General features: G+C 38.0%; 4 protein-coding genes and 1 long non-coding RNA gene across 13 annotated transcripts; 2 read left to right on the top strand and 3 right to left on the bottom strand.

Moving 5' to 3' along the window:
* Window positions 1-16,793: 16,793 nt before the first annotated feature.
* Window positions 16,794-40,173, bottom strand: LOC310727634 (neuronal pentraxin-2). Of its 5 annotated transcripts, XM_083544321.1 has the most exons (8): window positions 38,766-40,173; window positions 38,412-38,693; window positions 38,195-38,300; window positions 21,405-22,533; window positions 18,386-18,896; window positions 18,039-18,289; window positions 17,524-17,703; window positions 16,794-17,414 (listed from the first exon to the last, which is right to left on the bottom strand). In XM_083544321.1, exons 4-8 carry the CDS (start codon window positions 22,140-22,142, stop codon window positions 17,205-17,207), a joined length of 1,890 nt encoding a protein of 629 aa, XP_083400447.1. In that variant the 5' UTR covers window positions 22,143-22,533; window positions 38,195-38,300; window positions 38,412-38,693; window positions 38,766-40,173; the 3' UTR covers window positions 16,794-17,204. The 5 variants fall into 5 exon arrangements, with proteins under 5 accessions (XP_083400447.1, XP_083400446.1, XP_083400444.1 ...); XM_083544320.1 differs by having other exon boundaries at window positions 38,412-40,173; XM_083544318.1 differs by lacking the exons at window positions 38,195-38,300; window positions 38,412-38,693; window positions 38,766-40,173 and adding an exon at window positions 24,748-24,901.
* Window positions 27,488-31,834, top strand: cacng6a (calcium channel, voltage-dependent, gamma subunit 6a). Of its 5 annotated transcripts, none has more exons than XM_083544422.1 (7): window positions 27,519-27,629; window positions 27,724-27,789; window positions 27,984-28,053; window positions 28,449-28,809; window positions 29,065-29,139; window positions 30,259-30,396; window positions 31,098-31,834. In XM_083544422.1, exons 4-7 carry the CDS (start codon window positions 28,506-28,508, stop codon window positions 31,310-31,312), a joined length of 732 nt encoding a protein of 243 aa, XP_083400548.1. In that variant the 5' UTR covers window positions 27,519-27,629; window positions 27,724-27,789; window positions 27,984-28,053; window positions 28,449-28,505; the 3' UTR covers window positions 31,313-31,834. The 5 variants fall into 5 exon arrangements, with proteins under 5 accessions (XP_083400550.1, XP_083400548.1, XP_083400547.1 ...); XM_083544421.1 differs by having other exon boundaries at window positions 27,984-28,057; XM_083544423.1 differs by having other exon boundaries at window positions 27,539-27,629; window positions 27,730-27,789; window positions 27,984-28,057.
* A 2,314-nt stretch (window positions 40,174-42,487) lies between the features above and the next one.
* Window positions 42,488-53,739, bottom strand: cacng8a (calcium channel, voltage-dependent, gamma subunit 8a). Its single transcript, XM_083544367.1, has 5 exons — window positions 53,332-53,739; window positions 48,151-48,378; window positions 47,363-47,446; window positions 47,051-47,191; window positions 42,488-43,321 (listed from the first exon to the last, which is right to left on the bottom strand). The coding sequence occupies exons 1-5, from the start codon at window positions 53,360-53,362 to the stop codon at window positions 42,504-42,506; spliced, it is 1,302 nt and encodes a 433-aa protein (XP_083400493.1). The 5' UTR covers window positions 53,363-53,739; the 3' UTR covers window positions 42,488-42,503.
* Window positions 42,934-48,234, top strand: LOC310727711. The gene is made up of 3 exons (XR_014534076.1): window positions 42,934-43,061; window positions 44,295-44,425; window positions 48,129-48,234. It is a non-coding gene; the product is annotated as an uncharacterized lncRNA (long non-coding RNA).
* Window positions 53,740-62,792: 9,053 nt separating the features above from the next.
* LOC310728247 (uncharacterized protein) lies at window positions 62,793-63,824 on the bottom strand. The gene has a single exon (XM_083545456.1). The coding sequence runs from the start codon at window positions 63,767-63,769 to the stop codon at window positions 63,047-63,049; it is 723 nt and encodes a 240-aa protein (XP_083401582.1). The 5' UTR covers window positions 63,770-63,824; the 3' UTR covers window positions 62,793-63,046.
* Window positions 63,825-72,089: the final 8,265 nt, after the last annotated feature.

Below are 72,089 nucleotides of genomic sequence, written 5' to 3'. Positions count from 1 at the left end.
TCACACGTATTCTATGCGTTTCTTCCTTTCCAGACTCCACGCGCTCTCCACGGCTGCGCTTTCTTTCCAAAGCGCCCCTCGCCCCTCCAGGGCGTACCACGGATATCTCTCTCTCGTTCGTCGGGATTCTATGGACTGCTGTGTGTATGTGTGTTTTTGTGTTAAACTCTCCGTGTCTCCGTGCTCCGGCTTTGCCTCCGCTCATTACGCTGCATAACAATTATATTTAGTATTATTTATGTACCTGTATTATTTAGTATTAATACTACTAAAAACAGGGGGGTACCACTGTATATATATATATATATATATATATATATATATATATATATATATATATATATATATATATATATATATATATATATATACACAAGCCAGTGCACTCTTAGTGCCGGTCCCAAGCCCGGGTAAATGGTGAGGGTTGCGTTAGGAAGGGCATCCAGCGTAAAACATGTGCCAAATCAAATATGCGGATAACAAATGAGAATTTCATACCGGATCGGTCGAGGCCCGGGTTAACAACGACCGCCACAGGTATTATTAGCCGACAGGGTACCGGTGGAAATTGGGCTACTGTTGGCCGAAGGAGGAGAAGGAGAGGAGGAAGGCGTCTACAGAGAAGGCAGGAACAGGAGCAGTGTAGGAGAGTAGAGGTTCGGGTTGGTACTTTAAATGTTGGTACTATGACAGGTAAAGGGAGAGAGATAGCTGATATGATGGAGAGGAGAAAGGTAGATATGCTGTGTGTTCAGGAGACCAAGTGGAAAGGGAGTAAGGCCAGGAACATTGGAGGTGGGTTTAAACTGTTTTATCATGGTGTGGATGGGAAGAGAAATGGTGTAGGGGTAATTCTGAAGGAAGAGTACAGTAAGAGTGTAGTGGAGGTGAAGAGAGTTTCTGATAGGGTGATGATCGTGAAGGTGGAAGTTGAAGGGATGATGATAAATGTCATCAGTGCCTATGCTCCACAAGTTGGCTGTGAGATGGAGGAGAAGGAAAGATTCTGGAGTGAATTAGATGAAGTGGTAGATGGTGTACCTAGGAAAGAACGATTGGTGATTGGGGCAGACTTTAATGGGCATGTAGGTGAAGGGAACAGAGGTGATGAGGAGGTGATGGGTAGGTATGGTTTTAAGGAGAGGAATGTGGAAGGGCAGATGGTGGTAGATTTTGCTAAAAGGATGGAAATGGCAGTGGTGAACACGTATTTTAAGAAGAAGGAGGATCATAGGGTGACGTATAAGAGTGGAGGAAGGTGCACACAGGTGGATTATCTGCTGTGTAGGAGATGCAACCTGAAGGAGATTGGAGACTGTAAGGTGTTGGCGGGGGACAGTGTAGCTAGACAGCATCGGATGATGGTCTGTAGGATGGTTTTGGAGGCGAAGAAGAAGAGGAGGAAAGTAAGGTTTGAAAGAAGAATAAGATGGTGGAAACTGAAGGAGGAAGAGTGTAGTGTGAGGTTCAGGGAAGAGGTCAGACAGGGGCTTGGTGGTGGTGAAGAGGTGCCGGATGATTGGGCAACTACTGCAGGAGTGATGAGGGAGGCAGCTAGAAAAGTACTTGGTGTGACATCTGGAAATAGAAAGCAAGACAAGGAGACGTGGTGGTGGAATGAGGAAGTGCAGAAAAGCATTAGGGGAAAGAGGTTGGCGAAACAGAAGTGGGATCGACAGAGTGATGAGAAAAGTGGGCAGGAGTACAAGGAGATGCGGCAGCAGGTAAAAAGGGATGTGGCGAAAGCCAAGGAAAAGGCATATGAGGAACTGTATAAGAGGCTGGACACTAAGGAAGGAGAAAAGGAAGGGGAAAGGATGCCTGAGGAATGGAGAAGGAGTGTGCTGGTACCAATCTTTAAGCATAAGGGAGATGTGCAGACCTGCAGTATCTACAGGGGAATTAAGTTGATCAGTCACACCATGAAGTTATGGGAAAGAGTAGTGGAAGCCAGGCTGAGAGAAGAGGTGACCATCTGTGAGCAACAGTATGGTTTCATGCCGAGGAAGAGCACCACAGATGCCTTATTTGCTTTGAGGATGTTGATGGAGAAGTATAGAGAAGGACAGAAGGAGCTGCATTGTGTATTTGTGGATTTAGAGAAAGCGTACGACAGGGTGCCGAGAGAGGAGTTGTGGTATTGTATGAGGAAGTCAGGTGTGTCAGAGAAGTATGTGAGGGTGGTGCAGGACATGTATGAGGACAGTGTGACGGCAGTGAAGTGTGCAGTAGGTACGACAGACTGGTTCAGGGTGAAGGTTGGACTGCATCAAGGATTGGCCCTGAGCCCTTTCCTGTTTGCAGTGGTGATGGACAGGTTGACGGACAAGGTCAGACAGGAGTCTCCCTGGACTATGATGTTTGCAGATGATATTGTGATTTGTGGTGAGAGTAGAGAGCAGGTTGAGAAGAGCCTGGAGAGGTGGAGATATGCGCTGGAGAGAAGGGGAATGAAAGTCAGTAGGAGTAAGACCACAAGTACATGTGTGTGAATGAGAGGGATGGCAGTGGAGTGATGCGGTTGCAGGGAGAAGAGGTGGAGAAGGTGGAGGAGTTCAGGTACCTGGGGTCAACAGTGCAAAGTAATGGAGAGTGTGTTAGAGAAGTAAAGAAAAGAGTGCAGGCAGGGTGGAGTGGGTGGAGAAGAGTGACAGGAGTGATTTGTGATAGTAGGGTATCTGTAAGAATGAAAGGGAAAGTTTATAGGACTGTGGTGAGACCTGCGATATTGTATGGATTAGAGATAGTGGCATTGAGTAAAAGACAGGAGGTGGAGCTGGAGGTAGCAGAGCTGAAGATGTTAAGGTTTTCGTTGGGAGTGACGAGGATGGACAAGATTAGAAATGAGTTTATTAGAGGGACAGCACATGTAGGATGTTTTGGTGACAAGGTGAGGGAGGCGAGATTGAGATGGTTTGGACATGTGCAGAGAAGGGACATGAATTATATTGGTAGAAAAATGCTGAAGATGGAGCCACCAGGTAGGAGGAAAAGAGGAAGGCCAAGGAGGAGGTTCATGGATGTGGTGAGGGAAGACATGCAGGTAGTTGGTGTGAAAGAGGCAGATGTAGAGGACAGGGTGGTATGGAGACGGATGATCCGCTGTGGCGACCCCTAATGGGAGCAGCCGAAAGAAGAAGAAGAAGAAGATATATATATATATATATATATATATATATATATATATATATATATATATATATATATATATATATATACACATACATATATATTTCCTGGACTGTGCTTAAATGAAGAACCATTATGTGGTTGAGTCTGCACGGGATGTTATGCTATACCGCTGTGCATTATGTGTTTATACATATTCATGGCGATACACCCTAGACACATAAGGCCTGGGTTAAAAGCCTTTTTAAGTGTCCTGCAGTGCTATTAAATCCAGATAAAAGTCTTGGAGATGGACTGTGGTGTTTGACTGCTGACGGATTAAAATGCACTTAATCAAATGAATATTTGCATTAAGCAATAATTTTTCCACAGGCTGTTATACCTGTTATTATTTTACGAAAAAGGAATAAATGACATACAGATAAGCGGGAGAAAATGAATGAATAAATGAATGAATAAATAACAGACATATAAGGACAGAAATAGACAAATTAACGTGATTATGTCAGTATCTTTGTTGAATTGTATTTAAATCAACAGAAGTGCAAATAGCTGTATTGGGGTACACAACCCCAATTCCTCAAAATGCAGATAAATCAGAATGCAATGATTTGCAAATCTCATAAATCCGTATTTTATTAACAATAGAACATAGAAAACATATCAAATGTTTAAACTGAGTTAATTAGAAATTATTTAAAAATTGATTGATTAAAAATGGAAAACTGTTTTGTGGTCAGATGATTCGAATTTCTTTTTGGAAGTCATGAACAACACGCCCTTTGGACTAAAGAGGAGAGGGACAATCCAGCTTTTTAATCCATGCTCAGTTTAAAAAGCCACATCTCACCATTTGGCCCATCATAAAACGTAAAATACAACAAAATACACTCAGAACAAACGAGCACCTGGAATCTTCTAACAGACACATATCGGACAACATGCCTCTCTCAAAACTTCAGCAACTGGTTTCCTTAGTTCCCTAATGTATACGGATGTATATGTTTTGAGACCTGTTGCAGATATCAAACACAAAATTACCTTATTTGTTTCTTAAAACAGTACATATTCTTAGTTTAAACATAAAATTTTTGTTTTGTTTTATTGGGAATATGATTTATGAGCTTTGCAAACCATAGAAACCCTCGATGAACCGGGAGGTCCGTCTTATGCTCAAAGCACGCAACACAGCCTTCAGGTCCAGAGACCGGGAAGCCTACAACATTGCTAAAGCCAATCTGAGGAGGGAAATCTGCAAAGCCAAACATGCATCAGGGAAAGCAGCTGGCCCTGACAGCATCCCTGGCCGTGTACTCAGAGCATGTGTGGAGCATCTGGCTGAGGTCTTTACAGAAATCTTCAATCTGTCCTTGGTCCAAGCAAATGTTCCCACCTGCTTTGTGTCTGCTACCATCGTGCCAGTGCCAAAGCACTCCGCTGCAACAGAACTGGGTGACTTTTGTCCTGTCGCACTCACCCCTGTCATTGAAAAGTGCTTTGAAAGACTGGTTCTTACCTGCCTGTCTGCCACCCATTCTGGACCCATACAAATTTGCCTATCACCCAAATAGGTTAACTGAGGATGCCATTTCCACAGTGCTTTATTCTGCCCTGACTCAACAAATATGCCAGGTTGTTGTTTGATAATTTCAGCTCAGCTTTTAAAACAGTTAGCCCTTTCAAGCTAATCATGAAGCTGAAACAGCTTGGAATCAGAACACATCTCTGCAACTGGACTCTGGACTTCCTTACAAACAGATCACAGTCTGAACACTGTCACCTCATACAGTCTCACCCATAGCACTGGTGTTCCTCAGGGATGTGTATTGTCCCCTCTCCTATACTTCCTTTTCACCCATGACTGCGTACCTGCCTATGACTCAACAGCATTGTTAAGCTCGCAGATGACAACATGGTGGTAGGCCTGATCAGAGGTAACAATGAGACAGCTTACAGGGAGGAGATCCCACAATTAATGCAACTATTCACATCAATGGAGCTGCTATTGAGCGTGTATCTAGCTTTAAGTTCCTTAGCGTCCTGATCAGAAAGGCACAACAGCACCTGTATTTCCTAAGGAGACCCAAAAAGTCCCGTCTGTGCTACAGGATGCTGGAGAACTTTTACCGCTGTACTATTTAGAGCATCCTCACTAACTTCATCTCAGTGTGGTACAGCAGCTGCACTGCTTCGGACCATAAAGCCCTTCAGAAAATGATGAAAACTGCCCAACGAATTATTGGCACTTAGCTTCCCACTTTGGAAGACATTCACAAAAAAAATCTATCACACTGCTTTTTATTTATTGTAAATAGGACATGTATGCACTTCTGGTTAGATGCTAACTGCATTTCATTAGCTCTGTACATGTACCTTGCACAATGACAATAAAGTTGATTCTAATCTAATCTAATCTAATCCAATCTTATATACACAGATCAGGTAAAACTATATGACCACCCCATTGTTGGTTCCCCTTATGGTCCTCCTTTTGGTGCCAAAACAGTTCTGACCATTCGAACATTAACAAGATTAACTTCTTCAGCAATTTGAGCTACAGTTGCTTGTCTGTTGGATCGGACCACACGGACCAGCCATCGCTCCCCACATACATTAATGAGCCTCGGCCTTGACCCTGTCACCAGTTCAACACTGTTTCTTCCTTGGACCACTTTTTATAGATACTGACCACTGCGGAAGAGGAAGTCAAGTCAAGTCAAGTCAAGTAAAGAAGCTTTTATGGTCATTTCAACCATATATAGCTGACGCAGTACACAGTGAAATAAAACAACGTTCCTCCAGAACCCTGATGCTACATAAAACAACATAAAACAATCATCACAGAAACAGAAAACACAGGGCCAAGGACTAAGAAGTGTCCTCGCCACATAAAGTGCATGTGTGCAACCTGGTGCAAACAGAGCACAGACAACACAAGACAACACAGGACAGTGCAAGACAATACACAAAACACAAAATAGCTTCACTTTTTTTAATATTTTGTATGTTGCAGTCTAAAACTACCATTGCTCAGATTGATGTTTTTCTCATTAATCTACATTTAGTACTCCATAATGACAAAGTAAAAACAAAATTCTGGAAATGTTTAAAAAATTTAATGTAAAATATATTGTTAAATATCAAATATTAAATGTAAAAAAAAATTATATATATACTACTAGTAACAGAACCCCATCCAGAGGCTGCAAGCAGATCCAAGGAGAGGAGAATGACAGGAACACTGGTCACTGGTACCTCAGGTGCATATTTACCTCGAGAGAGAAATATTGATTATTAAGTAACCTTATTGTTGTCCCAAAATGATCGGATCATAAAAAGTACAGACAGGTTTTAATTCATCATGCCATTTCTTTTAAAATGTTGTGTGCAGACATTTATTCTTGTCCTTTTCTCCGGCTCTTTGGTGAACACTCCAGCCTCCTGCCACAGCCAAGTATTTAAAATTTTGACTCATCAGTCCAGAGCACGTCTTGCCATTTTCTCCACCCCAGATCATATGTTTTGCATGCATTGTTGAGTCACTTAACCTTGTTTCCAAACCAAATGTATGGCTTTTTGTTCACAATTTCTTCACAAATACTTTTACAGACTGTAAATAGGTGTACCAGGGTTTACGGGTTTCCACCAGTTCTTCGCTGATAGCACTGCTGGACATCTTTTAATGTTGAAGCAAAGTTTTTTAGCCGACCACTGCATCTACGGTCTTGAGCACAACATCTTGAAACCCCAGTCTGTTTTGAAATCGTTTCCTGAGAGAGACTTTGCTGATGAAGTATTGTGTCTTGATGCTGTGCTCGGTCTTTTATGGTGTATGGCATGTGACATGGAATTGTCTTCCACAACTTTACCTTAGTAGCAGAGTTTGGCTGATCTATACCCAGTTTTAAGCCTTTACACAGCTGTTTTTGTTTTTGGTAATGACTGTGTTTCAACTTACATGATCCTACAAAACCCCTTACTTTGTGAAAGTATAAAATACAAAGTGTGCATGTGTAAGAATTGAAAGGCAAAGGGTGGTCATGCCAAATATTGATTTGATTTAGATTTTTCTTCTTTTTGCTCACTTCACAAATCTTAAATTGGTATAAATATAAACAAGTAAAATTTGTTTTTTTTGGAAAGCATACTTACTTTACAGCATTTCCTTACACCTGCCTAATTTCTGCACAATACTATAAACATACATACAAATGCATACATAGTCTATTATGTTGTATAAAAAAAAAATGCAGGTATGAGGTATTTGGTAAAGAGACGAGCTCAGTGCAAAATGCCATTTTGTGCAAATATAGAGGTGCATTACGTAAAGAAATGAGGTAAAAATGTCAAGTGACCATCAGAGGACTATCCAGAGATCACACAGTAATTAATTAAATTCAATTTATTTTAATTGTATAGCGCTTTTAACAATCACCATTGTCTCAAAGCAGCTTTACACAGATAATGTGGCGATAAAAATGAATAAGATGTTCTTTAAAAGTTTATCCACAGTACACCAGGGGTCACCAACATGGTGCCCACGGGCACCAGGTAGCCCGCAAGGACCACATGAGTAGCCCGTGGGCCTTTTCTAAAAATAGCTGTTTCCTACTTTGTTAAATCATTGTTGATAAATATTATGAGAAATCATTAACATGATCAGTGTCTTCACATAGATGAATATCATTAATTATTAATAATAACATATAATAAAAGGTAAATTGAGCAAATTTGTTATTTCAGATCAAACTGAAAACTGTGTGTATCAAACCGGTAGCCCTTCACATTAATCAGTACCCAAGAAGTAGCTCTCAGTTTCAAAAAGGGTGGTGACCCCTGCGGTACACAGTATACAGAAAAATACACCGTAATGTGCAGAGAGGTTGGATAGAAAATGAAATTAACAGTACAGTTTTTTATTATAAACATATCTAAATAAAATCCATAAATGTAATAATCCCTGAACTATATATTTTTCCCCTGGTGTTTTTGTGTACTTTTTTCCTAAGACTCGTCTTCCAGTCACAACACAGTAATATCCACAACAGTAGTTTAAGGACACCTGACCTAAACCCCGCTGCACATCTTTGGAATGATTTGAAACACTGACTGTGTGACAATAAACTTCTTAATAATTGGTAAGACATGTGACCGAGGCAGGCATCTTGACATGCATCAAGAGTGAATCATAGACAGATGTGGCGGAGAGAATCCGGTAAGTTTCCAACATAAAACATCGTTCAGAATCAGATAATGAATAAAACGGAAATAATGTAAGTTATGTACTCTCTCTGTGGCCCGGTACCAATTGAACCGCCAACTGGTATAACGGTTTAGCAAACAACAATGAATTTATCCATGCCTGTTTACATTCACAAAAGCTATTTAATCATACGGCTATGTGACTTTGTACAAATGTATTGTTTTGTGGCTAACAAAGTGCTAATGGAATGAAACTGAAGATAATGGATGATGTAGCTGGAAAAGGAGCAAGGAAAAAAAATGTGTTTTCACATCCAGTTCCTGTGTTTTACTGCACAGACTCTTCAGTTCCTTTTGTAATTCCCTTGCAGATTTCACACATTTAATCTAATTTATGCCAATTGTGATTGAGGTGATGCAGAACAATCACTGTGCAGTGCAACACTGTGCAACGGCTTGTAAATGAGTGTGTTCACTGGATTGCATGTCGTCAGTCGTAAAGGATCTATATCATGCATGGAGAAGTTGCATTTATAAATGACCGATTGTATAATAACGAATAACTACCATTTTTTAAGTTAGTTATTATTATAGATTTAGAAGAAATTAAAATACCCACCTTAAATTTTTACAAAATTACAAACTCAGCACAACATGCACATCATAAGAACATTTCGTGTTGTTTTGATCAAATGGCGAATGCTTTGGTACATCATTTAATCGATTGTGTACAAGTTTTTGCTGTTTCCTACATTACCAGTTGTTTATGTTCATGTTGATCAAAATATATTATACTGGTTTAACCTGAAAAGTTTTAACCCCCAGATCATCTCAGCATCAGTTCATTGTATAAGCCACTAAATGCAGTATGGGTAAACCAGTTGTCATCATCTGTCATCTAAAATTTCTATTACACTTTATTTTGTCTTAAAAATTTACTTGTCTTAAATTGATGAATTGTGCAGATAATTCTTGAATGTCACTAATGAAGGTGAGTTTACAGCATCAGATCAACCAATAATCAACTAGTTCTCTAGTACAATACAATACAGTAAATGTCTAAATCCTTTAGGGTCTCTTGCAATCAATATAAATCAAATATGCAATCACATAAAAACATTTGTGTTGCTAAGATCCATAGATACCATACAGAAGGAATTAAGATTTTGTGTGTTTTGAATCATTGTAACCCAAACTGTAGTTTATATCAAGAAATCCTGAAACTGTGCAGCGTCACACTGACAACATGCCTAAATATTTTGATGATTTTGTTTGTGAACAATGACAAAGGAACTTTTCATTCTGATGGGAATGAGATGTTCATTGACACAAATACTTACTTTTGAGAAATGAAATAAGGATTTTTAGAAAAGTACAGGCTTTTGCAAGAAATCCAATGTTTTGTGCTGTTTGTACAAATTGTTTTGCGAAATGCACTTATTGGTTTGCAAGTATTAAGGATGACTCAAAAAATGCTCCAAAGCAGCTGAGAAAAACTGTAAGCCAAACTGATACAAATATAAGTGATATCAGTGCATTAGGTTTTGGTTACACCACATAGAGGGTGGTCACACCAAATATAAGAAAATAATTAATAATAAAAATAATAATAAAAATAATAATAAAGATGAATGCACAATAAATTCCAGAGTAGTATTAATACTATTATATTAACATTATTATAAAGTTTTGTACCTTTTACAGTAATACAAACTCAAATGCACGCGCACACACACACACACACACACACACACACACACACACACAAAATGAATTGATAGATTCTAATAATGCATACCACCCACTAGGTGGTGGTGGTGAATTAGATACAAAGAATTTGTTACGTTTTGCAGTCACTCTCAAATTTCTGGTGTTTTTTTTTTTTTTTTTTGCAACTTTAGCATTTTACTTTAACTGTTTCCAATGATGATGGATGGATGGATGGATGGATGGATGGATGGATGGATGGATGGATGGATGGATGGATGGATGGATGGATGGATGGATGGATGGATGGATGGATAGATAGATAGATAGATAGATAGATAGATAGATAGATAGATAGATAGATAGATAGATAGATAGATAGATAACTTTATTGGTCCTAAAGGACAACTGTAATTTTACAGCAGCCAGTTCACAGGCATACACCAAAAGTACAAGCATTTCTAATCCTGTCCATCGTCACCACTATCAATGAAAATCTCAGCATCTTTAGCTCTGCTACCTTCAGCTCCACCTCCTGTCTTTTAGTCAACCATACAACATCTCAGGTCTCACCACAGTCCTATAAACTTTCCCTTTTACTCTTGCAGATACTCTTCTACTCCAAATCACTCCTGCTATCACTCTTCTACACCCACTCCACCCTGCCTGCACTCTTTTCTTCACTTCTCTAACACATTCTCCATTACTTTGCACTGTTGACCCCATGTACCTGAACTCCTCCATCTTCTCCACCTCTTCTCCCTGCAACCTCACCACTCCAATGCCCTCCCTCTGATTCACACACATGTACTCTGTCTTACTCCTACTGACTTTCATTCCCCTTCTCTTCAGCGCATACCTCCAGCTCTCCAGGCTCTTCTCCACCTGCTCCCTACTCTCACCACAAATCACAATATCATCCGCAAACATCATAGAAACAGGAAAGGGCTCAGAGCCGATTCTTGATGCAAGCCTACCTCCACCTTGAACCAGTCCGTCATTCCTACTGCACACATCACTGCTGTCACACTGTCCTCATACATGTCCTGCACCACCCTCACATACTTTTTTGCCACACCTGACTTCCTCATACAATACCACAACTCTTCTCTCTGTACCCTGTCGTACGCTTTCTCTAAATTCACAAACACACAATGCAACTCCATCTGACCTTCTCTATACTTCTCCATCAACATTGTTGCACACAGATGATCACCTCTTCTCTCAGCCTGGCTTCCACAACTTTTTCCCAGAACTTCATGGTGTGACTGATCAACTTTATTCCCCTGTAGTTACTGCAGGTATAGTAACTTAAGATTTAAGATCACCATTTAGAACCTTGTTAACTTTTCCTTCTTAATATAATCCAGCCAATGCTAGATCATGATTTGTGGCTGTCAGGATTTGTGTTCATTCAGACTGAAGAGCTTTAGTAAAAGCTGTTGGTAAATCAGGTGCTGATGTTGGGTGAGAAGGTCTGGGGTGCAGTCTTTGTTCCAATTCATCTCAGTGGTGTGTACAGACGCATGATCATGCTGTAACAGGTTACTGTAAGTAAAGGGAAATTGTACAGCATACAAACATATCCTATATACATCCATATACTGCGAATCCTATACCAATTTACTGTATGTATTAAGTCTTATTATGCTTTTAAAAGGTTTATGGGCAAAAAGAACCCTTAGATCCTTATATCAATCAATCATCAAGCCTTATAAGTTAGTATATTATCAAGGCTGTGGTTTTAAACACTAATAATAATAATTCATTTTATTTACAGGCTCCTTTCTCAACACTCAAGGATACCGTAAAATAAGTTATAAGACAAAACAACATATAGAAATAATGTATACAGCTTACAATATATACAAAGAACAATTACAAAAGACAATACGAGTATGACTGTGGCTGTGTGACCAATAAGATTTAGGGAGATTTTTAATGTCTGGATGTAAAGAGTTCCAGAGCCGGGAAGCAGGGCAACAGAATGCCCTATGCCACATGGTGGCAAGGCAAGCAGAAGGAACAGAAAGAAGGAGAGACGTAGCAGATCTAAGAAAACGAGAAGGAACCGCAATATGGAGAAGATGAGACAAATTGAAAGGGGCAAGGTTGTAAATAGTCTTAAAAGTGAGAAGAAGGATTAGAAAGCCAGTAAAGCTGCTGCTAAACCGGAATAATGTGGTGAAATGAAAGAGTTTTAGTAATGATACGAGCTGCCGAGATCCGAACCAGTTGAACCTTGAGAAGAGATTTCTGTCTGTGTCTCTACATTTATAGAGCTGTTGGCATATTAATTCGTCTCATATATTGTCAGGCTGCAGACGCGGAAGCAGATAAAGTCCAATCATGTTCTTTATTGAGGTGCAAAAAACAAAACACTCATACACCAATGAAAACAAAAGCAAACCCAGACATCCGCTCGTAACGAAGTATCCACTATGAGCGCGAATGTCAAACGCCTAATCCCAATGCAAGTAAAGCTTTCGGCAATGAGTACTTCAATAAGGAAATGGAGTTCGGAGAAATAGCCAGCGGTGAATCCCGGCGTTTGAGCAGCCACGCGATTTACCTGCATGACAATACAACGACCGACAGCCTGTGACTCAAGAACGTGAGTTTATGTAGTCTGATCTTTCATGAGCCACAGCTGTCGGTAATCTTGGGAAGCAGCGTGACTGCTATCGAGGGGGGCGTGGCAGGGTGGATCTCTGACAGCTACAGACGGGGGCGTGGCAGGGTGAATCCCTGACAGCTACAGAGGGGGGCGTGGCAGGGTGAATCCCTGACATATATCGTATTTTATTTGTATAATCTGTTCCAGGTTCCTATAGATGCAACAAATCAGATCAATTAACAGAACGCGATTTTCCTAATCAAGATATACTAGAACCTGCCTAATTTATTTCGCATACTTTCCCAATAGACAAAACAGTGGCAAAACAGTTTTTAAATGAAATCAATATTGAAATATGAATTGTTAATTGTATGTTTAATGTTAATTTCATACCTTCAAATCTTCTCCAACAAACCAAGGCATGAACTCTCCTAGATCTGAAACCAAGACTTATTGTTCCTGCACCTTCCACATCTGCTTGATTGCAGCACATTGCCCAGTGCATTACACTCTATCCACTGGCTAGACGTTTTCCCACCATGCAACACAGTGCCATCACTTCCCAAAGAAATCAAGACTTATCTGACTAGGCAGCCTTCTTCCATTACTCCGTGGTCCAGCTCTGATGCTTTTGTGTCCATTGTAGGTGCTTTTAAAGATGGACATGGGTTAAGGGTTGGTGACTATACAGCGATTACACAGTAATTATACAGTAATGTACAGAGCGGTTGGATAGAGAATGAGGTTCAGGGCAATTAACGAAGTAGTGCAAAAATCAAGAGTGGAAACAGCATTAAAAATGTACAGTACAGTTTTTTTTTTATTACAATCATATCTAAAAGAAAATCCTTAAAGGTAATAATCCCTGAACTATACAGTATATATTTGTCCACTGTCTGTGAATCACGTGTTGTGTTTTTCTGTGTACTTTTATTGTGTTGTGACCTGGCTTTAGCTGATATCTTCTGTACCAAATGTTTCTAAGACTCTTGTCTTCCAGTCACAACAAAGTAATATCCACAAGTGCCTGGACAAAAGTTTAAGGACACTTGACCTAAATGCACACCTTTGGAATAATTTAAAACACTGACTGTGTGACAAAGAACTTTAGAATCAGAATCAGAAAGAACTTTATTGCCAAGGATGTTTGCACTTACAAGGAATTTGTTTTGGTAATAGAAGCTTCCAGTTGCACATTTTTAAAGTAAAACAGAAATTAAGAAAAAAAAAAAAAAAAAGAAGAAAACTTCACTATAATTGGAAAATGTATGTGACATGACCATGCGGTGGATTCTGTACTTTCTTTCCTGCAGCTTAAATTTAATCAAATAGCCATCGAGACACATTAAATAGCAAATATATTGTGTGTTTTGTTCGGGATAAAATACACAAAATGCTGCACTTTTTCTCAACTTAAGCAATGCACATTATTATGCAGAATCAGGTCTCCATAAGCAGTTCATTATGCAAAAACATTAACAAGCCTTTTCTCTTGTAGTCTTGTGACACAAAATTGTGAAATCTGGGAGATTTGTGTAGAGACTAACAGGCTAAACTGACCGTCTGCTGGCAGCTTTCATATAATTTACACCAGGTTATTGCACTTTTGTACACAGAGAATATATTGTTGTCCTTTTTCGAATAAACTGTTGTTGTTGGGTTTTTTTTCACAAATGTTATTTATAAAGGATTTAAATTGATTTCTAAGTGTATATGTTGTGACCTTACGAGCTTGCTGCAGGTTTAAAATTTGTTTAAAAGAAGAGTAACGGCTATGTAAGTCTTGGCAGTATATAAATCTTTTCATAAACACTTTCAGTTAAAGATTTTGCTTTGGCATGTAGTTATTTAGCAGATGCTCTTATCCAGGGCAACTACATATTAGAGCAATACATATTCCCGAGTAAGAATTTATCGCTAGATTTTGAAAGTGCAAAAGTCGACTTAAGCTAAAAGGATCATGGCTTGTTGCCATGGCAACTGTGTGCTTGTACCTGCCGATGATTGTGAGACGGCATTAACTGCAGTCTGCATTTCTTAAAAAAAAAAAAAAAAAACACAAACATGGACAACCATTCAGCTCCCTAGAGCATCATGTCTCAGATAGGTCAATCCACCACCAGTCACATAAAATGTTTAAGATGCAGGACTCTTTTACATACACACACACACACACACACACACACACACACACACACACACACACACACACACACACACACACACACACACACACACACACAGCTATTGGACACAGTTATTGTTATTGTTATTTAGGCAGTTGCTTGCTAGAGATACACTGGGCATTTCATTTTAGCATTTACATTACTTATCATTATCCATAAAAATAATAACAGTATCCTACATAAACCCAATGCTATTTTGATTGCTTTAAATTATATAGCAAGTGTACTCTTTATATAGAGATGTTCACCAAACCACTGTGTGAATGAAAGCTGACAGAAACAGAGAGAGAGAGAGAGAGAGAGAGAGAGAGAGAGAGAGAGAGAGAGAGAGAGAGAGAGAGAGAGGTGTACTGCACGTACAACATTCTAAGAGAACAGGCCTACATCAATGTGTTCTCTTTGTTTAATCCTTCTTTAAGCTATGTTGCCATGGACACCTCTGCATTCTCATGCAGCTCCTGGTTTGCCGCATATACATATGCAGACCTATTACAACACCCCACCTACCTGTAGTATTCAAATGCAAATTAGTATGAAATATCGAGTTCCACATTTGTATAAAAAAATAATACAAATCCTGTCATTTTCATGTACTTACCACACCATACTGCACATGGACACTTTAAGGAGACTCAGTAAATCATTTTAATTTGTACTGTCAATATCTGCCATACACATCCATGTATATACATATATTTTATTTTATATTTTATATTTTTTTTATCGTATTTTTCTATTCATTTTTATGCTTAAATGCCGGACAGGCGTAAAAAGCATTTCACTGCATGTCGTACTCTGTATGTGTGTATGCGACAAATAAAATTTGATTTGATTTAATTTGATCTGCATTGCACATACGCAGAACCATTACTAATTAATGAAGTGATCAGATGGCAGTTACATAACTATCAAAAATAAATAATTAAATAAATACAACTAAAGCTTCTCCCTGCAGTCATGCCCGAACCTGAAGTGTGCTGCACACTCAAAAGAGCAACTTGGATTCAAATGTATTTACAAAAATACATCATTTTTTCTTAGTTTGTTTCTTTATTTTGAGTAAGAAACATTTGAATGCATTTACATAGGTCCCAAAATCTCCTCACTGTGCGGCGCTGCTAAGTCTAATACAAATATTTGCAAGTGTTTCTTTGATAAATATTTTTTAACAATCCAACTGGTCATAATCTTGTTGCTTTAAAATTTTCTTTGTCATAGTAAAATAAACGGCAGGAATGATATTAAACATGTGATATGATTATTATTATTATTTTTAACCCTAAGAACATTAGATTGTGATCATTTAATTAAACCTTTAAATCTGCAGTCATTTTTTTCATTGTTATCATTGTTTTCAAGATTTTCTCAGCTACATATACACTATTTGACATCATTTATAGGATTTTTTATATTTTTTCAATATAATGCTTTTTGTATGCCATTATCTCTTGAAATTCAGACTATGTACATTTACAGTTATTTCAGAGTTCACTGTAACTGGTAACTGTGGCAGGATAAAAAAAAAAACTGCAGAATATATTCCAGAGAAGCCACAAGTGAATAAAGCATTGTGTGATCAGCACATAGTGCATGTAGTACTGGTTTCAGTGTATCAAACTATTGCTAATACTGAAATTTAGTTTGAAAACAATCAAAACAGAGTGATTTCAATAGTTAAATGAACATTCGATGTGTTGTTCATAAAGTGTAAAACTAATAAGGAAAAATGTATGATTTTGAACTTTATATTCTCAATCTGGAAAACATTTCTCTATGACAATGTCCATTGTTAAAAGTCGAATATGACTTGATACAGTGAAAGATGGAAAGATGATATTATCTCCACTTGTGCTTACCTTGAGAGCTGTTCTTTGAAAGCAAACAGCTCATGCCAACATTTCATATGTTGAAATGTACAGATATATTGAAATAAAAGATTGAGTATAGTTAAGTCTACTTCATATTTCTTTATTAACCTCTTGATTGCTATTCATGCCTTTCAAGCAGGTGTCCAAATATTGTGTTGTGCAATGAACTAGTGAGTGTTGACTTGCGTGTTGACACATATTTACTGTGTTTGTTATGTTAATTCGTAGAGAAGTGTCTGACTTTTGTATTATTATTTTTTCTATACAAACTGCTGTAACCAAACAATGATAGTGAAATTGAGCCAATTTTCCCAGATATTTAAAAAACATGGATGTGAGGTCTAGACCAGAAAAAACAACATTTTTTTATCTTGGGTATTTAAAAAGGGCCTTTCTGCTTCTAATGACGTGTGCCTTGCATTTGAGTAATAGTTCTTATTTACAACATTAAGATTCTAAAGGTTGAGAAGCAGTAGCAGCAGCCCATTTGGGCTTTTAGTGACAAGGGTCAAAGGGGTATTTGGTAACCCCTCCATGAAGTTCCACAATGGACTCACTCCATGCAATCACGTCTCCAGTAAGGTGGCTGGAACAGGATGCTTGGTTGTCTATTTCTTGAGAATTAAGAACACGTGACCATACCTGTAGGTCTGACATTTCTCCAACAAATGACTGTGTGGCATCAAAGCGGCCACCAAGGGTGTCCTGTTATTGTTGAGAAGAAAAGTTAGGTTTTAAAAAATAAGTGAATAATTGCATGGTATAATGATCTGTAGGAAGATCAAGCATGCGTAATGATTTTTCATTTCGTTACCTGCTCCTGTCCCAGTATGAAGACTCCTCCTGGTTTTATGGGATGCCACGGAGACAGATTTTCCCCAGATCCCCTTTTCACTCCATTCTGATAGGCCTCCCATATGCCATCTCGAGTTGACCAGGTCACACATAAATGGTGCCACTTACTGTCTTTCAGAGATAGGGGTAGAGTTACAGCCTTTAAAAAAGGGAGATAAAAAAGAGGTATAATAGCTTTACTAAATCCTCATATAAGGTACATTATATTGCCATAATGTGTAGACACCCGGTGATGACATGAATTCTGGCCCTTTCCCCCCAACATCACTGACCAGAAAAACTAATAATCGTGTGGCTGAGTGGATAAATTTCCACATCCATTTTTTTATTTATGATCATAGGTTATGATAACCGCCAAGCGACATTAGAATGAGGTGCTCAAAAAAAGCACATATGGATGTGAAAGAAATATTAATATAATGTAGATTTTAGAGCACCCAAAATGGAAATGTGTCTATATTGCTATTTCCTTACTTTGTCATTCACCAGTAATTCTATTGGACTGTTGGCCCATTCAATTAAGACAAGCTCATTAGCTTGGCCAGGAACAGAGTAAGAAAAAGGGGTGCCAATTCCTGAGCTTGAACCCCCCTTTAGCCAAAGGCAGACAGTTAGGGCAAAGATTTCATTGAGAAGAGTGCGCTTGATCCTCCCATACATGTAGTTAGTGTGCATGGGAAATCCAATTTGAAACCCATCAGGATTTTTAGGTGTCTTGTTGTTCCCTGTGAAGTGACAAAAAAAGTTAGTATAATCTATTACTTTGATGTTTAGAGGTTATTGTTGCATCAAGTATTGGACAAGTCTTGATTGTAAATCACCTGTTTCTGGAGACCTGTGATACAAATGGCTCAGCACTGAATCCAAATTATTGTAGGCACCACGTGCTCTAGATGCTGTTGGCTTTAGAGGGCTGTGACGTTGGTGGCCACGATCATCATTGCCATGGTGACCACTGTCATGGGGGTCAAAATGATGATCATCGTGGTGTTCATTCTGGTGGCCGTCATGGTGGTCATCATTATGACTGTTCTGATGGTCATCGTGATGATTATCATTATCGTTGTGGCGTGTGCTGAGTCGATCATAGTGATGGCCATAATAATGACTGTAATGGTGACCATTTCGGTGAATGTTATCGTGGTCATCATGGTGCTCTGAATGGTGGTCATCAGGGTGCGTCTCAGGATACCTATGCTCAGGGTGGGATTCGTGGGATCCATTGTCATGGTGACCTTCATAATGACGGTGAAGCTGTTCTTCAAGAGCATTAATTTTGCGCTGCAAAAGGTCTTTCAGTGAACTAGAGTAGGTGCTTGATGAGTTCCTTGCCTATGGGGAGAATGCATTTAAGACATCATAAGAACACGGATTTAACATCTTAGCAATTTCACCATGAAAACACTACACTAATGCAAAAATAATGTTGACTTAAAGGGGTAAAAAAATACACATATATTGTTTCCTGAAATGATTCAGACACCTTTAGTTTGTGTATATATATATATAAATATGTTAAAGATATAATGTAAAATATATTGTTAATGATAGTTTCAGTTGAGTGGAGATCATTCAGAATGTCAGTGTATGCCAGACCAAAATCTAATGATCAAATGGTCTCAGGGTATACAGAGACATTAACAAAACCATTTCTAAACCTTTCTATACTCCAATGACTACAGTGGGCTCCATCACTGTAAAAAAGGAAGAAGCCTGGAACCACAAAGATTCCTCTAAAAGCTGACTTGCCAAACTCACTCAACAGGCTAGAAAGTTCTTGGTCAAAAAGGTCTCCAATGGCCACTCTAACTGAATTGCAATAGTTTTTCACAGAGATAGAATAGCCTCCTGTTTCCTGAAAAAAAAAAAAAAAAAAAAGAAACATCTAGAAATGCCCTATTAGGGCTTTATGGTAGAGTGGCTAGACAGAAGCTAGTTCTGAGTAAAAGGCAAATGGGAAGCACATAAAGGACTCTATGATTCTATGATCTGATGATACAAAAAGATTTTGGGCTGAACTTCATGTGTTACTCTAGCAAAGCAAGTCAAGTGCTGCATTCGCAGCAGGTTTGGTTGCATAGAACATCTGTGGAGCAGCCTGAAGATGGCATGTTTTAAAGGTTTTAAATGATTGAGCTTGAGGGGATCCACTAGAAACAATGTGAGTAATTAAATAATGGGTTTAAATTCTGATCTAAATAGGAGAGTTTTTAAAGTATAATACATACTGTATGTTAAAATTAATGTACATGATATCTATAAAACAATTAAATCAGACAAAATCTGAAGCGGGTCGAATACTTTATAAAACAAGCGTAAGCGAAAGGGTTCACCAGTCTGGCTCACACATTTGTGAAAAAGAAATCTCTATGATAAAACATGAATAAAGGCTTGTATAAAATAGACATTTGCGACACGTTTGTGTTCAGAAGAGACACATATTTACAGTTAATTCGTAGAGAAGCTTGATAACATTTAAACCAGGCCCTCCTTCACTGTCAACCTCCTTCCTCTAATTAGTCACAACAAATCCGGCTTACTCGATGCCATAGTACACCACGATTAATGGCTCATCAAGGTGGATAAGTGTAATTAACAGCGATACTGGCTAGCCTGACACAAAACCCTGGTTACAGGTGCACTATATGAGACTCCGAGACACAGGTGCAAGTAATAAAGCTTGAGTTGTATTTTCCAATCATATACAAAGCAAATATTTACAGAAACTTGATCCACTTGGCCACTTGACCTACTTGGCCCAATACTTAAAGTAGATCAAGTGGAAAGTAAAGATATTTTCTTTGATAATTTTTTAAAATGCTATATTGGTAATAGATTAGTAAGATTTTCATTACAATCTGGATCAGTGTCTGCAGGCAGGGGCATGCAAATTAACTTCGGCTGAGCTCCCCAATCATACCCTGGTACATTGCCAAGTCCCACTGAGAACAATACTTGAAGTATTCTTAGTGAATAAAGGACAATGTCCCTGAAGCCTTCTACCTATTTTTCCAAGAAAAGGCCAAATGGCTATATTTAACAAATTTTCATTTCTCCTTTGCCTTTCTAGCTCAATACACTATACTTTCTCTCGGCTTCTCCCATTAGGGGTCGCCACAGCAGACCATCCGCATGTTTTTTTACGCTGGATGCCCTTCCTAACGCAACCCTCCCCATTTATCCGGGCTTGGGATCAGCACTAAGGCTTGTGCAACCCTAATGGCTTGGTTCCCTGACCAGGGATCGAACCTGGGCCGCAGCGATGAGAGCGCTGCATCCTAACCACTAGACCACCAGGGAACCTGCCGTTCTTGCTTAATACATGCTGTAAATCTAAGAGTGTAGATTTTTCTTTTGATAATTTTAGCAAATGCCATAGTGGAATTAGATTGGTTAGATTTTCTTAATGGCAAAAATGTAGGAAAATATACTGTGATCCTTGACAAAAATCTTTCCTGGGGCTCTCCTGGGGAATAAGACAACTAAAGTAAGGTTACCTGTAAGGAAAGGGGAAAAGATCTAGTGATCGGTACCTGGCACTGGATACCATTACATTATATGTTGGAAAGCAAGGACACTGTGAGAATTTCACCTCCTTAATAATATCTTTAGGTCCACATGACACAGAGGAAATGTGCAGCTATTAAAAATATGTTCCTTGTGATTCCTTTTTACATTTGACATATACAGAATACCATATTTCACCTTAAAACTTACCAAACAGATTGCACATTTAACCTGCAAAAGCTTTTTGTTTCAGATTTATATCTGCATCATATTATTATAAATAATTTTTTTATCTTATAGGTTTAAAAGAGATTCTAAACAAAGGCCCCAAACCTGTAAATTTTCCAGCCTCTCTGTCAGGGCTTGCAATGTCTTCCCTGCCTGTTCAGGAGAAAATTCATGTTTCCCCAGAAAAGGTTGCTTTCCTCTTTGATGGTCATTGTGGTACCCATTGAGAGGATAGTGCGGATCAGAATGATGGTCACTGTCATAGTGAGGTGAAGAGTGCTGAGAGCTATGATATCCATGGTGGTCTTTACTGTGGTGGCCACTTGCACCCCTCCCAAAGCCCTCACAGTGTGTCAGTTTTGCCGTCAATTCCCGTATAGTTTCCCTCTGGTCCAGAATGGTCTCCTTCTGACGCACCAGGCTTTCCCTCAAGTGCAGAATTGTAGCTGTTGCCTCATCAGATATGACCCTTCGACTACTGCTGGCACTAGGACTCGGCAAGCCTCCAACAAAATGTCCCTTCCCATGTCCATTACTGTGGCTATTGCTATGACCATTGTTATGTCTATTGATGCTAGGGCCATTAGTACCCACATCTGTGGGAAAACAATTTGGATCAGTGTCTGCAGGTAGCGGCATGCAAATTAACTTGGGCTGAGCTCCCCAATCATACTCTACTCCTGGAACATTGCCAAGTCCCACTGAGGACAATGCTAAAATTATTAGAAGTGAATATATGAGGAAAGGAAGAGGACAAAGACCTTGAAGCCTTCTACCATTTTTCCCATTGTCAGAGAATACCAGTGGAAAAGGCCAAATGGCTATGTTTGTTTCCTTAGCCATTACTTAGCACAGTCTTTGTCCTTTATCCAGTTTTTATTATGGATTTATCCAGCTGATGTGTGGACATTGCGCTTACTCTTTATCATTAATGTGGTGTGGAAGGAGGTGATTGAGAGATGGCAAAAACATTAAAACGTGTTTGTTTACAGTCAAGTCTACAGTCATTCACTATTTTCATTCAAATATGGTATTGTATAGGTCACAAATCCATCAGAAATTGTATAGCGGAGTTCCAATGCTCAATCCAGCACAATCCATATGATAGAAGAGTAGCAGGCAAGTTTTTCTTTGTCCCACATGAAAGTGATTGATTCTGAAGTACAGCAGATCTCCTGGGTCTGAGATCCAGATAATCTTTCAAGTTCCAGATCCTGTTACCACTAGTATTCTCCTGCAGATAACACAGAAAACCCATCATTAAATATGACTTGGTCTCACAGCTTGCACAAACCGACACCCAAAACCATTTATCTGAAATAAAACACCTACACATACGATTAAGATTTAATGGACTAAGATTAAAATTCATGGTGGATTAAGTAATCTATTCAAATAGTATTTTTTGTAGTTGTTTTGTTGTTAGATACAAAGCTTGATCATAAACAACTCCATTTCAATTACTGACTCACTCATTCATTATCAGTCTCTCTAAACCAGCTATGTCCCTGAGGTGAATGACGCAAACAGATGAACCATCCCAGGAAACTGTAATCAGATTACACGTCTTTTAGCATGATACAAATAATGAAGGATGATTTTCAGAAAAATAGAAGAAATCTTCAAAGGTAGCAATTCTAAAGTTCACAGAAAAAATTCTTCAGAGTAGGCATTCAATAATAATAAGTGTGAGGTCACATGATTTTTTTATATTGAAATATGGGGCAAATAAGTACAGGATCCGGACACAAAACAGTCAAATGTGTAATTGTCTTGGAAATTTATATTGCTCTTACAAAATGTTAATGTCTTTACTGTTGATTATTAAGTGAGTAAATAATACCCTGACCTTATGAGCCCAAATTTTTAAACCCCATATTATTGCACTAACAATCCCTGTATGACAGTTTCTTAGAATTTCTTTAACCCCATAATTTTATCGTATATTTTAAATTCAAAATATTAATTATTGTCATATTTAAAAAAAAAAAAATTCAGACCTCTATTATTTTTTATAGGCAATTCAAATGTCCTTGATAGTCTCCTACTTACAGTATAAAACTTTCTTTCGGCTTCTCCCATTAGGAGTCACTTGATTTGGCACGTTTTTACGCTGGATGCCCTTCCTAACGCAACCCTCCCCAATTTATCCGGGCTTGGGACCGGCACTGAGAGTGGCTGGGGATGGTTTCCTGACCGGGGATCGAACCCAGGTCACAGCGGTGAGAGCACTGCGTCTTAACCACTAGACCACCAGGGGCTCCTACTTACAGTATAAGGTACTAATAAAAAAGGTTTGACTAATGTTGTTGACCAGATGCTTAAGCTCTTATGTTTTTTATGAGAAACAGTGAATCCAAACACCAGTGACATTCGGATGGCACAGGTTCCGAGTGTAGCCTAAAAGTCAATACAGTGGTTGGGTTTAACCTCTAACTGATGTTTAAACATGTACATGCACACATATAAGAATATGAGATGCAGTTTCTTTCTTTTTATTTATTTATTTCTTGCTTGCTTGCTTTCTTTTAATCTTTCTGGCTTACAATGAAGATGTGTATCAGAACTGATATCAGAGAGACAACAAATAAGTACATATAAGCATTTTAATTTCATGTATCTAAATGATCATATTTGAAGGTCCAATAAAAAGCATGTTGATTTGAATAAAAAAAAAAACTTGCTGGTCTTTAGTAACTGCATGGTCAGGTTTGCAAGTGTTGCAGTGTAGACCAATAGTTTGTTTGAAACTAACCAAAATTCCTAAATTCCGAAAATATCATGAACAAATACCAAAACAAAAAACACACACATGAGAGATATGAACAAAAAATTCCTGTGCACATCTCTAGTAAATGACAGTTATGAACTAGAGGAGAATAATATTGTATTATAATATCCTCTTGTTTTCCCAGCCTTTCCAGGGGCATAGTACAGGTTTCACATTTAATTTAAAAACTAATCCTATTTAGGTCAGACATACTGTATGGCTGTCAGTTTTGAGCACCAGATAGATACAGCTAACGTCATTATGTTATACCAATAGTATGATTGCTTTATAATTACCCCAAAAAAACTTACAAATCCATACAATTTATACATGTAAACCATATTAGACCATATTATAAAATTATATATATTATATTATATTATATTATATTATATTATATTATATTATATTATATTATATTATTATTTAATAACTAGTTTCAATGCTAATAAGAAATAATATTTTTAACCCCATTCAGAATCTAGAGCTTAGGATCCAGATTAAAACCCATTTTTACCCCTTTTTGTCATGACTCTTGTCAAAGCCATATTAAAACCTATTAACAATGTTTGTTTTTTATTAGGACTGAATTTGATTTAGTAAAAAGACCCTATAAATTTGTAACAGCTGTACTAAAATCGAATGAAAAAATAGCAGAAGAAGGCAAAACAGTTTTACCTTTTGTATGTATGTGCCGATCTACCAACCTTAAATGATCTTCCTGAAGATGTACCATATCAAAGTGTTCCGACCAAAGGGAGTATTTTCTACATGTCAAGGTTGACTGGATAATAGGATCTGCAGGGGATTAATAGTCATGGCAGATTGGCTTGGCATGCCACCAGTCAGCCCTTAGTATTTGTGTAATCACACGTGTTGACGAGGCTGTATATATATATATATATATATATATATATATATATATATATATATATATATATATATATATATATATATACATACAGCATACACATCATACACAGCATTTAGATTTTTTTAAATGTTTTATATATATATATATATATATATATATATATATATATATATATATATATATATATATATATATATATATATATATAATTTTTGTATTTTTCTGGAGAATGAATTGTACCAGACCAGACATCCAAATGTGGCAATCCCAAGCAACTCAATCCTATTCTAAAGCAATGGCTATGAACTTCAGTTAACAGTTAATAAAATGGACTTATTTGATTTACATAAACATTTATTTATTTGCGAACAATTTTAGCTACATGTAGGTCTATCAAGACAAACTAACATATATTCTCCTACATGTTGTGAATTCATGAAACCACAAGCTGACTCGCTTTTCTCATTTGCAGGGATCAGATTGAAAAGGATTTGCTTGAAGGAAATAAGTTTAACTCTGTCCTCTTTTCCCCCTCACTCAACACCACCTCCCCACCCCCACCCCCCAAAAGACACACACACACACACACACACACACACACACACACACACACACACACACACACACACACACACACACACACACACACACACACCCTCTTCGTCTTCTTCCTTATCTCTTCCATTTGCTATTGGCCTACACATCATTTTTTTCTCCTTTTTTCTTACTTCACTTCTTGTTTCTTTTTCATTTTACTAGAACTAGAAATTATATGCATTTGTAATTAAGACATGATTTTACAAATGTCTACAATATGTTAGCATTACTTCGTTTAAACTGCATTAAACGAGGCTTCATTAAAGCCATAGTATGAACTGTGCATTTGGTACCTGGGCCTCACGTCGCGATTATAGAAACCATAAATACCATTCAAAACCGCGATATAACATCGCGTGGTATACAGGAAGGGAGAGAGACATTTTACATATGGAGGGCAAATACCATTTTACTAAAGCAAGAAAACCAGTTAAGACTACAAACCTCTACACTACAACCACAACTGTGTGGCGAGTGAGGCGAATATGAAATCTGATTGGTTAAAAAAACAGACCTGTTGGTAATATTCTCAATGGTATTTTATATATTCTGGGCAGATTAGATTGACATGGCAGCACATAGAGGCTAAAATCTGATTGGACAAAAAAAATCTAACATCCACATGCAAGTACTGGAAGCAGTGCAGCCAAGAGAAACGCTACGAAATGAAGATAATAAACTGTTGGGAATAAATGAATATAATATCATGGAATAAATATTAGATTTTAGGTTGTAAATGTAAATCAGGGCTTCTGATAGTGACTTTAGGCCAGCAGAGAAGGCTTTGCTGGTCCTGACTGCCCACCACTGAGATAGAGAGTTTTAGATAGAGAGAGTTTTTTATGTATATGTGTATATATCAACTAGTATATAGAATAGTTAATAATATACCGTATGATGCTTAGAAATTAGTCATAATTTGTGAAATCAGTCACGAAAGAATATACCAGTAGGCTGTTCCTAGTTCCCCTGCCCTTGAAGTGTTAGAGATATGCTGTAAATCAACAAGTTTGAAAGTGTTGAAAGCTGCTGGGACAACTCTGCTCAGTGGCACCACCTACTGGTTAGTGATAAAGCAACATCATGAAGAGTGAGCCAGCAGAGCCATCATCATGCTAAGCACATACAACTGCAGCGCTCTCCCTCCCTCTCTCTCTCTCTCTCTCTCTCTCTCTCGCTCTCTCGCTCTCTCTCATTGCATGACAGATGATCAGTGCCATCATTTTTATGAAAATCGAATGCAAATTCTTCTCCATCAAGAAATAAATTTGACAGGAAATGTGACTTTAATAGCAGATATCTTGCTTTTTGCTACATCTATTTACCTTCATAATAGATTGCTTGACTGATTTGTTTATTTATTGGTTGATTAATTGATTGATTGTTTGAGAAACAATTACTGGTTTTCTGCAAAACGCAAAGTGATATCCACCATAAACTTCTAACCGTATCAATAGTCCATGCTGCATTTCATGATGTATATCTAAATCAAAACAGGTGTGTTTTTGCTACGCATGACTCAACTCACACATAGTTAAGGAATTTGTGACCAATTACCTAGGTGACATCTGTTGGCTCAAATAATGACCGACTTCAGAAGGAATATAATACCCCCTTTTCCTGAGCACACACACACATATGTATATATTTGCTGATCCTAACCCTTAAGCAGCTGTCTTCAGCTGCTACGTTTTTTTAAATGTGATAAACAGGTGGCTTTTAAAAATAGAAATGCAAAACACATGCTTCAGCCCTCGCATGCATAACTGCTGAAACATGAAGAGTACGAGTGCAAAAATGCACAAACCGATCTGAGCAAGTCCGTGGTAACACATTCACTCTCGGCCGCTACACGCATGCTTGAAAACACCCAAATCTTTGACGTCTGTGGCCATGAATTTGAGAGGTTTTGAATAGAATAGCTTGCGTCCCCCCTTATGCACACAGCAGCAACAGCATGTCACTGGCCTCCTCCCTCTTTTTGCCCTCCCTTTCCCCCCTTTCTGTCCCTCTGCCTTGTCATTGCTCCTAGACACAGAGAAAACCTTTCTTTCCTCACTCTCCGAACCGAGCCTCTCACACCCAAAAGGTTAGCAGCTTGTTTGTCTCGTTCTTATGATTCGTTATTGAAGCACTTGTCTAGTCAACACTTGTCACAAAGTTTGTCTTTGTTTTTTTGTCAGTTACAGGATGGGCATAAACCCTCTGACCTAGGTTTTAAAATGTAACAGATCCTGTCGCTCACTGAGGTTGGAACCTTACTACCTGACCTAGCATACGTTTATATTTATTGTCATGAACACTTAAGAACGGATGGAATAGTACTTGATATTTGTGGCATTACTTGTATCTTGACATTGTACATTGTAGTATTCTTCTACATTGTGCAGATAATGCAATTGCGTTTTGCATGTCATATTGTTCTTGTTTTTTTGATTTCCAGATATTCCACATTAAGGTTCCTTCCTCAAATCCTTTACTTCGTGTATACTTCCTGAACCTTGATCAACACTGTCAGTAGGCATATTTTTCAAATTATAATTTTTTTTTGTAATGTCATGGGCAGAGTCCAAGTGCCTGGCTTACATCACTCCTTGTTGTTCAGCTGTCAGTGTTGGTCTTTAAGCATCCATGATTAACACCTGCCAATTTGTTATCTAATGTGACACCATGCCACGGCTCTTAGCAAATAGCTCAGCGGATTGTATCTTACTTTGCTACCATCCATTCGTTTAGCCTTAGTCTGCACTCTTGCTAGAGTGATCTTGATCCTTGATTTAGTATTTTTTCACCTACGTTAGCACCTTTAGACAAGTTCCTCACTGACTAGTCTCTACTCTTCTACTGCTCCCATCATTCCCTTTCTAACTCTTTATACACTGTCATGTGGTCCACCTTCGTCGTGCAGGACGAGGAGGCCAGGTCCACAGCCATATCTGGTAGAGGTACTGAAGCACTATCAGGAATGATAGCTGTGCGAACCGGAGGTGGAGGCAAGAGGCGGACAAGAGCACCCACAGCTTCCCTAAGTGAGCATCAGGGAGGCAAGATTAAGCTAGCGCTCTTTGTGGCTGCAGTGGGCATCACGCTGACTGTTCTTGGGGTGGGCACAGAGTTCTGGGTGGAGCTGGCCTCATCAAAAAACTTTTATAACAATGAGACATGCCTGTCTGCACACTATGGCTTGTGGAAGAGCTGTATGAAAAGGCTCTGGGTCGCGGATGTCGACCCTGAGAGGGAAACCTGTGGGCCTATAGACCTACCTGGAGGTGAGAGTTTAAAAAAAATCATAATGTCAAATCTCAATAATCAGACATTACATACATTTTCGTACTGATCCAACATTTTTCCAACACAATTTCATTCTAAAATCTATTTTATAATGTTTATTAGAGGGCACAATGGGATGCTGTCGGGAGCATTATCCTTTTTACAGCTTCCCAGATTCAATACTGAGCTCATGCTAACCAAAAATTTCAAGACCCAGTATCCCCATTTATTAACCCATAATTTGCTTATTCCAGAATCAAACTGCACCTATTTCAAGATATATACAACTGGAGAAAACACAGTCCTGTTTCACAAAATGCCAGCAAAGAGTGAGTCATCTATCTATCTATCTATCTATCTATCTATCTATCTATCTATCTATCTATCTATCTATCTATCTATCTATCTATCTATCCATCCATCCATCCATCCATCCATCCATCCATCCATCCATCCATCCATCCATCCATCCTTCCATCCATCCATCCATCCATCCATCTGAACAAAGAGAACCATTAGTCATAATTCATAATACTCTTACCTGAACATTTGAATAAATTCAGCAGGCTTTTGGCTTTTAAATCTGTACAGTTTTTTTTAATTAGCATCCCAACATTGTATTTCTATTTGTCATTATATGCACAAAAGTATTGCAACAGCGGGTTTTTTCAGCCCTATGTGATTGTTTCCTGAACTGTTACCCAAAGTTGGAGGTTCACAACTTTATTTATTTTCCCTTTATTTGATCTAGGATACTTAAACGTGTTCCAGCATGACAATGTCCCTTTGAACAAAGCCAGTTTCATGAAGTATGGTTTACATGGGTTGAGGGGGAAGATCTAGACTGACCTGATATGTAGCTTTGACCTCAACCCTACTGAACACCTTTGGGATGAATTCCCCAGGCCTCCTCACTCTACATCAGTACCTGCCTTTACTAATGCCCTTGTCAATAAATTAGCAAAAATCTCCAAATTATAACAGCAAATGGGAAGTCAATGTAGAATGGGATGTTAAAAAACACATACTGTATGTATCATCGTATCACAAACTTTTGTCTATTTAATGTATGTGGGGGATTGGTAACTCAGTGGTTAAGGTGCTGGTTTACTGTTTGGAAGTTTGGGGGTTCAAGTCCTGGTATTGTCAAGCTGCTACTCTTGGGCTCTTACAAAAGGCCCTTAATCCTCTGAGCTCCAGGGTCACTATATCATGTCTGACCCCAGCTTTTGAGCAAGCTAGGATATAAAAAAAAAAAAAGAATTTAACTGTGCTGTTATGTATATGTGACAAATAAAGGCTATTCTTTCTGTCTTAAATGCACCTGAGAAAAGCTGATTTCAGAACAGTTTCATTAATATTTTGGATTCATGAATAGATTGATAGTGAATGAAGATAAAAGAAAGGGTCTATGAGTCTGTGAGTGATCTCCCTTTCTATTTGTGCAGATTTGACTGTAATCTCTGCCATGTTGGCTATCTTAAGTCTTTTTCTGATGGGGACGGGAGCTGTTTGCATTGTCATGGCATTAAGCAAAGGCGAGCAGTTCTTCCTGAAGCCAGCGTCCGTCTGTTTCACATTATCAGGTATAGTCATTGCATTGTGAACAATACTGACAAATGATATTTACTGAACACCTGATGTGCATACAGTGCCTGTCAAAGATTTGGAAACACCTATTCTTTTATGATTTTTGAAAGACACATGCATGTTTTGTTTATACGTAACAAGCTGGTAATTTAACAGTATGAAGATTTACTTTGACCAAACAAATAAATGTTAATCTTTATTTTCATAAAAAAAAAAATCCTGCCTTGGCATAAATTACAGCTTATGTTCATTCAGTTCAAATACTTTGCTGTGTCTCTTCAAATCTTTCTAACCTTGTGATCCAGTTCAACCCAGAACAGTTCAATAGGATTTGGGTATATTGAGTGGGCAGGTGATTCTATGATAAATAATACTCCGACTGACTGTTTGATCTCTAAGTAACACAGATCTTGGACATGTGCTTTGGGTCATTGTCTTGTTGTATGCGGAATTTGTTCCAACATTTCAGTTAGCTGGAATTAGTCTCCAATCTTCCTTGCTCCAAAACAAACCCAAACCATTAAGCTTCCACTTAATGGATTTGCCTCTAAATGAATAAAAAAGTAGGTGTTTCCAAACTTATAGCCTCTCTAAAAACAAACTTTCATATCTGATATAAGCTTGAAGTTTGTTTTCAGAAATTTCAGTATTCAGTATTCAGTATTCGGACTGACCGATCTTCTATCTTTGTTTTCAGGTCTCCTGGTTTTCCTGTCTCTCATTGTTTTTCGTCAGTCAGTCCTTTCATTTTTGGAAAGTGACCACACCATACCATTGCACCATGAACTGTCATGGTCAGTAGCATGTATGGGATGTGCTGGCATCTTACTAATCATTGCAGGGGTTTTATTCCTGTTTCTTGCACTACCATACAGCATTTGGGAAAAATGTCTGCCTAAGAGGGAACACTGACAACTTGTGACATGGGCCCTTTGTAATTTTTGGTACTGATCAAATTCTTTTCACTGCAGTGGCTCAATCTTAAATAAGTTAAATAAGCTGCCTGGGAAACAAAGTAAAAATAAATCCCATTGTGTATTGGTTTGTTTTTGTCATATATTAGTGTACATTTATGAGATTGTGAGATATTAATACAGTATATACTGATCTCGATTACACTGATTGTATTCTAGTGTGACTCTTGTTTTTGGCAATGTACCAGTGAAGTGTATTATGATTGAATAAGGGTTAAAAGGATCATTTGTTTTTCACAGCTTATGATTTGTGATCATTGTACATGAGCAAAATTAGGCATAAAATGATAGCATTGTGTAATTTTGATATTTATTCATGACTTTGTGATAAAATGTATAAAGCAGATGGGTTTTAATGAATATATTAAGAGTGGACATGAAACTGCAATATCCACTTTAACTGACAGCACTTACAGCACATATATCTGTTGAGTTTCTTAAAAATAAAATCTTATGATCATGCTGTATTTTTAAATATGCTAGTTTTGTGCTCACATATGTGTCATTTGATTTCTTGCTAGTTTGGGTGAATGCAAGCTATTTTGTATAATGTGTTGCTCTGACTGGTCACACAGTGGGATCATTCATAAAAACAAAAACATCAAACAACTTATGCTGTATTCTCTATTGCAATAAATCCAACAACCACATTAAACAAATCTACATACACCCTAGCAATGGAAAGTACAACATAGCAACCATTTAATAACACTTATTAACTGCATAATACCACAACAATCATTTAGCAACTATAGCAAAACACCCCAACAATTGCTTAGAATACTATCACACCTTTCAATCATCCATAGCAGGTCAAAAAGCAACACCCTAGCAATCAATTGGAATGCTATTGCTTCTGCTTAGCAACCTAGATACCTGAACAATTACCTGGTGACCACCTAGTTACACTCTAACAATTACATGGAAACCATCACACCTTCCAAGCAACAAACTAACAACCACTTGAAATGCTATTGTACATTTAGAGCAACCAAAGAACCTAGATAATAATGATTTAAATTACAAAGCAACACTCTGAATATAATTTGGAAAACGATCCTACCAACCACCATAGCAACCAAAAGGAATGCTTTTGGACCTTTCGAGCAACCATAGCAACCTTGATAACAATGATAATCATTTGGCAATCACTCAGCAACACTATTTGAAATACCATCACACCTGGCTAGCAAACCACAACTACCTGGGATTTTATAGAATTTACAAACAACACCGTAGCAATGAAAAGAAATGCTATTGGACCTTCTGGGCAAACGTAGCAACCTAGATAACAGTGATAACAATCACTTGGTAATCACCCAGCAACAGAAAATTTTTGGAATACCATCACACCTTGCTAGTAACCACAACCACCGTAGCAGTCACCTATAAACATGCTAACAATGCCACTACACCTTTTTAGCATCCATAGCAATCTACTTACCAGGGTCCTGATGGTCCTTACTATCAACTGGCCACCACATAGTAACACCATACCAAACACTTGGAATTACCATCACACATTGCTAGCAACCATAACTACCTGAGATACTGAGCAACCAAAAGGAAAGTAATTTCGCCTTATTAAGGACTGCATAGGATACCACAGAAACCTCTATAAACCCTTTATGAACCACCTGGTCATATTTAGTTTGAATGAAGAGGATAGTCTTAATTATAGCACTAAATCCTCATGAATCATATGTAAAAAAAAAATTATGTCTGATTGCATTAGGAACTTAAGAAGGATTAGCTTATCTAAAAAATACACAATGTCTTTCTGTTTTCTTTTAAACAGCTGACCAAATATTGCAGCTGAATGAAATTGTCTGAGACCTTTATCTGTGTAGTCAGTTTCACACAATCTCCTACAGCGAGAAGCAATTACACTTCATTTACGCAGCAGGATGGATTGGTGCACCTTTTCTGGGAATTATTTCAACTTAAAGGTAAAATATAAGGTGGGGTACACTTTATAAATGCATTTGCTTTGGCTTTTAGTTTAGTGCTTGGGTTAAGTTACCTTCACCTCCCTACTACAGAGCACAAAATATGAGCCGAGCACAAAACAGAAACAAAATATTAATATTAAGTTTTTAAAAACAATTTTCCTGGTTTGGACATTTGTAAGAATTATTCAAAGATTTCTCTCGGCTACATCAATTCTGTTTCCATTTATGATCTTGTTATCAGGCCCTTGATAGGCTACATTATGTGTGCAGAAAACCAAATAATGACTAATCTTTTGTGGAAAAAAAAAAACGTCCCAAATATATTTTTGTAAAACATTGTACGCTCAGCTGTGTTAGATAGTTTGTGCGTTCATATTGTATTATTCATTTGCAGTATATAATCATTATCAGAATTTTACCTTTACATCCAAATAGACTACAGTATGTAAGTATTTCTAGCTTTTCCCCAAACAGTTCACTGCAGTACTAGTAAAAAATGCAAAAGGTGGCACAGGAGGTCTCAAGAGTACATTTGATTATTTCCTGGCCAATGATTTATTGTTAAAATTATCAAAAGACTAATATTTGCCATTGTGTGCTTGGCCTATTTTTGTGCCCAGAAGTGTAGATGGGATTTATTTTTTTTAAATCTCCCCATGACCCTTCTGAAAGCAGTGCAAAAGAAATAAAGAGTATTCTCCTTTTTTTCTATGGCATGGTCAAAAATCATTGTAACTCCTACATCCTAGATTCAGCTATCAAATGGAGTCTCCACTCCAGAACCATTGCAAAGACTTTTCTTGTAACAGCATGAGCTCCATATAATTGGAACCCACCCACTGGTCCTTAAAAAAATCAAAAGAAAACCAAACAAAAGAAAATAAAAAAAATAAAAAAAATAAAAACAAAACAGGTCCATAATCCTGAAGCAGTGTCTTAACTATACAATCTCAACCTTCAGCATCACTAGGTTAATCACATACACTCCTGGAATCTTGATCCAATAATGGTTTCTTACTATTACACTAACTTCAGTGGCAGAGATAGACTCAAAAACACAAAAGATTTCTGCCAATGGTCTCTTGAAGGAGGGCATGTTCACTTAAACAGCTAAACAGCCCTCCCATCACTTAACAATAAGCCTAGTAGTGGTTTTCAATGACATCTTTGAAGAAACGTACAGAACAGTAATAAAAAAAAATAGCAACAGCGATGAACAAAAATAGGCTTTGTGCCCAACTAAAATAGCAACATGCAGGTGTTAACCAGCAAATTACACTCCTGTCAGCATGAAAACTGAGCTAGCTTTATGTATCTGCTTGTAATGCAGTTCTGCATAATTAATATGTACTGTAGCAGAGATGTTCTTTTAGCAAGTTTGAGTCAAGTCAAGCTTTTGAGATGAAGCCTGCGTCAACTTTAAAGTCATGCACTTTGGTTAACTTTGGTTAGCTGTGGAGCCTTTATTACACATAATTAATATACTGATAAATTATTACTATTGAATGCACTATTAAATGTTAGAAATGTATATGCTATATATAACAATATTTATTTTTTATCAGAGATTTGAGATAGATAATGCTCTTATCATGGATCTTGTATCTTGCCAATGCTCTTCATTTTGATTGCATCACATTGAAGATTTGGTGAATCAAATTTTACCTTCAAAGTGGAAGCATTTCTAAGTATCTAAGAAAACAGCAAAGAGCATGTAAGGAGAATCTCTACAACCACCATTGTTTCAGCATTTAAAATTTTATAGAACCTGGATAAAGTCACAGTGGTCTCAATAATCATCTCAATTGTTTTCTGGACTGCTAAGACACTCTAGATGGCTGGGAACTGTTACAAATAATGCTGAAATGGTTTAAAAGGTTTTGATGACAATTGATAACGATGCACATATATGTTTATTCAACACTTCATTCCAGGTTTAATAGTCTGTCTGCTGATCTAACAAGCTTCACTCTTTACTCTGTGAAGGCTTCTCACTAGATTTTGGAGGGTGTCTATGGGGGATTTGTGTTCTTAGCTCAGGCACTGATATTGGGTGATGGGTGCGGAGGTCTGGGGGACTGTCGGTGTTCCAGATCGGTGTTGTTGAGGTTGGGGCTCTGTTGTTCAAAGGGGCATTGCCATGGTTCCAAAGACATTATATACAAATATATGCGTGTTCAAATCTTTGGCAAGAGTTCGAGCTGTCCACATACTTACAAAAGTAGTGCATGGTTCTGGAGAAGGTAATATTTAATGATACCGATGTAGCTTTTGTTTCACACACACATCTATCTATCTATCTATCTATCTATCTATCTATCTATCTATCTATCTATCTATCTATCTATCTATCTATCTATCTATCTATACACAATAGAATAAAAGAGAAATAAAAAAAATACAAAAATAATAACAAATAATAATATTAATTATTAATAAACACAACAGTTCAGGTACATTTGGAGTGTCACTGTGTATAAAAAAGAACAGTAATTTAAGTTGTAGAAATAAAGTATGTATATAAAAAAAACACTGCTGTATTATTAAAAATGAATGTCTTGTTTCTATGAAATACATATAGTTATACAAATAGTTTTTAATAAACACTATATATTTAGAAGGATTACACAATTTATTACCTAATATAAGAAGGTTATATGTGTTCCAGCATAAGTAAGAAAATAACACAGTGCGTACAGGGTGTCTTTTTAAGATACTCAGCAATCTGCAATCATCTCCTAAAAATATCTTCCCAACTTCTCAAGTACCAGGCAACAAAATATACTGAAATAGAACAAGAGTGGAAAAATATTGCCAATAAATTAAGCCCAAGCATTTGAACCTAATCATGTTTTTCACTTATAAAGAGTTCATACTTGGAAGTAATATACTAAATAGTTTAGTAGATCAGGAAAACAGTTCTCTACCAACAGTAAAGTAAGTTGTTCTGTATTGTTTAAAGATTTATAATCACACCCTTGATGTCACCCAAATGAGGATGAGTTCCCCTTTTGAGTCTGGTTTCTCTCAAGGTTTTTTCCTCATAACATTTAAGGGAGTTTTTTTTTTGCCACAGTCGTCTGACTAAAATTTATATGTATATATTTTCAGAATTGCAATCATAATGAAAATGGTTCACCGTTCTGATATTAAACCTATGTGAAATCTAAGTGTATAAGTAAATGAACATTTAGTAATGTTCGAGAAATCTATATAGATTTCAGTAAATCGTATACAGTACTTTGTTTTAGTTGCATAAATGTCCCCTTGTACATACTGAATGTAATCAGAGGTACACTTGCATCTACAGCCTAAACAATGGCAATTGAATAGAGATATATAAACAATCACTTGTATTTCTCAGATAGTGCTTTTTTCTCACCAAATATCCGAAAAGCATGCTTATTTTAATTCATTTGTTATTGTTAGTTTTGTGAGCATCATATCTGACTGGCCATTTGCACCAGCATGAAAGTAAAATCCTGCCACTTTTGTAGGATCCTACCTCTAAAGCACTCTTTCTTATTATATCTATATTTATACTTCTTATTCAGATTCTGTATTCACATACACCCCTAATATGTACATCAAACTAAATCCATATTTGGGAAAACAAGCCAAAACCATGTCTTTCTATAACATATTTGTTTCATTTGGACACCCAATACACATTGAAATGCATTTCTTTTTTCCTACTTGACCCGCTTCCCGATTTTGGTCTCTCTGCTTTTTCACTTATCTCATATCCTCCCCTACCTCACACTAACCTCTCTAAATATAGAGCATGGCCAATTGCAATCCAATAGATGTATGCAACACAAATCTCTTAAGTGAGATCTGAGCACCCAGTAGTACTATCATTCTTTTTATTTACTTTTTGCATACAAAATGGTTTCTATTTTATTTCAGTATGACTGACACAAGTTTTCTTAATTTATATATATATATATATATATATATATATATATATATATATATATATATATATATATATATACACACACACACACACACACACACATTATGTAGACAAAAGTTTTGGAAAAGCCGACTCTTTCCCAGCTATATGTGGTTTTTCCCCAAACGATTACCACAAAGTTGGAGGCACACAATTGTATAAGATGTTTTTGGAGGCATTACATTTTCCCTTCACCTGAACTTAAGAACCAAATCTGTTCCAGCATGACAGTGTTGTTGTGCACAAAGCCAGCTCCATTAAGATATGATTTATATGGGTTGGACTGAAAGAGCTTGACTGACCTGCTATAGAGCTCTGACCTCAACCCTATTAAACACCTTTGGGATGAATTAGAAAGCTGACAGCACCCCAGGCTTCTTATCCTATATTTATACTTGACTTTACTGAAGTACTTTGGCTGAATAAGCACAAATCTCCACAAGCACTATGTAGTAGAACATCTTCCTGGAAGAGTGAAGGTTATTATAACAGCAGTTTAACAGTTTAAAAAGCACATACCAATCTAATAATTAGCATCAGACAGAGGACTCAGAGCATTGCAACAGTATATAATATATATTATATATTACTTCTGAGCTTGTAAAAACTCCCAAAAGACTTGATCCAGACATGCTACTGATTATATGATATAAACTGTACCCATGATCTACTCCTCAAACATTCATACACATTTATAGCCACCTACAAAAAACACAGTCCTGTCCCAATGCCAGGATGAGACTTGATCTACTATGTGTGTGTGTGTGTGTGTGTGTGTGTGTGTGTGTGTGTGTGTGTGTGTGTGTGTGTGTGTGTGTGTGTGTGTGTGTGTGTGTGTGTTCAGAGGTAATTCGAGGAAGCATCTGGTTGGGACACTAGTGCTCTTAATGCTATGCAGTAGCTCACTTACGCACATCATGAGAGCTCACATGATGCCACACTGAAGTGTCTCAGCACAAAACATACTGCTGCTTCTCAGTTCTTGCTTTGCAGAGCATGAAGGTGACTGTGGGGCTCTAGGAGATAAACACAATTAGGCATGCTCATTACACTCTTTCTCTATAAGTGGCATGATACCGTATGTTTAAACACATACACTGACCAGACATAAACTTAGGACCACTTGCCTAATATTGTGCTGATCCTTCTTTTGCTGCCAAAACAGTCCAGACGTTTCGAGCCTTAACAGCATTAACTTCTTTAGCGGTTTAAGCTACAGGAGCTCATCAGTTGGATCGAACCACACTGGCTAGCCTTCGCTCCCCACGTGCATCAATGAGCTTTGGGCCGCCCACGACCCTGTCGCCGGTTCACCACTGTTCCTTCCCTTGACCACTTTTGATAAATACTGACCACTGCAAACTGGGAAACACTCCACAAGAGCTGCAGTTTTGGAGATGCTCTGTCGTCTAGCCATCACAATTTAGCCCTTGTCAAACTCGCTCAAATCCTTACGCTTGCCCATTTTTCCTGCTTCTAACACATGAACTTTGAGGACAAAATGTTCACTTGCTGCCTGAAAAAATCCCACCCACTAAAAGGTGGCGTGATGAAAAGAATGTGTTATTTACTTCACTGCTCATAATGTTAGAATGTAATAATGTTACGTCTGGTTAGTGTATAGTCGAAAACCGCTCAGGCTTTGCAGCGGGTAAGTTTGTGAGAACCTAAAGAATTAGTGAACAGTTCAATTATATAGTTAGAAAGAAGAATCACTGTAAAATCAAAACAAAAATGTGACTGGAGAATGGGGGCATAAGGTGGCAATAATCTCATTCACAACCAACAAGGGCTCAACAAATGGTTCAATGAGTATGACAATAATGTATTCTTTAACATTTACAAGATATCCAGCCAAAAATACAGCTTTGGGAAGTTTTGTACTGAAGTGTAGACATGCAAAATTGTCTACTACTATCATGAACAATTGTAATAAGCATGATGTTATAAGCAGTGTATCAGTAGACCAGAGATCAGTAGATTCTATGGCAAGATATATTGAAGCTTTTTTTGTTGTTTAATTGTTTAGTTTTCAACAAAAATTTGGTATTTCTGCCAAAACCTATTCTAGGAAAACATACATTTCACCAAAACAATGTAGCAAAATGTATCGATTAACTATGCAACACTCCAAATTGTGTCTTTCCCCTAACTGTTACCACAATTTGTTCCGGTGTGACAAAACTCCTATGCACAAAGCGAGCACCATAAAGCTATAGTGTGTTGAAATTGGAGTGAAAGAACTAGACCTTGTCCTCCACCAAGCCTTAACCTCAACACCTTTGAAATGAACTACTCCTCTTATGGCTGAATAAAATCCTCACAACCACATTCCAAACTCCGGTGAAAGACCTTTCCAGAACAGCGGAGCTTTTTATAATTTGGAATGCGTTTGTGATGGTCAGGTGTCCACAATACTTTGACCATTTAGTTTAAGGCTGTTTAAAACCACAGATGTAAAAAAAACTAGTTCAATGAAAGATGTCTCCATCAGGTAAATATAGTTCCAATTGAGATGATATAGTGAAGACCACAAAGTAAACGAGGACTTTAAATAAGTTTATAATGTAGAAATAATTTTGAATAAGAAGAAACGTTTACAGAGGCTGCTAAGAGATGTCATGTCAACATGCTGCTAAATGCTTTTTTTTTTTTTTTTTTTTTAAAGAAATCCCCAAAACTAAGACTGCCTAAATCACCTCACAGCACATGGCAAATATGTTTGGCACAAAATCAGAACAGCTTAGCATCATGTTATGATGCCAAGATGATCCAGGTACTGTTTACTGTGTACAATATGTACTGTTTCAAAATGCCCTGCCATTCTTTCTCTCTTCTGTAATATAGCTAGCTGTACACAATAGCTGACTAAGGGCATATGCAATCAATTAAATTCATGTGTAATCAATTCAATTCTTATCCCACATTTCCACACTTCTAGCGGCTTTTACCTTTAACTACTCCTTTTTCTGATTCCACCTCTAAACTTTGCTCCCAGCACCAACTGTGAAGAAGATGTCTGTGTATGTAGCCATGCTATAAATTCGCTACCACTAAGACCCTATTGTCATGATATTCTTCTCAAAGATTTCTCTGTTGGCACCATCATTCTATAAATCATATGTATACTAGACCACCATGATTATATATCATATCCCAGACAACATCTTCAATCTGAAGGCAGGAACATACACCTTAGAATGGTACGATTTGCTCTCAAATGTTTCTATGAAGAATGAAGTATATGTTTGTACACTTCTGTAAAACCCTGTACACTCCTGAGACTATAAACACATCTCTGTTTTCAGAAGGCCTTTCAATTTTGCAAAGTAGATACTGCTCAAGGTACATTATATGCTTGAATCCCAGTACCACTATATTTTGGGAAACTTCAGTACAACCCATTGCCATGTGTTTCATGCAAGGAAAATGAGAAATGGAGAATATGTCTTTATATACATTTTTTGCAGTGATTTTACAGAAAAACACATTTCACTGATTTCATACTCACCAACTATCAGGAGTCTTGCATTCGCTGGACTTCATTTTCACTAGCCAAGCTTTTGGTACATTCACAGAGCATCTTATCTGTATATTATATTTTATAGTGTATTTGTCTAGACACACTGTCTTGTAAAATGGAAAATGTTCGCATTAGTCCTAAAAATCTTGCTTCTAATATTTCTTGTAAAACTGTAATGTTTACAAATGAATTCTATGTGAATATCATTACTATTTAACGTTTTCCTTTCACACACCACCGTTTTTAAATCTTTTATAAATTAAAGCTGTTCTAAATGATTTTTTTTTAAGAATTGAAATACCCAAATACTTCGACTCTGCGAATGGACTGCTGCGGTCTCATGTGTGCTATGGTGATCTATATAACAAAATGTAAAGTATTTAGTATTTAGCTTCCCTGTTAGGAACAAATTAAAACTGCAATGCATATAAATATATACACATAATTTCAATTGCATACATTTAGTAGAATATATTTAGTTTTATTTGTCCAAAAAAAAAAAAGTCTTACACATATCCATATAGTTTTTTGTCTTTTCTGGTGAGGTTTTATAGGTATAAGTATTGCTCCTCTGGCAAAAGTCTTTCTTTTTCACTTTTACTTTTGTCCTTCCCTATAACTCAGTTTTCTAGTAAACAGTCTCTCAAACCTCTCAGCCCACTGCAAAAATATTAAGGAGACTAATTTTAGTAATTTAAACCAACATATTTATATGGAATCTAACTATTAAATACACCTACAATTACAATAAAGGAAATTCCACAAGTCTAAGTATTGTCTTTGTGAGAGCGACATAATAATAATAATAATAATAATAATAATAATAATAATAATAATAATAATAATAATAATAATAATAATAATAATAATAATAATAATAATAGTGATTGATGATGTCGCCAATAATGTCACAAAACCTCACAAATATGTACTTGCTTAACACTGAATGACATTATAAAATATTGTCAGAATGTGCAAGAAAAGAAAAATCACAGTTTAGTTCATATACTGAAATGGAAACCAAATAAAATCAGTTATTAAATAAACAATTTCATAACAAAAGGGAATTCTAATAACCCAAACATTAACATCTACAATAATAAAAGAGACTATATTGGAATGCTAAATAAGTAACAGGCATAAACCTGATAATATAATGCACTGGACTCAAAAGAGACCAAAGTAAGACCACCATCACACACATCAAGTATTTTGACATGAATCAGTAAAAGTGCGAATTTAACTCTATTTATGACTAAAGTCACCATGTTTGAAAACAGATAAGGAGAGAGAAAAGGAGGATGATTGGCTTATCTCTCTCTTTCTCTTCTCTATGTCCTCTGAGTCATCCTCCTTTTCTCTGATTCTCAGCCCTCTCTCTCTTTCTCATCTCTCTACCTCCCACGCTTCCTCTTCCTAACCCTCATTGCCTGTCTCAGTTTAGATTATCATGTTTCCTCTTCCATCTCTCACAATCGTTCCCTCTTTCGAAATACCTCTTTCGATACACGTCTGTCTCCCACCACCCTAACTCTCCCAAAAAATCCACCTTTCTAACCCTCAAAAATCGCCAGAGCATTCTCTTTTTCAACAAGTTTTGAAGCTATTGCCTTTCACCAGCTGTCCACATTCTCTTTTAGTTTCTCTTCTTCCCCACCAACCTTCCTCCCCCCTTTTCCCTTTTCTGAGTCCCGCATTACACCGGGGTTGTTCTCCTGTTGAGAGTATTGGTGTTGCTGCTATCGCCTTTCCCCAGCCGATCAAGCGTGCCAAGCCCCCTATCCCTTTCCATAGTCGCTGTATTCCCAGCTGTGAGTGAGGATTGCTGCACCCCAGGGCCAGAGGAAGACGAGGCATTGGCTGAAGCCAGGTTTGATTTGGAAAGGGATGGCAATGTCCCAGTCATGAGTGTCCCTGCTCCACCTTCCTTTGTCGGAAAGTAGTTGTGAAGCTGGTAAAGAGAAGCACGGTCCACTGTTCCGTACATGGGGGGTTTGCCTTCCCTGCCAAGTGTGTACATGGAGATGTCCCCAACTCCTCCTCCTCCTCCTCCTCCTCCTCCTCCTCCTCCCCCTCCTCCTGAATGTGTGTGTGGGTTAGGCAACGTAGCCACTGAGAAAGGTGGAGGGCCAGTGGCCAGTGGTGGGCTGAAGTTCTTGACACCAAGGCCGGGAGGTGAGGGGTCGCATGATCGTGGCGGCTCGGCTGTAGAGCGCGAACTGGAGCGCGAGGAGCGGCGGCCCCTGCGGAAGCGGTAAGAGGGTAGCCGCAGCACAGCAGAGGTCGTACTGTGGAAGAGGTCTGCACGTGAGCGGCAACGCAGTTCCTTGTTTCGCTCGATGTAGATGTTAACAGCCAGCACGCCCACCACCTCAGCTAAAATGAATGACAGGCCACCAAAGTAAAACGACCAGCCATAGGAGTAGTGCCACTTCTTGTCTTCGTCCTTCTTCGGTGAGATGTCGCTCAATGCCGCTGAGATGTACACGATCACGCCAATGATGTTACTCAGACCTAGTTTAAAAAAAAATAAAAAGACTGTTAATAATAAAGAGTATTAGACATCCTGTAAACAAATGCTTCAGAGGTCTGTTAATAGAGTGTGGATCTACATCAGCATCACCATATTCCGGTGCCATTTGTCAGCATTTTTAGAGAAAATTTGCACCTCTCCAAATCAATACCACTGATGTGTTGCAGCTTATCCAACACCCCTTTACACTAGTGGTGAACGTTTTGTTCATTTTGAATGAGTCTTTATTGTGAATCAGAAGAATGAGTCGTCCTAAAGAGTGATTTGTTCATATTCTATTGGATGCTTATGATCAAAGCGTCGCAAAATCTCTGTAGGTTATGTACAAGAAACAGAATTAAGTAGTTCACCTCGAGACTGTTCTAGTCCGAGTTGTTCATTCTTTTGTCACATGACTTGCCTTTATGCTATGCAGTGCATTACACAGGAAACAGAACTGAGAAGTTCAACTCATGAGTACTTCAGTCCGAGTCGTTCGTCCTTTTGTCACATGACTCCCTTATACGCTATAAAGGTGATTAAAGGATTTTTCTTCTGCTTTCGGCTCCTCCCATTAGGGGTCGCAACAGCGGATTATCCGTCTCCATACTACTCTGTCGTCCACATCTTGTTTTGCAGATTTCCTTGGTGGCGTCACACCTGTGACCACAGCACGGTAATTTAATTCTTTGTTAACGCACAAGATTTGAACTGAATAAAATCAAACACCTAGTAGACATCAATTTTAATGCTGTGCTCCTCACACTTTTATCGATTCAGATGTGTGGTTTTTGTGGACAAACTACACAAGAGATTTTGACATGGCTCACAAACAACCAAATAATTAGCTTGAAGTGATCCCAGGTGGAGTGTGTCTGATCCCCAGATTCCACAGTGATTTTACTTTCTCTTTTTTTAATCCGTGTTATTAAAATTTTTTCTTTCCCTGTTTGCCAATTCCCAGGTGCAATCCAGCACTCCCTTATCACACAACAGCTATCCATCATGGAGGATGAAGGCACACACATTCTCCAAATTATGTGAAGACAGCCAACCGCATCGTCTTGAACTATGCTGCGTCACAGGGCCGCATAACACATTTCTAGGTAAGTGCTATCTGCCTTCATCTGCATGCATGAGCTCAGAGACACCCACGAATAGCTGGTGTCACTGTGATTGACAGCAACGCGAGTATGCCAATGTTCCCAACCGGAAAGCATCACCAATATTTTGCTCCCTTGGCTCTTGGCCATGGAAGACTCTGGCAATCAGGATTAAAGCTCATGATCCCCTGAGAATATGGAGCAAATTAAAAACAGATAACACTGTTATATTTAAGTAACAAGGTCTTTTCTATGGGGCGCATCTTAGTGTACAAAAATTATTTGGCAGATACAGAAAAACGCATCATTACATAAACATAGCATTACCGAAGCTGGAGGTGTATGTTAAGGCTCACAGGCATAGATTTTATCTAGCAATGGTACAATGGTCCTTAGCCATGTTTTTCTCTGCCATCCCAGACTTAACATATGGACATGAACATGCTGGCAAAATTGGCACTCCAGCCATTAAAGAAACACTACACTATACATTCATTGTATATAATGTCAAAGTACATCAAAGACCAGAATTCAGCACCAAATGACTCCCTTTAGAGCAGAGGTGTATCTGAAGTGTAGATACCTTAATGCAAAACTTACTACATTACGAGTTAAAAGTCACCAATTCCAACATGACTTGAGTAAAAGTCTTGGAGTATCTGATTTAAAGAGTAATTGAGTATTAGTTCATATTGAATGTAGGTTCAAAGATGCACTAGCCCTCAACACCAAGACTCATGTAAGTGAAAAGCCAATAACAGTTGAGGTTTTATTTTCTAAAACGCAAATCAAATTCTACACCTCAACATTGCATTACCCGTCAACACAACAGCCTCTTCAACATGCCAGAATGTGATGTGATTCACCTCTCAGTCCCAAAAAGAGGCAATATTTTTTATTTAACTTTAACAAAAGCTGGTTCTCAAAGTTGTTGTAATTTATTTTAGCTTCTTTTTTAACTGAAAATGAGGCCAGCAGTGTTAGAAAGTCGCTCACAGCAGATGCGAGTAGAGGAATGTTGAGCCTTACATCTTCAACAGAGGTAATTTGTAAAATGTTTTCGGTAACAGTCAGTAAGTAAAAAGTACATAAACTGAATCATAAATCTAGTGTAAAAAAATCTAGAGTAAAAATTGCTTATATCTTTGATACTCATTAAAATACTTCAAATACCTAATAATCATTTGATACAGTAATGAAGTACATTTACTCACATACTTTACACCGCAGCTTAAGAGCAACTCCTAAAACATTTCCTACCAAATTGATCCGAGGACATTTTCACTTACTTGATGAATTCATCAGAACTCCTACTCTGACATACTGATCCATTGCTGGCCTTTTTTTGTGTCTGACTGGCCTATGTAATCTCAACAGCCAAAGGATTAGTTCTGTCTGGTTGCCTTCATTTCTAAAGCCAGAAAAATCTAATACCAGAGATTATGATGCTGGCTCATATAAACCACTGGGAATCCCGTGTGCTCAGCTTTCTACTAGATCCATCATCCATGAGCCAGATCCTGTGTCTTACCACTTTAGACTGTTGATAGGCAATGTGTCAAAATAAAGAGTCTAATGGCTACATGAAGTAGGTGACAATAAATAAACTCTTGCTAACTCATCTTTGCCAATCTGATCATCTAAGGCAGATATTATGGCTTTGCAATATTTTCTAGTTATATTCTATTTACTAAATTAATTTGCTGACAAATAATCGAGGTATGAGACGAATCACCCCAATTGCTTATATGAGAAAGGGCAAAATATCAACTAAGGGAAAGACAGTCCTTGTTTATCGGTTTATTGTACCCTTTTCCTTTTTAAACGTCATCTATCATCACAATAGTTGATCTATAATAGTGCTAAACCATCTGCATGACAGCTCCTCGTCAGTTCTGACAGTTATCCTATCCTTATCCTCAGGCCTCCAGAAAATCATAATGTTTTATGCCTTCTTGTTTGTACCTACAGTGTAAATATGATCTTATTCATTACATCAATTGATTGCTATATTCATGCTCTTGTTACTAAACCATTTCATACAATTGCATACTGAATCCACAACTATAGCTGAACGGTGAAAGAAATTCAAGTTATCCTTGTGAAAATTCTTGACTTAATACTTTTTTCATATAGTGTATGTTTACGTTTGAGATGTCAGTCATGTTCATGACCGGTACAATCACCTTTCAGAAGTCAAACAATCATCATTTGAGGAAGTTGAGCATCCAAATTAGAAAAGCAGTGAGCGTACCGCCCAATAAATATTGACAGTTTTTTTTCTGTGGGCAAAATCAAACCCACCACCAGACAAAACTGACAAATTAAAAGCTTGGTGTCCATTGAACATTAATGTTTTATCACATTACAACATGGGGTATTGTAATCTGTTATAAAAATCTATAGATGCTTTGCTTTAATGGAGTTCTATAGGCAATGTCTTACATGTAAAAGGAGATTTACACAATGAGGTATTTGATCATTTGAATCTAAAAAATATTGTATTTCACCTAGAGATAAGGATTATATAGACATTTCAACATTTAATATAGAAATTGGTAGCAGTTATAAGAAGACTTTATACCGAAAACCAAGCATGTAGTTTCAAAAGCAATTGTTTGTGCCTACCTGCAACCACAAACAAAATGCCTGCTCCCAGAATAATGTGTCTCTTGGTCTTGTAGAACCGACTGGATGCCACACATACCCCACCTAGCAGCAACAGTATAGCACTGAGAATGGGAAATATACTGGAGGCCCTGACTACACCTGGTGGAATAAGGAAAAAATAGGAGAAGAACATAATTAGAAAAAAAAGAGAATAGAGGGGAAGTAAGATGTCAAACACATCAGCGACACCTCTCTTTATTGTACGGCTCAAATCTGACAACACAAACCATCGGCTTATACACGGAGGAGCCACGAACACATGCGACTCACGTAAGAGGTACTCTGCAGCATCCTGGTCATAATCCGCATCCTCTGGGAAATGGTTGATCTGGGAGCACACACCTCTTTTTAACCCTGAGAGAGAACCAAATTAATAAATAGCATTTCTGCTGTAAAATTTGAATTATTTTTACATTATTTAAAAGAAAACCCACATATTATAAGGACCACGGTCCTATACAGCTTTGATAATTGCATCTAATATTGTCCTGAAAGTCTCAACAGTTTTTTCGATTCTCTATTTCTTGCTTTTGAACCAAGACAGCTGCACGATAGCAGAGGATTCAATACATTTTAGCAGGGTGACTGGTATTTCTTAGCTTACATTACTGTTTTTTTTTTTCATGCAATTATGCAGAAAACAAAGCATGCACTGAATGACACTATTGACCTTTAATAATTCATCATATAATCACAGCCATTTGCACTAACTCTTGAGGAATAACAGAAAAAAACAGCATTTCAGGATTTGACCAGAGGATTAGTATTGATATACTAAACATTTTTTACAGCGTTCTAATATGGACGTCTTTCTCCAGTTGTGGCACAAACACAGCAAACATCATTCGCATCAAATTCAGTGCATGCCACAGATAAGCTTGTGCTTGTCCTGAAATATCTGGTATAGAACATTTCAAAGATTAGTGATGACTTCATTTTGCTATGCTCTGCCTTATAGACCAATACAGAGGTATATACACGAGCATACTCTTTGTTGCTTGCTTGCTTTTTGGCTCCTACACAGGCTCCTATGCAGTACAAAGATGCATATGCTGTACCTTCGAGGCAGCAGATTCTCCAGAGGCCGGAGTGAGTGAGGGCTCCGGGGTCTTTCTTGTCCTTGTTGTGGGGGTCATCCTGAGAAGAGTTGGCAGTACTGTTGCAGATAAAGGCACGTGCGTACAGCCAGTAGTCGGTGCCGATGGCCACTGTCATCAGGGCAAATGCAGCAAAGGCCCCCACAGTGGTGAGAAGCACCTGTATGCCCCTTTCACACCATACCATTGCTGCCACAAGTAGAAAAGAACAAAAGTTTGGTAAGACAAATATATAATAAAAAATTTAATATAATTATAATATATAATTATATATAGAATTATATATAGAATATATATATTTTTTCCAATTTAAACTATTTTTTGTGTTTTGTATAGCATATCATATATCATATCATATCATATCATATCATATCATATTATATCATATATCATATCCATATAAAGGAAATAACAAAATGATCTGTAAATATGAAAAAAGGTGCATATTTATACATACACATATTTATGCATATTCAGCAAGTATTAGATCCTGAGAAATAGATGTAAGTAAATGTAATTGTACAGAATCTATAAATCATGACTGTTTAAGCTTTTCAGGTAATCATACTTCATTTTTGCCATAAACTCGTTTATAGAAAGCCTGGCTGGATCATTTTGGCTTGAATTTTATACTTAGTTGTTTTGGTTTTTTTTACAGATCAGATTCACAAAAGATATTTTGGTTTCATTAAGAAACATTGTTTTATAGATACAAAGGGAGTAGTTAAAATCATAACTTAATTGCTTCTTATAGGTCCTGGATTCATCGTGGAAAGGAAGCATCTGTGGCACTATAAATAAACATGTGAGTATTTAACACAGATCTCAGGAATAAGAGTGGTGAAAGGTAACACAGCTTGAAGTGTACAAGATGTTGGATTTCAAAGAATTGAATGTTTTTTTTACATAGATTCAGGGATCCTAAGTGGTACAACAAGAAAGTGTCCTAGACAGGATAATTGGTCTTGCTCATTAAGTGGGAAGAGGTGACATTTCTTGGTCCTTTGTCTGTTAGAGCAATGCTAAACAATCTCCGTGAGCTCACATATGTGTAAGAGGGCTTGTTGTTGTAGTGATACAGCAGAGTTTGTTTGCTAGATCTCAGAGACGTGCAGCAATAAGAAAATGTGAGAATAAAAAGAAAATGTAAGAATAAACTAAATATAATTGCACTCGATTTTAATAAAATGACTATGTACAATGAAATATATGTGCAGTTACACTGTGCAAACGGGATTATCAGAAATTTTGCGTGATATACTAATAACTGCCCGGGTTTGATCCCCGGTCAGGGAATCAACCCCAGCCATCAGGGTTGCACAAGCCTTAGGGCCCGCTCCCAAGCTCGGATAAATGGGGAGGGTTGCATTAGGAAGGGGCATCCAGCGTAAAAACATGTGCCAAATCAAACATGCGGATGGTCCGCTGTGGCGACCCCTAATGGGAGAAGCTGAAAGAAAGTTTTATACTAATAACTGCTAACTAATAATAATGATGATGATAATAATAAATAAATCATAGTAGTCTGGGTGTAAAGTGTATTAGGTAATACTACTAAAGATCTGTGGAAAAGCTAATGGAAGAGGGGGCAGGGGGCAGAGCTTTCTCTTACATGCCCCAGTGTTATAGAACAGTTTTCCAAATAGTGTTCAGGACACAGACATAGTCACAGTGCTTAAGATTTAAAATATACAGTATTTGTTTAGTCAAGTCTTTTTTTAATAGGTTTCTCTTTGGTAAAGGAGCAGATCTGGGAGGAATATGGTTGTAGAGTGTTTTGGTAAACTGGGAAGATTAGATGATGTCGTCCTCCCACTCTCAAGAATTCATTCAAGTTTATTGAATAATAATGCATGTTTCTCGCCATCCCTGTTGCCCCCATCAAGTTAAAAAAGTTCCTGAGGTACCACTGATCCTCCCCCTTTCTTCTTTCCTGCATAATTCCCTCTGACACCCAACCTCTTGATGGACTTCTTTTCTATTAGAGACCACTCACTGCAGCTGAATATGGTTACACATAAACACTTTAAAAATCCATGACGTTACTGTGAAAAGTTAAACTCAAGAACAATGATGATGGACTGTAATTTATGGAAACAGTCTGCTACAACTGATTAGAACCACCGTTGCCATGAACAGTTTTGCATTTGTGTCGATCAGTGGCAGCTTCAACAGTGATGGAACTGTAATGAATAAACAGTTGGTGCCACCCAGATGAGGATGGGTCTGGTTCCTCTCAGGGTTCCATCTCAAAGAGTTTTTTCTGGCCACTGTCACCACTCCACCAGCAAGCCGCTCATTAGGGATAAACTTACATGGATGGATTTATACATGTACAATTTATGTTCATGATCTAGTCACTGCTGTAAAATGCTGCTGTTGGACAATTGTCAAAAGCACTATTCAATTAGAATTAGTAATTTAGTCAATTGTATTCAGTGTTAGAGACCCGATAGTTACCATCTACAGCGTAAAAACAAACAGTGAACTCACACATAATAAAATGTAATACTGTATATAATAATAATAATATGATATACTTAATATGCTAAAAAATAGTAAACCAAAAATCTTTTTTAAAAAAATGATTCCTTGTTGTTTGTACAAAGCTTAATTTATGTGTATGTTGGTCAAATTTCTATCCGACTTCCAAAATGAATGAATCTTCTCTCACACCTTTGAGTGTTAAAAAATTGTATAATAACCTCAAAAACATGCAATGAAAAGCTTGTCTGGCCAAAAACTCCTGTGGCAGCTCTTGATAGTGCCTCTTCTATGCAAATGCAACTATGAGTCATCTGGAGTACTAATGAGCTGATAAATGCCCACGTGATTTTGATTTACATATACAGTTTACATAGTGATGCTAAACATTACTACAACGTTCCTACGTGTTACAATTGTGATAAACCATTTTCTGTGATTTTTATAGATATTATGCATATCATCTATGATTAACTGTAATATTGGTTTCGTTTATTTAGCTAGAAATCCAATATTTTTTTAGGTTGGTCAGATTAATATTGATATTGATATTCTTAGATTGACAAGGACACTGGTCAAATTATGAAGAATAAATATGTATGTGTATATTTGACAAATGAAGAACATCCTGGTAGTGTTTGGTCATTTTACACATCAAAACTCAAAGATCCTGCCAAATTGCTTTCAAGAAATGTTATTTATGAATTATTGCAAACTGTAAGGAAGTAGATGCCAAACTCGCAAACATCCTGAACCATCTAGAGACGTACCAGTGCCAATTGGATCCCACTACATGTGTCGAGTTTTGACATTGGACCTACTGGAGTGTTTAAGGGCTCTGGCATGGAGAAGCTGATGCTGGATCTGTGATGATCACAAATGTTGAGCTCAGTAGCTCCTACTTTTATACCAAAGACTGTTGAAAGAACATTTACTTATAATCTTATACTCCAGTGCTCATGTTAGTTCTCACTCTCCAGTGTTCTGTATTGTTGAAAGATTTATGATCAAACTCTTGATGTCACCCAAATGAGGATGGGTTCCCCTTTTGAGTCTGGTTCCTCTCAAGGTTTCTTCCTCATAACATCTAAGGGAGTTTTTCCTTGCCACAGTCACCACGGCTGCTCATCAGTGAAAAACGCACACCATTCACCTTAACTGTTGATTTCTGTAAAGCTGCTTTGAGACAATGTCTGTTGTGAAAAGCGCTATAGAAATAAACTTGACTTGACTTGACTTGACTTCTAAGGTTGTAAAAATGTAAGTATTATGTATACTTTTGATAGTGTAAACAGTGCACAGGTAAATATACAAATATCTACAGTTAGTAAAAGCTTATTGTTTTTGTATGTGTTTTTTTTTTCTAATTCAATCATATACATTAATGACATATAGATATAAATGTTCATTAAATATAATTATTATACTTAAGCAACATTTTAACAGCAACAAAAAAATTGACCAAAGCAGTAGCAACATCTGTCATGTACACATGAGGCACCCCAGTGAATCCACTTTGCAAAGCTTTAGCAATCAATCATGCTGCCATTTTCTTTTCTTTCTTTCTTTCTTTCTTTCTTTCTTTCTTTCTTTCTTTCTTTCTTTCTTTCTTTCTTTCTTTCTTTCTCTTTCTTTCTTTTTTTTGGATAAAAACATGCAATAGAGCAGTAGATAACTCGCTTGCTGTACATTTGTAGCTCAAAATGTAAATGAAGAGTAAGTGTAGATGTTCATTATTATTATTATCATTATTATTATAACCTTGCTATCTTTTGCTGACACTAACAACTTGAATTCTTACATTTTGAAACGATTCTCTATTGATCATTCAATGCATTCGGTTTGAGGCTGCTTCATAACCTGATTGCAGTGACGTCAAAATGTTGGATAATCCAACAACCTTAACTAATCAGAGTGCTGGAATGCTTTCACCTGTGCACTCGTCTCCTAAACCATCAGTTTGAATAGAAAGAAATAAATCAAAAATTGCCTGAAAAATCTCATTTTATAAAAGACACATTAAAAATGTAAAAGTTTAATTTCAGTCTTAAATAAATGATTTATATGTGTATGATGGTGGTATTCAGGTAACATTGGCATTGCCTTTATATTGTAAGTAAACTTTCAATCTGTTACAATGGCAATATAAAAAAGCAAAAATTATTACTAATATTTGTAATAAAATATCAGAATTGTATAATGTTGAAAACTAATGGCCTAACCGACTTATATAATATTTATAGAGTGTGTCTGTGTGAAGAAGAAGAAGAAGAAGAAGTGTGATTTCAAATAACATTAATGCTATCAAGAATATTAGTTCTAATCTGTAGTACACGGGATTGACTTGCACATATCTTGTCTTGAATAACATTTTACATTTCACCTGAAATGACTAGGTAGAGGTCAACCTTTTTTCGAAAGCTTGTTTATAATACAAATTCCAGGCTCGTATGGCAGCATCTTGAAGGAAATTAATCTACATGTACACAACCTGAAGAAGAAGATCATTTGGAGATAGACCACAAATGAAAGACATATATTGAGACGTGTGTAGCCAGACCTCATACACACTCAGTTGCGAATATTTACCAATCCTCCAGCCTGACCGAAGCTCCGTGGCAATAAAGTGAATGCTTTTGTATGTATCTGTGTGGTTACCTGGTGGAATGTGTCTTCCCTTGCCATCCATCCCTGCAGCACTCTAGTCCTTATCACAGGAGAATAAACCGCTCAATCTGTCCAAGCAGCATCCATCGACTGTTCTCCCTCTCTTACCCTCTGTCTCTCTTCCTGTCTCTCTCACACGCATTCTCCCTCCCTCTCTCGCTCGCGCTTTCTTTTCTCCCCTGTTTTCTTGCCTGTGGGTGGGAGGAAATGTTCTATGTTTTGTTTCTTTTGTTTTCTCAGAAGGATATCGTGCAAAACAATTCGACTATTGCTTTTCTGAATTGTGTTCACTCATGGTTTCGACTGAGACAATCAAAGGCGAACAACGCAACACGCTGTTTAGAATCCACCTCCATTTAAACAAGCGTGTACATCTCGAAGGCTGAAAGAAACAAGAGAATCAGTGATATCTCTCCACGTTCACAAAGGAGAGAGAAGTGTATAAAAAAGAGAAAAAGGGATAACGAGAGTGTGCGCCATACTGTCACCATGGCAACAGTGCATTTTAAAGTCGAGAACAGAACAGGATGGCGTGTGTGTGTGTGTGTGAGTGTGTGTATGTGTGTAAGATGTACGTGTGTGGTGAAGGGGAGTTGATATTGGCGACTGAAAAGGAGGGGTATGTTCAGCAAAGCATAATTGCTTATTTGAAAATCCTTAACCGTGTTCAGAACACTGCTCTTCAGATCAAGTCGAACTAAAAGATGGCAAATGCATGCAGAGTGATGACACCTGACAGGATCAGCATATCAGTCTATCACTACATTTCAGTTTTTTCCTAAAAGGACAAAGCCCAGCCAGGTCAATTCCACTGAAGAAGCAAGCATCATTATTACTAGTTTATTATTACAATGAATAAACTATCGTTCACCTTTAATATTAAACCCAGAGTTCAATATGTTACACATGTCAGGTGTCACAGAATCACTGGATTTAAACTGCACTCATAAATAAATAGAGAGAGGGAGAGCAAAACTTTATGCTTGCAAATATGGTTTAGAAATAGGAACTAATAGGAGTAATGAGTGACAGTGACCTCTGCTGGCATAATATAGGAATGGAAAGTGTGGCTGTGGCTCATGAAGCTTAAACTTCCAGAACCTAAACTTTGTTCAAGGTAATCAAAGTACAAATAAAAGTATTTTGCTGTCCTCAAAGATGAGTAATTAACTAGTATTTTATTTCTCAAATAAGAAATAAAACTTTTTCTATTTCCAATCCAGCTGAATTTCCAATATATCTGACTTTACGAGGTATCGCAGCCAAGATCATGTACTAATTGTGAACCCTTAATAAGGCTTTGGCCTAGGCCTAGGAACACTGTAAAATCAACAATTTAGAAAAAATATATGGCACAACCAATGATCAAGCCGTTGTTTCCAATTAAGGAGCTGGACAGGAATAATTGTGAGGGAACTGGCAACCTGATACATTAAGACATACATGGTCCAGACAGCCAGAGATCTGCGTTTAATGTGAACATTTATTTTAAAACAAAACTCATGTCAGCAAAAACTGAGAATGGTTTAAAAAAGATGATTTTTGTTTCAAATGGATGTGACAAATACAGCTACTGCTAGTGCCATACTGACTGATAGCGGGGAGAAATAGGCAGACAGATGGATTGGTAGATAAATACTGTATCTATGTATGTATGTATGTATGTATTTACTGTATATAGGTATGTAGGTAGGTAAGTTTGACTAAAAGACAGGAGGTGAAGCTGGAGATAGCAGAGCTGAAGATGTTGAGGTTTCCGTTGGGAGTGACGGTGATGGATTAGCAATGAGTTTATTAGAGGGACAGGGCATGTAGGACATTTTGGAGACAAGGTGAGGGAGGTGAGATTGAGGTTTGGCATGTGCAGAGGAGGGACATGGGGTATATCAGTAGGAGAATGCTGAGAATAGAGCCACCAGGAAGGAGGAAAAGAGGAAGACTGTGGAGTAGGTTTATGGATGTGGTGAGGGAAGACATACAGGTAGTTGATTTGAAAGAGGCAGATGTAGAGGATAAGGAGGGTATGGCGACGAATGATCCACTGTTGCGACCCCTAATGGGAAAAGCCGAAAGAAGAAGCGATGCTGGGATTTAAACTGGTGTCCCAATACTTTTGTTTATATTGTCAGTGTATGTTAAATCACTACTTACCTCAAATGTGTGCGACTTTGGAGAATATAAACGTGACATCTAGTCATTAGGAATAATACACATGATTCACTGTATGTGACAAGGACAACTTACTTTAGGTCCTAAAAGGTTCGTGTTGTCTTACGTTGCTTTATGACAATTAAAGGTTCTTGATACAAATGCAAATTTTCAGAAGCTGCTGACGAAAGTGACTAATGGCGATTGTTTATATAGCCTAATGAACAAGCTGGATAGGACTGGGAGAGCTGCATTTATGTGCGGAGTTTGTCCAAAATAATGTAAAAACTATTTATATATTTAGCAGGTAGTTTTACTTGCTTTTAATCTGGACAGCTAAGGAATTTTATTTTAATAATGGGGTTATTTCTGACTATGATCCCCAACTGATAAAAGGTCCTTGCAATGTCATCCACTTCACCATTCCTATCTTGTACTTCTTGTAGATTCAGTAAGTGCTAAACACTAATCCTTTGTTGCTTGCTTTCAGTCTCCTTCGATCCAAAAGGGAAATTTATATATATACATGCACCGTCGTTACCATCATCAAGGATCTTGTGATGTGCAAATTTGCTATAAAAAATAAACTGTCTGGGAGTAGCATGGGGTGCAAATTTTAGGATCTATGAAATATAGGAATGAAATTATGAAATATAATTTTCTAATACAAAAATAAAAATGTATGTTACTGTGGGTTAGAACAGACACGTGGTGACAGACGGACCGAGATAGATAGATAGATAGATAGATAGATAGATAGATAGATAGATAGATAGATAGATAGATAGATAGATAGATAGATAGATAAATAGATAAATAGATATAAAGATAGAGATATAGATAGATAGAGATAGAGATAGAGATATAGAGATATAGATAGAGATATAGATAGATAGATAGACAGACAGACAGACAGACAGACAGACAGACAGACAGACAGACAGACAGACAGACAGACAGACAGACAGATAGATAGATAGATAGATAGATAGATAGATAGATAGATAGATAGATAGATAGATAGACCTCATAACACCCAGGACCCACCATTTTCTCTGACCTGCTCCTATAAACATAAACATTACAGTAATATCACTCCACACTGTTCATTTTATGTATTACATGAACACAACCATTAAGGACTATACTGCAGCCATTGGACTTCATTGCATTGCTTATTACATTATTATTACCCTGCATCACTTTACTTTTCATACCCTGCACAAACTGTATTGCTGATGTCTTTACCTTTATTTATTATTGTATTAGTTGCTTTTCCTACTTTCTTTTTTAAGTTTTTCCTATTTTTATAGCCCCAGCACACCATGACAAATTCCTTGTACATGCAACCCATGATACTTGGCAATAAAGATGATTCTGATTCTGATAGAGTCAGTGTTATGTCGCTATCTTCTTGTACTGTTTCAAACTATGCCATCACTGAGAAGAAAGAAATGCAAAACCAGTGACAACAGCATTCTGTGTTTCTATATTTGTTGGCTACTGCTTTGGAAGATTCGGATATAAAACTGTTTCAGATTTGCTCTGCTTGTTTGCAAGTCATTCCAAACCGAGCTGATAAGTCTGGCAGTATTCTTTCATCGTGTTATCGTTGTTATTTCCAATTTGAGCACCTAAATGATCAAGCCTCAAGGTTAATTAGGTACCTAATTAGGTAAACTGAACGGTGATTAGAGAAACCATCCAACACTCCTTGAAACCAAGTCAAGTAGGCTTCTAATGACATTTTAACCATAAAATGTACAATACCCAGTGAAACAATGTTCCCACAGGACCAAGGTGCTTCATGAGACAACTTATATGAAGAAAAAGGAATGCAGAACTACATACAACTCCAAACTAAGTATATAAAATGCACACGTGCCACATTTAGTGCAGAGACAGTAAACACAGTGAAGTGCAGCACAGCAGCAGCAAAACCACAGAAATTTGGGGCAAACAGAATTTCGATAAGTGTTTATTTGTGTGTGTGTCAGTCCAGTCTCTTCATGTTGAGAAGCCAGAAAGAAACTATTACACAGTCTGGATCTGGGGACCCGAATGCATTATTACCTTTTTCCAGACGACAGGAAAATGGGGTGTCTGTGTTTAGCCACAATGCTAATGGCTTTATACATGCAGCATGTGGCTTAAATGTCCATGATAGAGGGAAGGGAAACCCCGATGATCTTCTCAGCCATCCGAGATCGTCCAAACCAGGCAGTGATACAGCTGAGCAGGATGCTCTCAATGGTCCCTCTCTTAAACATTGTGAGGATGTGTGGTGGGAGCTGGGTCTTCCTCAGGTTTCTCATAATGTAGAGACGGTGCAGGGTTTTCCTTGTTATGGAGTTGTTGTTGTTGATGCCCCAGGTGAGGTTCTTAAGAACTTGGTGCTCTAAACGATCTCCACAGAAGAGCTCTTGATGTTCAATCACCACGTGTCCCCCTGAAGTCAACAACTATCTTTATTGTTTTAAACACATACAGAAACAGGTTGTCAGCTTTGCACTGCTCCATTAAACTCTGTACTTCATCTCTGTATGCTGACTCATCATTCTTGCTGATGAGACCCACCACGCTTGTGTCAACAAACTTGATCTGGCTCGTCATGTGCATTGTTACACAATTATGCCTAGTAGACCCAGGGGCAGCAGGAGGCAGTTCAGTGCCTAAAAATAGGCTCCACGGGCAAAACCTCAAATTTCCCACGTTTCAGTTGGCCAAGAGCATCTGCAGCAATAATGGCGACCTTGAATCCAAATCCCAAACCCACACCAGAGTGCCACGACTTACCCAAAATACCAGAAGGGGAAGTTAAAAATACCTACTCCACTGAAAAAGTTAATCAAACCCTAATGAGATAAAGAATGAGAAAGATTCATCCATTCATTCATTTTCTCCCGCTTATCCGTAATTCGGGTCACGGGGGCAGCAGTCTAAGCAGGCCCCCGCCTTCAAATGCTGCCCAATTCTCACAGCACCGTCCCTTACGGTCCCTCCTGCAGGTGGTGAGCCCACAGGAAGGCGGCCCCACGTCACTCCGACGTCACGGACCTTGATATTTCCCTCGTAAGGGACCCCCGGAGCATAGAGGGTTAAGGGCCTTGCTCAAGGGCCCAAGAGTGGCAGCCTGGCGATACCGGGGCTTGAACCCCAGACCTTCCGATCGGCAACCCAGCGCCTTAACCGCTGGAGCCACCACTCCCCCAAAAATAAATAAATAAATAAAAACAATGAGAAAGATTGTTTTTATTTATTGCATCGAGAGGAACCAGAGAGACCCTGCAGAATGCACAAAAAAGCTTTCCAGTTTATAAAAATGTGATGTAGCTTTATCTCTGACTGTTACAGCGTTAACAGAAGAGATTCGTTAACGCTGGAAAACGTATTATATACTTACCATATCAAACAGCCAATATACAGTATGTGACATACACTTTAAGCACAGTGAAATTATTCATTCATTCATTCATTCATCTTCTCCCGCTTATCCGTAATTCGGGTCGCGGGGGCAGCAGTCTAAGCAGATTCCCCAGACACTTCTCCGTGTCCAGGGATCGGGCTGTCAAGGCCCCCGCCTTCGACTGCTGCCCAATCCTCTCAGCACCGGTCCCTTACAGTCCCTCCTGCAGGTGGTGAGCCCACGGGAAGACAGTGAAATTATTTTCTTTAAATATTAAACAAACTGGTTTCAGAGCTCAAGGTCAGCCTGGATACAACAGCCTTAGTGGTACTACTGCCTCCAAAGAGATCCTGTACAATTATATCTTTAAAACTTTGGGGTAACATTTTGGGGAAGAACCACATATGGCTGGAGAAGTCAGGTGTCCCAATACTTTTGCAGTTATAGTGTGAGTGTATATATGTATATGTATGTGAATGTTGGAGCACAGGAAGACATGGCAAGTCAACCTTTTGGGGTTTTTTATTTGCATTTCTGTTTTATTTCTACTGAATTCTTTTAACAGCAAACAATTCACTCAGTTTTTAACCTTTTTAAAGTCAAGTCAAGAAGCTTTTATTGTCATTTCTACCATATATAGCTGACGCATTACACAGTGAAAATGATACAACGTTCCTCCAGAACCCTGGTGCTAAATCAAACAACATAGAGCTACATAAAGTGCATTGAGTGCAACCTCATGAAAACAGTGCAGAAAAAAAACAGTGCAGACAAACAACACAAGACGTGTGGGACAAATACACGTAACACAAAATAAAAAATAGCACCAACACAGTACCTAATGTATACTGTGATTATACAGTAGTGCAAAAGAGTACTATAAAGGATTATAAACAAAGAGTATTTGTAAACATAAACACAATGCAGTGCAAAAACAGCAGTAGCAGCAGTCGAGAGGTGCAAAAAAACGGCATGTAAACAGTAAAATACGATTAAATATAAATATATAAATAGTGGTGGAATGGATTGAGATGAGTATTGAGATGAGTGAGGTCAGGTTGTACAGTTTAGTAACAGTTTAGTGTGTGTGTGTGTGTGTGTGTGTGTGTGTGTGTGTGTGTGTGTGAGTGTGTGTGTGTGTGTGTGTGTGTGTGTGTGTGTGTGTGTGTGTCTGTGTGTCTGTGTGTCTGTGTGTGTGTGTGTGTGTGTGTGTGTGTGTGTGAGTGTGTGTGTGTGTGTGTGTGTGTGTGTGTGTGTGTGTGTGTGTGTGTGTGTGTGAGTGTGTGTGTGTGTGTGTGTGTGTGTGTGTGTGTGTGTGTGTGTGTGTGTGTGAGAGTTTCAGTTTCAGTTCTGTGTTGAGGAGCCTGATGGCTTGCAGGAAAAAGCTGTTGCATTGTTGTTGGATGTGACGGCCTGAAAGCTTTGGAACTGCTTTTCTGATGTCAGGAGGGTGAAGAGTGTGTGTGAGGGGGTCGTCCACAATGCTGTTCGCTTAGTGGATGCAGCGTATGGTGTAAATGTCAGTGATGGAGGGGAGAAAGACTCCAATGATCTTCTCAGCCATCCTCACTATCCTCTGTAGGGTCTTGCAATCAGAGACACTGCAGTTCCCAAAACAGGCAGTGATGCAGCTGCTCAGGATGCTCTTGATGGTCCGTCTGTAGAACACAGTCATGAGGGGGGGAGGGAGATGGGCTTTCCTCAGCCTTCTCAGGAAGTAGAGACCTGCTGGGCTTTTTTGGTGTTACGTGACCAGGTAAAGTTCTCCGCCAGGTGAACACCAAGGAATTTGGTGCTCTTGATGATCTCCACGGAGGATCCGTCAATGATCAGTGGAGAATCGTCCCCCTATGTTCTCCTGAAGTCAACAATCATCTCTTTGGGGACAGGTTCAGAGAGAGGTTGTTGGCTCTACACCAGGCTGTTAAGTGTTACACCTTCTCTTTGTATGCTGACTCGTCGTTCCTGCTGATGAGACCCACCACGCTTGTGTCATCTGCGAACTTAAATGTGATTCAGGCTGTGAATTGCTACACACAAAAGCAAAGAAAAAGCCCACAATTCAAAATGGATAAAAGCAAAACTCATCAAGAATTTAAGAGAAATCTTAAAGTCTTTTTTAGGAAATAGCAAAAATATTGTCTTCACAGAAAAAAACAAAACAAAGCAAAAATCAATCTCAGAAACAAGGACATACACTGGGGAAACTCAGAAAAAGTCTGGAAATAACGGAAACCAAACACAGGAAACAGACCACACAATTTCAATGGTTAAGCCAAAAGGCTGACATAAAAGGAGAACTTAAACCACCCAGGTAGAAACAATAGAACACTAAGGAAGGGCGTAGGGAAACAATGGCGACACCAAGTGGGAAAAATAGGGAAACACAAGGAAAGAAAAACGAAAAAAGTTCAATCCTAATAGTATTCAGTGTAAAAAAAAATACAGTGGCTGGCAATTTTATAGTCATTAACTGTAAATAAAAAAATTTCTGAATTAATTTAGGGGATTGTTTTGCATATCTTTTACATATCCAGCCACCTCTAGACCTACTACTGCATTGAAGTCTTTATTAATTCCTTCTTTTGGAATTACTGCTCCAGTTCCTGTAAAATTATCATGAACCCAAAACTTTTTTTTTTTTAAACAAAAATTGCTCAAATAAGGCTACAGGTGTTGTGGGGATGTTAGAGTCAGCAGTTTCATCCATCATGTATTACTCTCTCATAATCTTCTGCTTGATGTTGAACTGATGCTGAACTGTATGTAAACAGTTACACGTCATTTGTGCGCAATTTATGAAACTCTCACAACCAAGAACCTTAAAACTTGGATAATTGTTGCCATAAGATACATACAACATCTGTATTCTTATAATATATGTCTTTTAAATCAGCCTTTTGAGCTGCACTGAAGATTCTCCTTAATAAAGTCAGTTCAGGGCCTATTCAGTACAATCACAGAAAACCTTTGACACAAATGTGTTTTGTTGCTACACACATTATGATAAACTACATAATATAAATTGTTATGCAATCTAAAAGAAATAGAGCATAAATATGGCATAGAGCAACAATATTTTCTTTTAGCTTCTTTTAACTGTATATCACTGTATTATGCTGTGTTGCCTGTTATGCATTTATGAATCGAGTCTGTGCATAAATGCATAACTGGCAACACAGCATAATACAGTGATATACAGTTATTAGCCTATTTTATTAAATGCATTAACATACACTAGTCTTCATATAATCCTCATATAATATGAGCGATAGAACTGCATACACTGTTTTATATTTTGCACGTTTCTTCCCATTATAAACAACACGTGCAATAACAGAAATCTTGAAAACCGTGCAATATTGTGTGTGCAATATGTCTGTTATTTGTATTTTTTTGTATTTTGTAGTTTGTAGTTTGTATTTATACATTGTGTTGTGTATATAATGTATACTATAGTATGTCTCTATTCTTTTATATATTTGCATTTCTTTTTCTTTGCTGCTGAATAAAGGAATATCTTGTACTGCTTTTCTCTTTTTTTCTAAATCTCATGAGAGATTAATCCTTTTGTTCTTATGCATAATTTTTCGTTTGGATTCAACTGTCCATACTGGCGTGACGTCACTCCAAGTGTTGTCAGTTCTCCCACTGGAAACCCTGAAGACTGAAGTGGCGTCACACAAGCCCCCGCCCCTCCTTGCTGAGTGTATGAGCTCTGATTGGTGGATTGCAGTTACGTTTTGATCCATTCATAAATTAAAACGGATGATTTATCAAAATGTAGTTGAGTAAAAAGTCAGATATTTGACTTTGAATTGTAGTGAAGTTTAAGAAAAAAGTATGTAAAATACAGATACAGTAAATATATCATTTCTGTACACGTGTACATGCTCAAAAAGTATTTATTTTCCTATATTTTCTTTTCCACCAATAAATTATATATATATTCTTACTGCACTTGTGCAACAGTTTCTGCACACTTTTTAGAGCCTTTCTGTTTATTTGTTGCACACATATTTACAGGTTTATTTACATTATATTCTGATGCTGTATATTATTGTTTACTGCTCGTCGCGTGCGCGCAGCACGTGACCCCAAGTTCTCGAGCCCATTTCCCGAGTTCCTAGGAGGTCCATGAAAAGAAGGTCGTCATTCTTTTTTTTCCTGGACCGGTATCGTTCCAGTCTGTGCTTCAGAGCTCCTTTGGGCATGTCTCAACATCATTGCTGGGATGAGGCTCGATTCTAAAGAGGGGGTGGTCTTCCATTTGTTTTGGCACAACATCCCACACACAGGTGTATCATTCTGCCAGAATCCCTCATACACCTGATCGAGGTTTCTGTAGTAGAAGCGTCCATGGCCGTGCTTCTTTCCGGCCTTCATGAACCCTTTATACGAGTTCCCGTCTTTGAGGAACAACGTGCCCTGGCCGTGGGGTTTATCGTCCATCCACTGTCCTTCATAAACATCTCCATTTTCATAATACATCCTTCCCCATCCACACCTCTCATTTATTAACCATTCCCCGTCATATCGCGAGCTCGAGCTGTAGATGTTTGTACCAAATCCGTTCCTCAGGTCGTTCCTCCACGTTCCTTTGTACACGATCTGGTACTCTTCAGAAGATGGGAGAAGTTTGCTCAGAACCCCGTATCCATCTCGCGTGTTCTGTTTCCATTCCCCCTCATACAACGTTCTGGTTTTCTTAAACTCCTGCGCTCCAGTCCCGTGTCTCCTGCCATCTTTCCATTCTCCAGTGTAACGATCTCCGTTCAGACTGAAGTAGGTGTGACACAGGCCGTTTCTCTTCGCCCTTTTCAAGACCTCAGTGTAGCGCGACTCCTTAATCTTTAACTTCCCGAGTAACGCCATGATGAAGCGAAAACAACCTGCTGCGTCGAACCGGCGTTTATATAGAGGAGCGGTCTGTGACGTCACGGGAATTATGTGACGTAGAAATGTTTGGCTTTATTGTGTAGCAAGCGTGTAGACTCAACAGCTGGAACTAGTAGTTCATGTCACATGATCTTGCTGAAAGAGGGAAATACATTTTCATCTTCATCTGACTAACAGACACCTGAATTTCTTACATTAAAATTTATTAGTAATTTTATTTATTTATGAGCCCTTTGATAAAAATTCAGCCTCAATAATAATGTATTTTACTCTTTTACTGTTTACTCTCATAAGCATACCATGTATATACACTTTTTCTCTCATATATATCTTTATATATTTTATATTTTATATAGTTTGTACTTTATTAATCCGCCTTTTTTTATTGGTTTCTTTTTCTCTTCATCCTATTCCCTCATGCCGGACCATCATAAAAAGCATTTTACTGCATGTCGTACCCTGCATGTATGTGACAAATAAATTTGATTTAATTTGATTTGATTTGATTTGATTTGATTTGATTTGATAAATAAAATTTTTTCCACCAATGGTATAGGTGTTGTTTTTTTTATTGATGTGCTATATCTGCACTAAACATACCCTTTGGATTTGTCCTATCAGACCAAAACCCATTTTGCCATATTTTGGGATGATTTAGTTAAGCATAGATGTGTTTTATGCTTTTTCTCTGATGGTCAATTAAATAAATTGTATTTTATTGCTTGATCATTTTAGGTAAAAAAATGACTGTGTAAGACTGTGAAATATTATTTAGGGGCATGGGTGCGAATAGATCAAAGGTTTGAAGGAGTTTAATATATGATTATATATAAATGTATAAATACAACTGTAATATTAATTACAACACTTAAAATGCATCATCTTATTTTTGGCTTCTCCCATTAGGGGGCGCCACAACTGATCATCCGTATCCATAGCCTCCTGTCCTCTACATCTGGCTCTTTCAAACCAACTACCTGCATGTCTTCCCTCACCACATCCATAAACCTCCTCCTTGGCCTTCCTCATCTTCTCCTTCCTGGTTGGCTCCATCCTCAGCATTCTTTTACTGATAACTCCCAAAATGCATCTACACTAACGTTATGTAACAGCTACAGCTCACTGTGATTGGCTGCCTTCCATGCCTTCAGTCCATTGAGCAGGCAGCTGGGATGAAATGAAAATCATCAAATTTAACAGGTTCTTTGTTTCATCCCACATCTTTCCAACGAGTGATAATGAAAAGGCTTAGATTTTATTCACAGGCCGCACAAAAAACACACCGGAGGGCAGTGGTGGGATAGTGTTTCTGGGTTACTGATCATAAGGTTGGAAATTCAAGCCCCAGCACTGCTAATATGCCACTCTTGGAGCCCTTAAGAATGGCTCTAAACCCACTCTGCTGCAGGGGCACCATATTATGGCTGAACCATGCACTCTGACCCCAGATGGGGAACGTGAAAATTACAATTTCCCTCTGGGATTAGTAAAATAGACCCTAAATAGGAAAAATAGCATTGCCTAATAAAACCAAGTTACTGAGAATGTTATAAATTAATCTCTTTAGCCTTCATATATGGGTATATCTGGCATTGTCTGTCCAGTGCCTCACCCTCCCTTGACTTCACCTTTCATTGATTGTGCACTGTGTCATCGAGTCCACTTCCTCTTTTTACCTCTGTACCAACTGTATTCCACTGGTCAAAGTTGCCTTGTTTTCTTCTCTTTCCCCTTTCTACATTGCTTATACTCTCTATTTTTGTCATTTGTATTATGCACAGGTGAAAGTAAAAGGAAACGAAACTACTACTGAGTCTCATTTATGTCCTCTTTGTCCAGACACCATCACAAACCCAAGATGTACCTCCCCCTTTCATCAGATGTTTTCAACAGATTTATACCTTAGTCCCTAGTCACTTTCATCGTTTCTTGCCACTGTTTATTTTCAGGAGTTTGATTAATTAACGTATGATTAATAGTAGTTTATACCATGCAAGGACACGTGCATGGATATCATGCTATATGCGTACATAGGGATGGTGATGGTGGTGGATGTCTGCATTCAATTTTTAAAATTCTTAATTATTATATCCTTTATATTTATTTCCACAAGGTCTTGGCCCAGTCTGATAAGTGTTAAGATCTACTGCAATAATGCTACTCCATTGGCTTTGCTGTTCAGTATTTGGCATGTGCAAGTTCGTAAATCTATAAGGACAAATCAAACTTTTTTAAAGTAAGATGGGTTCTTCAAATGCAGAAAGTCAGTTTTGGCACTGACATAGCAGCAAAGACATGATTTTATCCTGCTGATAAAAGATTTTCACAAGGCAGAATTATACAGTGTTATGCAAATCAATTGCCAACTCAGTTCGCTACACGGTGACACTGGGGATGATGGATCTCAGCTTAAATATCAACTTTTCAAAACTCGACTTTTTAAAACCCCAGGGTCGGTCCTGATCTCAGGTTACTCTGTACATGTTTTCACTGTGTTCATGTAGGTTTGTCTGAACAATTCTTCGGTTTTCTCTAACATCCCAAAGTCACCCTAGTAGGTGGACTTTATGTGTCAAACTGGCCCTAAGTGTGAATGAATGTGATTGCATGATGTCCTGCAATAAGCTGTTGTCCCATCCAAGCTGAATCCTTACCTCATGGCAAGTGTTCCCAAAATGGGCTCTGGATTCACCACAACCCTGACTAGAACCCTATTGAACACCTTTGGTGTAAATTGGAATGCTGACTGCACCCCCCTGGCTTCCTCAGTACCTTATTAATCAGTAAAGTCAGTTGTGAATGAACACAAATCTCCACCAGCACACTCCAAAATCGAATCATTCCCAGAAGAGTGGAGGTTATTATAACAGTAAATAGGCACTAAATGTGGAATCGGATTTCAATTCATTTTTATTTGTATAGCGCTTTTAACAATGAACATTGTCTCAAAGCAGCTTTACACAGATAATGTGGTGATTAAAAGTGAATATGTTCTTTATAAGTAAGTTTGTCCCTGATGAGCAAGCCAGTGGTGACGGTGGCAAGGTAAAACTCCCCCAGATGGCATAAGGAAGAAACCTGGAGAGGAACCAGACTCAAGAGGGAACCCATCCTCATCTGGGTTGAACCGAATGTCCATTTATTGCTCAACAAGCACATACATATCTTATGGTCAGGTGTCCACAAACTTTTGTCCATATAGTGTAAGTGTGTTAGCACAGTCTGATGTCGGTGCTGTTCTTGTCTGTCTGGAGGTTCACGGTTATTTATCTCAAAGTGCTACGGAGTTTTACATTTGGGAATGATGCAAGTTTGTCAAGTATATCAAAATGTGCTCTGCATCCACCATAACCTCAGCTAGGACCTTACTGAACACCTTCGGGATGAATTAGAATGCTGACCGAACCCCCGGGCCTCCATTTCTAATGTGTAAAGTCAGCAGTGATACACTGAAGAAGAATAAAGGAAAGACATAATTGCAAATCAAGGTATCAAGTTTAAAATACTTAAAAAGTATAAAAATGCTTGCAAATTTGACCCTTTTATATCCTGAAATGTCTCTTTTGCTCATTATCCATTTTGCATTGATTGCAAATGACATCATTATTATATTATACATTTACACTACTTTTTCTTATGAATATCATGAAGTTACAGTCTAAAAATTTAGGTTGCAAAATGAATATGCACCAAATTCATGTACAGAAAAAAGTTTCCAGGATAGAGACACAAAAAGAAAATTACCTTGTAAATATAAAGTGAGGAAAATAAGTATTTGAACACCCTGCTATTTTGCAAGTTCTCCCACTTAGAAATCATGGAGGGGTCTGAAATTGACATCGTAGGTGCATGTCCACTGTGAGAGACATAATCTAAAAAAAAAATCCAGAAATCACAATATATGATTTTTAAACTATTTATTTGTATGATACAGCTGCAAATAAGTATTTGAACACCTGTCTATCACCTAGAATTCTGACCCTCAAAGACCTGTTAGTCTGCCTTTAAAATGTCCACCTCCACTACATTTATTATCCTAAATTAAATGCACCTGTTTGAGGTCGTTAGCTGCATAACGACACCTGTCCACCCCATACAATCAGTAAGAATCCAACTACTAACATGGCCAAGACCAAAGAGCTGTCCAAAGACACTAGAGACAAAATTGTACACCTCCACAAGGCTGGAAAGGGCTACGGGGAAATTGCCAAGCAGCTTGGTGAAAAAAGGTCCACTGTTGGAGCAATCATTAGAAAATGGAAGAAGCTAAACATGACTGTTAATCTCCCTCGGACTGGGGCTCCATGCAAGATCTCACCTGGTGGGGTCTCAATGATCCTAAGGAAGGTGAGAAATCAGCCCAGAACTACACTAGAGGAGCTGGTCAATGACCTAAAAAGAGCTGGGACCACTGTTTCCAAGGTTACTGTTGGTAATACACGAAGACGTCATGGTTTGAAATCATGCATGGCACGGAAGGTCCCCCTGCTTAAACCAGCACATGTCCAGGCACGTCTTAAGTTTGCCAATGACCATTTGGATGATCCAGAGGAGTCATGGAAGAAAGTCATGTGGTCAGATGAGACCAAAATAGAATTTTTGGGTCATAATTCCACTAAACGTGTTTGGAGGTAGAAGAATGATGAGTACCATCCCAAGAACACCATCCCTACTGTGAAGCATGGGGGTGGTAGCATCATGCTTTAGGGGTGTTTTTCTGCACATGGGACAGGGCGACTGCACTGTATTAAGGAGAGGATGACCGGGGCCATGTATTGCGAGATTTTGGGGAACAACCTCCTTCCCTCAGTTAGAGCATTGAAGATGGGTCGAGGCTGAGTCTTCCAACATGACAATGACCCGAAGCACACAGCCAGGATAACCAAGGAGTCTGTAAGAAGCATATCAAGGTTCTGGTGTGGCCTAGCCAGTCTCCAGACCTAAACCCAATAGAGAATCTGTGGAGGGAGCTCAAACTCCGTGTTTCTCAGCGACAGGCCAGAAACCTGACTGATCTAGAGAAGATCTGTGTGGAGGAGTGGGCCAAAATCCCTCCTGCAGTGTGTGTGCAAACCTGGTGAAAAACTACAGGAAACGTTTGACCTCTGTAATTGCAAACAAAGGCTACTGTACCAAATATTAACATTGACTTTCTCAGGTGTTCAAATACTTATTTGCAGCTGTATCATACAAATAAATAGTTAAAAAATCATATATTGTGATTTCTGGATTTTTTTTTTAGATTATGTCTCTCACAGTGGACATGCACCTACGATGACAATTTCAGACCCCTCCATGATTTCTAAGTGGGAGAACTTGCAAAATAGCAGGGTGTTCAAATACTTATTTTTCTCACTGTAAATAGTTTATAAGAATCATCATTCTGTTCCATTTTTGCAATAATACAACTATACATTGAAAGTAAATGAAATACTTTTCTTATTTTTTTAGAGTGGTAAAAAAATAAGTTTGAAAAAATTAAAAATAAAATTTAAGATTCCGAGAATAAAGTCGTAATATTTTAAGAAGTAAGTCAAACTTACAAGAATGAAGTCAAAATATTTTGAGAATTTTGGTCGCCGTTTGAGACCGCACAAAAGAGACAATTTCCTCAATATCTGTCAGATTTATTTCTTTTGAATGAATCAAGTCTCCTACATAACCACTGCAGTGTCCGGTAATTATAATGATACTATTTATAACTAAATCTTAAATAAATTCCTTATTGTTAATCCTAACCTAAAATACAATTTAGTCAAATCCTCCACATCCATTTTATGCAAAACAGGGAAACGTTTCTTGCAATTCTGTAATTTTTCTCAAAATGCTATCACTTTAATCTCTTACTGCCACAACTTTATTCTCGTAATTTTGACTTTAATGCCGTACTGCAATGATTTAATCCACGTAATCTTTGATTTTTGTATTTAATTTCATCTTCTCCCGCTTATCCGTAATTCGGGTCGCGGGGGCAGCAGTCTAAGCAGATTCCCCAGACTGTCAAGGCCCCTGCCTTCGACTGCTGCCCAATCCTCTCAGCACCGGTCCCTTACAGTCCCTCCTGCAGGTGGTGAGCCCACGGGAAGGCGGACCCACGTCGCTCCGACGTCACGGTCCTTGATTTATTTTTCTCGTAAGGGTCCCCTGGAGCATAGAGGGTTAAGGGCCTTGCTCAAGGGCCCAAGAGTGGCAGCTTGGCGATACCGGGGCTTGAACCCCCGACCTTCCGATCGGTAACCCAGCGCCTTAACTGCTGGAGCCACCACTCCCCGATTTTTGTATTTTTTTTTTTTAAATAATACTAAAACACAGCCGTAATCTTGTGCATTGCTCTAAGGATATAAAAAAAATTTGCTGCGGTTGCTGTGAAGGGTTAAACTTGGGAACCAGGAGGATGAACTGTGTTTAGTGTGTACAGTTTGTACATTGGCTTGGGGCTATAGCTGCCATGAACATTTTGCCATTCAAGTGTGCATCAGTGAACAGTTGATAACCTCATTAATGATGGAACTATAATGAATGGATATTCAATGTCACCTAGATATGGATGGGTTCTCTTTTGCATCTGGCTCTTCTTAAGCTGTCTTTCTCATACCATCTTCCATCAAGAACGAGATACAGGAACATACGCACCAGAACCAGCAGGTTCAGGGACAGTTTTTTCCCATCCATCATATTACTGAACTCTAGACTACACCATTAGAGCACTGTGTAACACTGTATAAACACTGTGTATAATTCTGGACAGTTGCACATACAATGTACATATTGCATATTGTAATTTTTATACCCCTCTTTCTCTACACATATGTCTTTCATACATCTACACTACTATTTTATTTAAGAGTATCTATATATACACCTTACATACTGTATATCCTGCCTAATATTTCACATTTACATATACATATATTTAGTGTACTTGTTTATTCAGCTTTATTCAGCCCGACCTTCCAATCAGCATCCCAAAACCTTAACAACTGAGCTACCACCTCTCAATATTATAAAGACCAGCAAAATTATGTTTGGCATGAACACATTTTTTTATTACAATCACAATCATTTGTTGAAGTACACATCTTACCGGTACTCGAGAACTCAACACTATGACTCGCACTTTTTAAATTAAAGGATGGACATTTAACATTCATATTAACACATTTTGAGGATGATGCTCATACTTTTTCTTTTTTTTTCTTCCATTTCTTTCACTGCTGCAATACATTTCCTACAGTATATGATTCTGATAAAGTCAAATTAGTCATGTTCATGTAGAACACCACTACTGTCTTTGTGCACCTTGATGTCCATGAAGAAATTTGCTTGTATAGTCCTCACAAAAATGCAGGCCCAACACCTGTAGCGTATTCACCACGTGGGATGGGCCAAAGCAACCGTCAGTTAGTGATTTGCTCTTCCTGATAGGTGGATGTGGAGATGGAGCCATAAGGATCGACCACCGTTTGGGCGCAGCGGACGACAGTAATGACTAAGAAGAGGCAGAGGAGGAACAGGAAGAAGAGTGCAAATCCCAAATCCACGTCGATCTCTAACCAGGATTGTGTCTGTGCAGGATGGTCCATGTTGCACAAATGATGTTCAACGATCTCAGGTGTAGGAGCACAGAGGCTGTTTTGCAATGTTGTAGTCGCCGTTAAATTCCCGTGGCTCTGTATGCGTGATGGTGTTTCTTCGGATTGTTGCTTTAACCAAGATACCAGTGCATCAAAGACAGAGCCAAAGTTGTGAAAACATACCAATGGCTTCAGTATAAAATGACTTGTAAGTTACTGATGGTGAAGAAATGCACGTCGGCTATGATTTCCTGCAGAAAAAGGAACAACTGCTTTTATTACATGTACTAAGCATAATATAGGTATGTGATGGCAAACAGGATGCTCTTGTGGAGTGGAAACTACATGCTGGATTATTGGATGGACAGATAACATCAAGGCTGGTTCTTGCCAATAATATTATGGTGGGCTGGTACAAATATTGGAAGGCAATCAGTGGTAGTGGCTTCAATATCTAATCTAGTTCTCCTTAAAACTAATATTTACAAAACTAGGAAAATAAATCGTAACGTAAAAACGTAAAACCTATAACGGTATTTTAATCTTATTTAATCTTATTTTTGATTGGATCAGATTTGCTCTTTAAAAGTTTTTTATCCTAAATCAATTTATCAAGCCTATTTTTAAACTTATTTTTCAATTTATTACTTAACCAAAGGCAGCATCGTGGAAATTATATAACCACTTTTTTTTGCCACTTTACAGCCAACAGCAGCCTGATA

Source organism: Silurus aristotelis (genome assembly GCF_946808225.1).
Source record: "Silurus aristotelis genome assembly, chromosome: 6".
Lineage (NCBI taxonomy): Eukaryota > Metazoa > Chordata > Actinopteri > Siluriformes > Siluridae > Silurus > Silurus aristotelis.
Note: the sequence above shows the minus strand (reverse complement) of the source record. Positions and strands in the feature narration are given on the sequence as shown.

Bases quoted from the DNA above. Each gene is read 5' to 3' on its own strand.
- LOC310727634 (XM_083544320.1), bottom strand. From the start codon at position 22,142: ATGGCTAAGGAAACAAACATAGCCATTTGGCCTTTTCCACTGGTATTC. The intron at 18,290-18,385 runs GTGATTTACAAT...GTCACTTCACAG, and splicing joins TCACAGGTCTCCAGAAACAG to GGAACAACAAGACACCTAAA. The intron at 17,704-18,038 runs GTAAGGAAATAG...CCTTTTTTAAAG, and splicing joins AATTACTGGTGAATGACAAA to GCTGTAACTCTACCCCTATC.
- cacng8a (XM_083544367.1), bottom strand. From the start codon at position 53,362: ATGGATGGCAAGGGAAGACACATTCCACCAG. The intron at 48,379-53,331 runs GTAACCACACAG...TACTTGTGGCAG, and splicing joins GGGAAGACACATTCCACCAG to CAATGGTATGGTGTGAAAGG. The intron at 47,447-48,150 runs GTACAGCATATG...GTTCTCTCTCAG, and splicing joins GAGAATCTGCTGCCTCGAAG to GGTTAAAAAGAGGTGTGTGC.
- LOC310728247 (XM_083545456.1), bottom strand. From the start codon at position 63,769: ATGGCGTTACTCGGGAAGTTAAAGATTAAGGAGTCGCGCTACACTGAG.
- cacng6a (XM_083544420.1), top strand. From the start codon at position 28,425: ATGTGGTCCACCTTCGTCGTGCAGGACGAGGAGGCCAGGTCCACAGCC. The intron at 28,810-29,064 runs GTGAGAGTTTAA...TGCTTATTCCAG, and splicing joins GCCTATAGACCTACCTGGAG to AATCAAACTGCACCTATTTC. The intron at 29,140-30,258 runs GTGAGTCATCTA...CTATTTGTGCAG, and splicing joins TCACAAAATGCCAGCAAAGA to ATTTGACTGTAATCTCTGCC.